Source organism: Cuculus canorus, chromosome 2 (assembly GCF_017976375.1).
Source record: "Cuculus canorus isolate bCucCan1 chromosome 2, bCucCan1.pri, whole genome shotgun sequence".
Taxonomy (NCBI): domain Eukaryota; kingdom Metazoa; phylum Chordata; class Aves; order Cuculiformes; family Cuculidae; genus Cuculus; species Cuculus canorus.
The window spans coordinates 44,224,688-44,296,776 of record NC_071402.1 but is presented as its reverse complement, the minus strand read 5'-3'; the positions used below and the strand labels follow the sequence as shown (position 1 = coordinate 44,296,776).

General features: G+C 39.7%; 1 protein-coding gene and 1 long non-coding RNA gene across 5 annotated transcripts; one reads left to right on the top strand and one right to left on the bottom strand.

The window, feature by feature from the left end:
- The first annotated feature begins 19,263 nt into the window (after nucleotides 1-19,263).
- On the top strand, nucleotides 19,264-51,341 carry LOC128851426 (uncharacterized). Of its 4 annotated transcripts, none has more exons than XR_008448807.1 (7): nucleotides 19,264-19,608; nucleotides 30,328-30,389; nucleotides 42,566-42,656; nucleotides 42,773-44,050; nucleotides 44,813-44,880; nucleotides 45,019-46,786; nucleotides 50,994-51,341. It is a non-coding gene; the product is annotated as an uncharacterized LOC128851426 (long non-coding RNA). The 4 variants fall into 4 exon arrangements; XR_008448806.1 differs by having other exon boundaries at nucleotides 30,283-30,389; XR_008448805.1 differs by lacking the exon at nucleotides 19,264-19,608 and having other exon boundaries at nucleotides 26,093-30,389; nucleotides 45,019-45,955; nucleotides 46,538-46,786.
- SNAI2 (snail family transcriptional repressor 2) lies at nucleotides 46,832-52,792 on the bottom strand. Its single transcript, XM_009561703.2, has 3 exons — nucleotides 52,444-52,792; nucleotides 51,348-51,893; nucleotides 46,832-50,411 (listed from the first exon to the last, which is right to left on the bottom strand). Exons 1-3 carry the CDS (start codon nucleotides 52,520-52,522, stop codon nucleotides 50,230-50,232), a joined length of 807 nt encoding a protein of 268 aa, XP_009559998.2. The 5' UTR covers nucleotides 52,523-52,792; the 3' UTR covers nucleotides 46,832-50,229.
- Nucleotides 52,793-72,089: the final 19,297 nt, after the last annotated feature.

Sequence of the window (72,089 nt, the reverse complement as noted above, 5' to 3'; positions counted from 1 at the left end):
CTAGAAGTCCTTGTAGGTGGCCTGAATCAGTCTTTCTGAAATCTGGGCAGTTGAGTCTACCAAAGGGACCACTATGTTGTGGTGTTGCCTCAGAAGTCAAGCCAGGCCTTGATCCTCTGAGTTGTTGAAAAGTCAGTGGATGAGTTGCAGGTAGACAGTTGTTGCCACAGAGATCACTGATTCACAAAGTTCTCACTAGAAGGACCATGTTCTAGTTATACGTGCTTCTTACATCAATAATATTTCTCTTTCTGTCATGTAAGACCCTTTAGTTGACTTTGAACTTTTATTATAACAGACTTTTTTTTGCAAGTGATAATTAAAACAGTAAGTACCTGTATCTGGATTTAACTTTCATAGAATTATTTTCAGAGAGACACAAATTACGTTCCCCGTTTCTAAAAATAACATTGGTGGAGGGAAACCTGATACAGCCTCTGCCTAGAATTATAAGATCTATACAACAAGCTTTGATTTCCTTTACATAGAGGAATAACCTGGTAAAATTCAAGGGAAATGCAGCCACTGGCTGGAGGAATTTCTAAGGCATTTGCCTCTCACTTACTGAAATGTGTTAGTCCTTGGACGTGGTTCCTTCTTTGAATGTGGTAATACTTAGAGCCTTGTGTTGCCTTTGATCACATACTTTAATAATAGAAATTAGAGATGGAGCAGGCATATTCATTCATCTAGTCCATTTCCTGCTGCTGCAGGATTGGTCTACAGTTTAGTTTTGAGGGCTTTCTAGTGTTCACATTTTTCCCTGAGATCAATGGGAATTTCTCACCCAGATCAAGTGCAGTGAATGGCTCATAAGTTGTGAAACTCATACTGAATTTTATTTTGTATGATGTTAGGTTGTATAAGGGGTGCAAATAACAGAGTATTCTTCTCATACAGCTCAGAGCAGAGCATCTGCTAGAAGACTAGGCATGGCTCATTTGTGCAGGTATTTGAGCAGGAAGGAAAGAATATCTCAATTATTCTTCTGTACATTTGTAATTCTAAACACAAGTGGTTTCCTATGTGTATCATCTGTCTTCTCTGTGCAACATTTTCAGTCAGCTTGTCACTCTACACAGAGCTCATCAAGCTTTTCCTCACTGATTTTTTTTTTTTAAATAAATACTAAATTAGTGTTTTGGTAAGTAAAAAAAGTATCACTTTTTAACCAGACAGACTGGTTGCACTGTATTCTTGATGCATTAACATTTAAGAAAGGACAGTCATTAAAGTTTCAGTCTTGAAGAAATTCCTAATAATTTGCCTACAATCTATACTAGGGAAGTGAAGATAAAAGTTTTATCTTTGTTTTTCTGCTAAGACAATACTGTCTAAGGCAATGATCATGCAGTAGGGGCTGTTTACACTGTTTTTTTATTACTGAATTTATTGTAATCCCTGGATCTTTCCTCCACCCAACATTCCCCATATTAATTGTTGTTTCACCTCAAAAGGTTCTTATGATTTGCAATATTCCCCTGGCTTCCATGATACAGTATATCTGGCATTTCCTTTTCAGTACTGTACTCTTCAAAGTAATTAAAATATAAGCCACAACATGAAAAAGCCTGAATTCAGCTGTCAGGCATGTCTGCATATCATGGCACTGATCCGACCGTAAGCTTCTTAAACGACGCCCTGCCACAGAGCTCCACAAAATGGAAGATTGCCAAGTAGTTTTTAATTCATATAATTTAAACTTGGTGGTATGAATGACTAACTGCAAAATGCAGAAAACTATCGAAAGAAGCCCAAAGACTTGCTGAACTACAAAATCAAATGTGACTTTTCAGCTTCCTCTGTGGTTTGTAGTTAGTGTGCATTATCACGTAACAAAACATAAACTCTCTAGTAACTGCTGTTTGTTTAATACAGGTTGAAATGAAGCCCTCACCCTGATCCAGAGCAGTGGCAAGACTGCATTTTCTCAAACAACAAAGGGAAAAATACATAATACGTAGTAGCAAATGTGGAACGGCTCCTGCCCTAAATATATTTTAAGTGGACATCTAATGAGCAGGACCAAAGGAATTCCATGGGGTAGGAAGTCTTAAAATAGTATGGTTGTGAGGTGAGCTGTATGAGGTATTTGGCTGGCTCTCAACCCACAGAAAACAAAGTGTCACACAACAGCCCAGTGTTGCTGGGGGCAGGTCATTGTTAGTCCCCGCAGGAAAGGGATTAACGAGACAACTGCCTTTCTGCAGAGCAGAAACAAACTTCCCCTTTAATTGCTACCAGCCTCTTCCTGCTCCAGTAGGTTACACTGGGTTTTTTCACAGCAAAGCCTTTGCCATAAGAGCAGACAGTACCTATAGGCATGGTAGGCACTTCCCAATTAACTCTTTCTGTCTTTGCTTTTTGACATTGTGATGGCATTTGTCTTTTAAACATAACAAAAGTATCTTAATATTTACCAAGGAGAATCAGTTATTACTATTATGTGTTGGACTTCACTATGATTGCTGTAATATAGCACAAACTCATGTTCAGCTCCATAATTCATAAACTCATGTCTAGGAAAGACCGATCTTTTATCATACCTTTTTCAAGAAAAAAAACACATTTTCTATGATATTCAGTTTACTTTTTCCACCTTAGCTTAATTGCAATTACAGAAATTGCCATCCTGGAGCAGACCAGAGGGCTAGCTGAGGTGTATTATCCTGATTTCAGCTGTAGTCTCAGCTAGAAGCTTCTCAGGACAGTGAGACTGCATGCCCACAGAAATGCATATTTTCTACATCTTAGCTCATTGGTTACTTGCAGACAGAAGCCTGTGTTTTATCTGTGTGCCAAGGCACAAGAATCTTGTAGTTTAGGTTAGTACTACATTATTGCTGCTAGAGAGCTGGCATCTGGGTAGGAAGAGTTTTTCAATTGTTCCTCTGTTAAACAAACTAATGCTGTACTTTTATCTCTATCTGAGGTTTGGAGAGGGGCACAGTCCAGTCTAATCTTGTTCTATTTATTGATTTTTCTCTTCATTCACTTTGGCATGGTGGAGTATGTCTGAAACCTATCTTATTATTGACATCTTTTCTCTTCTATCACTTCTAGCAAAACTTCTAGTTATTCATAGTGGTACATGAAGAATTTAAATATTTACCTTTTCTGTCTACTTTCTTGCCTTCTTCAAATACACTTATAGCTTTTTTTCCAAATACAAAGATTTCTTCCTGTGTAGATGTGTAAAGATATTGCATTTCCTCATTATCTTGCTATTAAAATATGCCCCTTTATGGATCGAGGGATTTCCTGCATTTTCTGGATTCTCACTGTCACTTGGAACAGTTTTTTTGCTGACCATGTCACTCTCCTCTCCTGCATATCTATTTCTCATAGCCTTTTTCATCCTTCAGTCATTTTCACCCTTCAGTCTTTTTCACTAATGCTTATGCTGCTTTACTAATGTTTATGTTCCCTCCTTAGTATGCATTAGTGCTCACTCCTTCCTTTCATACTGCTCTGTACATCATCTGTGCTCATTCACATTCCGGGGGAACTGATCTTCTTATTACAATGATGAGAACAAAATTACATATTTGGGGAAATTCCCCTGGTTTTGTGTATCAAGCATCTTTCCATCCTTCTCTCAGAAACATATAGCACATGCAGGCTCCCAGTGTGCTTTTCCATTCCTACTCCTCTCACTACTGGGAAGGGCAACAAGAAACAGGAAAAACTGAAAACCGATAGAGAGCTCCTTACTGAAACTCATTGTACACCATGCTCAGGCACTGCAAAGTATGATATTTTTAACTGAAATGCTATTAATAGGTTCAATAAAGAATACAAAACCTTAATTGTTTCCTGAAAGTGTTTGCATGTGCTGCCACACTAAACCTGATACTTCAGAGGAGGACGAATATCTCATTTGGGCACACGATCAACTATACAGTGCTGCAAACATTAGGATATGTATGTTGTTACACTATTACTCACTATTACATTGCACTTCTCACTAGTAGCAGTGTATGTCCTATTTTTAAACCAAGTAATTAGAAAATATATGCTAATTGGAGTTTAGAAATGGAATTAATGACTGAAAATCTCAATGTCTGGATGTCTGATAAAGCTTAGACTCTGCTGTGACTTTTTTTGTTCCCCCTGTGAAAGGGAAACTTGTAGAAATTGCTACTTTTTTCTTTTCCTACATAAATGTCTAGCATTTCTAGCTCTTTAACTACTTGTGACCACGTGGTCTTCAGAATGCTCTGTTTTCTAAGCACAAAATTGATTTTCTACATGTACACTAGCACGGAGCATGAGTTCCTGTGCAGAAGGAGCCTAAACCCATGGCTTTACGAGTTCAGTTTCTGTATTGTAACAGCATTGTCAGTTTAGGGAACATTATTAGTGCAGAACAAAACTATGCAACATTAGGAATCTGTTTTTCTTAGTATTATAACTGCCTTACAGGACCACATATAAAAATAACCAAAAAAGCCTTAATAATGTCTAATGCCTCATAAATGTCTAGTGACATTTTTCTTATTATTCCCAGGACTACCTCTAAACAATGCTGTTGTTATTTAATTAAAATATATCTTCAGCTGCAGATACTATTTCCCCCCAAGCCTTGAATTCATTGATTTATTGATTTTAGATGTCATATTTACAAAGAAAAAGAATACAAATACAGCACTGCAATTTCTTGTAGGATCTTGTAGTGCCAGACTCAGCTACATATCTTTTCATTCTTTGGTCAAAGTTCAAAAATGTGATGATGATGTAGATGTGTCAAGGGGCTGCCAGTGACCATAAGCAGAGACTTTATTTCTGGCCTATCCTGAAGAACTATCAATCAATCTTATTTCTATTACCAGGGCTGAAACTCTCTGATGTCTTTTTGTTTATTGAATAGGATATCCTGGTGTTGAAGTCTACGTAGATATGAGTACTTATGTACAGATACATGAATACATATATTCATATACACACATATCTCTCAGTGTGTGTATAAATTCACATATTGCTGTTGCTGCTACAGAAACATAAACATGAACTAGTGCGTACTTTTGAAAGGCTTCTTTGAAAATATCTTTGGGTGAACAACTGGAAAGAGCCAAACACCTTGTGTGGTTGAAAAACAGTGGAAGAAAGAATACTTAGCAAAAGTGAGGTTAGTTGATTCTTTTCCTTTTTGCCAGAGCACCGCTTATAATCAACAGGACTGTGGGACGGAGAAAGACCACGTTAAGGTGGCTGATTTGCAGTGCAGAACTAGTCTTCAGACACACAGAGAGAGCAGAGAAGCCATTATTGCCTCAGCACTCTATCGTGCTAGTTCCAGATGCTATAAAATATCAGAGACTTTATTTTTTTTTTTTCCCTTGGATCTCAAAAAATCCTTGTGGTCAGGTCTCTATAATCTTCATCTTGACTATGGCCACCAAATGAATGCTTTTCGCTGAAGGGAAATCTGCAGCAGAAACCAGTTGCCTGGCCATTCCTTCTAGGTTCTTACAAAAAAGAACTGACCTGTCTCTAAGTAAATGAAAAGACCACAGGAGTTATAAGTGAACTTTTATTAAAGCATTTGATACACTGGGTCATGAACCTTTTCTGGAAAGACTAATTCTTATTAGCTTGTATAAGAAAATTATCACATGGATATCAAACCAGTGGACACCAAAATGCAACAAAGCTTCTAATTCTGGTACTGAACATTTTAAAGTCTGGTTTTCATTTTCCACTTTATTATTGGATCAATAGAGAAGCCAAAGAGAAACCCATTAAAACGAATGCATTAGAAAGAACTGTGTGAATATGGTTGAGTAAAAAGATAGAAAAAAAAAAACACCTATAAACAAGCAATGTTAAGTAACTTCCTTGAAAGAGAATTGATTATTGGGCTATTTAAATTGATTGCTAAAATGAAGTCAGGATGCATTTTTGTCAGGAAGTTGATGATGATGATGATGATGATGATGGATCAGATTAAGGGAAAGCTATGGATTTAAGCTTCTGTTTTTTTTCTTTTTGCTTTCCTCTGAACTGTGGGTGTGGTCCATCAGCTCCTGAGAGCTTGCTCTACCAAATTCACTGCTCTTGTAGGGGCTCTAGACAACAGGAAACATTCTAGAAATTGTTTTTCTTCTTTGAAATTGTTTTTAAGTTTGTTAGATGGCAATCAGTTATTTCATAGCCTGTAGAGTAAGTGGAACGGGATATAGTATCAGCATTCTGTGGACTTTCCTAAATGAAGCACCTTGGATTACGGAGGGCAGAATTCAGTGCCCCTTGTGACCCTCACAAGTTAGACGTGCCTGCTGCCAGACCAAGGCTTATCAGTAAGAAGGTCTATTTGCACTGGGTAAAATGAAAGTAAGACTCCTTTACTGAAGGAAGGCTTTCCTGCATTAATTAATCTAACAAACTGATTCTAAGTTTTGTCAAACTTTGAAGCATGTCACAATCTCCTGATTATCTAAGCCACGAGTTTCAAAATGAAATAATAGACTTTTGTTCTAATGAAGTCTTATGGAGAATGGTGCATGACCAGCAGGCAGGCATGACGTGTCTTGTTGCAGATCTGAGAGAGCTCAAAAACCCCAGAACTGAACTTGTGTTATCACAGCCCTAGAACAGAAATGTGCTGCATGTTACCTCTGATGTTGCAGAGCAGAGGGAGGAAGGAGAGAGCTGGCAGAAAAAGTATGTGGACATGGCTCTGTTGCTGCTTTGAGATCTGGAAGGGAGAAATTCTGATCTGCGTCTACATTTTGTCCCAGACATACGGCACCAAGAAGTAACCTGAGAGAAGATACTGTTAGCTCCTACATCTTTGATTTGGCCCAGTAAAGCTCCGAACAAGAGCACTCTCCTGGACTCTTCAAGACCCACTGCATAGCACGAGACTCAGTAGATACTTGGTACTTATTGCTGTTTGTCATTTTACAGCTGCGGTGATCTTTTACCTCATGTCTTTAGATATTTTGGTTTCTGAGAGCTTATCTAACTAGCAACAGTAAACATGGCCATTCCATTGACAATTCCAAATGACAAATTTCAATTAAATTGAGTGTGGTTACAGTTTCTTACACCTGGAAAATATTAAAAATATTAAATATCTTGAAAATTCTCTTTTTTTTTTGGTAATGATATCTAAGTCCACACTAATCTACTCAAGAGTCTGCTGAAATTTCTCTATGTAGGCTGCACAGATTACTACTAAATAATCTAATGTCTAGGCACTGGATGTTGGAACAAAATGATGACTTTTGCTGAGGTCTTGACTGTTAACAGAGCCTTTAACAGGCACAGACTCAGCCTCATTTGTGCTGAGGTACCAAATTTAAATATTTGACATCAGAAAGTTAGATTTGAGTACACCTCAGTGTTACACTCGGGTTTAACTAAAGGGAAGGAACAGTAGTTAGCAGCTCAAAGGCAGGTAAGGTCTTTTCCAACCTAAATGCTTCCATGATTTTGTGACTCTGTGATTGCTTAATATAGGTATTTTAGACATGTGCAAAGAAAAAAGCTTTGGGGTCTTAAAAGAGATACCTTAAAATACCTAAAGGAAATTTAAATTTATAATGTACAAACAATACTATATCTATGTTAGTATTTTGAAAAGATTGGTCTTCTAAAGAAACAATAAAAGGATTTTCATTATTATTTCCCTTAGAAGTCCTTACAGATCTTTTAAAGCCTATGTGAAGGGCTAGATTATAATGACTTTACTCATAATGACTGATTCACAATTTGTTACTTCATATGCTACCCTGAATCTACACCTTGTAGGTGTGTGTAAAAGGGAGAGATAAAGTATGAGTTAGGAGTTTCCAAAGTGACTGGGCCTTTACAGTAAATATGCCAATTCAGGTTGGAACACTTATCATTCCAGTTGTAGTAAGGAATACCAACAATAAACAGCAAGACACAAGAGCATGCAAATTACTATTCAATATTTCAAAGGCAGTAAGCTGTGAGGCATTGTGCCAATGATCAAAGAACAGTGGGTTTTCTAAGCGTGAATTACTACACCATAATTCATGCTCTGGTATACAACGCAGAACTTGTGAGATCATTATGCAAATGAGCTTTCAAATATTGCTAAATCAAATCCTAGGTTGATAATGTAGTATGGTAGATTTGGGTTCATCCTCCCTTTTGATTTATAGCAAAAATATAGGATGAATTAGCTTTTCCAAGAGTACAGCACTATCCTTTTTTGTCTGGACTTGCATGGTTTAGCAGAAGATGAGTTTAGGCAAAACCCTCAGGCTGTAGACATTGCTGAAGGGCAGAAACTTTGGAAGTCCAACCAATAATTTGACACTTATATGCTTTCAGGGATTGTGTGTGAACAAAAGACTTTGACAGTGGACAGCTTTCATAGAAACTTTATAATTTAGTTAAATGCAGTGATATCTGGCCTGTATTTAGAGGGTCATTTTGGTCTTTGGCTGAAAGTTTTGAAGTCTTTTTGACACCCTAGTCATCTGACTTTTATGAATGAATGCCTAAGCAAGGGGTACCAAACCCACAACTGCTGTCACATCTTTTTACTCTGATGAAGCAAATTCAGACTGTAGTATCCTGCATGTTTCCACCTGGAAGACAGAAAGTCATTAATTATGTCTCACATAAACAGACAAAGCATCCACCTATTGCAGATTACATCTGTTTAGATTGCATATTTTGTCTGTGTTTAGACACAGAGGGCTAGAGCCTTAAAGGTGTTTCTGAGTGTAATTTCTGCAGTCACCTAATTCATCATAAAATCAAGCACTGGTGTTTTAGAGCTTAGGTCTTCAAAGTGCTAAAAGCACTTGAACAGGAGCAATGTAAAGTTTTGTCTTAGCGTTTTGCTTCTCTGTAACTGATCTGGCCTTTAACTGCAGCCTTTCTATTGTGGAGAACATGGTGGAAGTACTTAAAGATGAACTTCCATCTGAAACCAAGGCTCTCAGCAAGGTGACAAAGTAAAAAAGTAGTTTTCAACTGAAAAGGTCCTTGTCCTCTACCTGATCATGCTGGTAAGATTTCATCCACATTTTGTGTTAACTTTTTTTCACTAAGGCAGCCAACAATGAATATCTCTCTCTACAAGGCAAATGCAACAAATTGATCATACTGACTGCTTGAAATGCAATACACAGGTTCACTGAAAAAGACTGATGTTTCTTGAGTCTGTATGTCTCTGTACAAGTCAATGGTGTAGACTGGAGTTTTGAATGCTTGCAGAGTGAAGGGCCAGTTCTCAGAGCTGAGGTGCCTCTGCTTGATTGATTATAAACTTCTGCATGCGGAGAATAAATGGGTACATGAAGCGATATCTTTTTATTGTCTCATTCATCTTCCAATTATCTTCTTTCAGAATTTAGGAGACTGACAGACACGTTCCTCTTCCACTCCTTTTCAAAGTGTTTTCATTTGCCAGAAAAAACAGAATTTGACATTTTACCAGTGTAACTGAGGGAGAAAATGGCAAATTAAAATAAGGCTAGGTTCACTCAGAGGCTACATGGATACTTGAGGGCAAAGAAAAAAGTTACTCATCAGGAAGCTGAAGTACATAAAACAATAAGCCTGAGGTCCCTAACAAAGGCTTCTGGCACTGACCGTGTAAATAGTAATGATTATAAGTATAATTAATTAAATTGGACCAGATTTTTCTACAGGACACCCTGAAGTGTTGAGAAATTCACTGTTTAATAGTAGAAAGGGGAGATCTTATAGCAGCCTTTCAGTACTTAAAGGGCCTACAGGAAAGACGGCAAGGGACTCTTTATCATGTAATGTAGTAACAGAATGAGGAGTAACAGTTTTAAGGTGAAAGAGAGTAGATTTAAATTAGATATTAGGAAGCAAGTTTTTACTGTGACAGTGGTGAAGCACTGGAATGGGTTGCCCAGAGAATTCGTGGAAGTCCCATCCCTGGGGGTGTTCAAGGCCAGGCTGGATGAGGTTTCAACCAACCTGATCGAGTGGAAGGTGTCCCTGCCCATGGCAAGGGGGGTGGGACTAGAAGTTCTTTAAAGTCTCTTCCATCCCAAACCATTCTATGATTCCCTGAAAATGAAACAGCTGCATCACTTCAGTAACTGTAAAATTAATGTAGTCAAGAACAGTCCACTAATTAAAACATCCTTTGGGGATTCAGGATACTGGATATTTAGACCTTGTAGTCCAGCTGCAAGTGAGAAGAAAGCGATAACAAAATTGTAGGAGTGATTTAGATCAGTAAATCATATTTTCTTATGGAAATTGTTGCCTTTATATTTCATCACAGTCTTGACAGAAGATCTCTGGTTTCTCATCTCAGTGGGTCATTTTTTTCCATGTTGTACTTGACATTATTATTCATAGAATTGCAGAAAGTGGTATACTTGCATCTTGTTGCAAACATAATCTGCAATACTGTCATGTAATATCTCTGTTCCTCTTTGCCCACCTCTAAGGAACAGGTAACTGAACAACAGAGAGAGAAAGACAACTTGAAACATTGAGTCTATCTGGCCTAATATCAATACTGAGAAAGATACTGAAAGAATTTAAAAAGCAGTTAATTTATAAGTACTTACGGATGATAAGAAAAAGCCAATATAGATTTATCAGGAAAAGGAATGTGAAGTCATTCTAATTAATTTTTTTGATAAGGTAACTCTCATTGTGAATAAAGGTTGCAGTAGGTACAACATATATTAATCTTGCATTTTGATGAGTCATAGTATCATAGTATCATAGTATAGTTTGGGTTGGAAGGGACCTTAAAGATCATCTAGTTCCAACCCCATGCCATGGGCATGGACACGTACCACTAGGTCAGGCTGCCCAAGGCCCCATCCAACCTGGCCTTGAACACCTCCAGGGATGGGGCACCCACAACCTCCCCGGGCAACCCGTGCCAGTGTCTCACCACTCTCATGGTGAAGAATTTCTTCCTAATGTCCAGTCTAAATCTGCCCCTCTCCAGTTTATACCACTTCCCCCTGGTCCTATCCCCACAATAGGGGAATAGCCCCTCTCCAGCTTTCCTGTAGGCCCCCTTCAGGTACTGGAAGGTCACTGTAAGATCTCCTCTGAGCCTTCTCTTCTCCAGGCTGAACAAGCCCAACTCTCTCAGCCTGTCTTCATAGGTAAGGTGCTCCAGCCCTCCGATCTTTTTTGTAGCCCTCCTCTAGACCTGTTCCGACAGCTCCATATCCTTCTTATGTCGAGGATTCCAGAACTGGACACAGAATTCCAGATGAGGTCTCACAACAGAGGAATAGAGGGGCAGAATCACCTCCCTCGACCTGCTGGCCACGCTTCTTTTGATGCAGCCCAGGATACGGTTGGCCTTCTGGGCTGTGAGCACACATTGCTGGCTCATGTCAAGCTTCTCATTGACCATCACCCCCAAGTCCTTCTCTGCAGGGCTGCTCTCAAGCATGTCATCCGCCATAGTGTACTGAAAACAGGGATGGCCCCAACACAGGTGCAGGACCTTACACTTGGCCTGGTGGAACCTCATGAGGTTCTCACATGCCCACTTCTCTACCCTGTCCAGGTCCCTCTGGATGACATCCCGTCCTTCTGGTGTTGCAACTATACCACTCAGCTTGGTGTCATCCGCAAACTTGCTGAGGGTACACTCAATCTCACTGTCAATATCATTGATAAAGATATTGAACAGCACTGGTCCCAGTAAGGACCCCTGAGGGACTACTCATCACAGATCTCCATCTGGACTTTGAGTCATTGACCACTAGTCTTTGAATACAACCATCCAAATAGTTTCTTATCCACCTTACTGTGCATCCATCAAATCCATATCTCTCCAATTTAGAGAGAAGGATGTTGTGGGGGACCGTGTCGAAGGATTTACAGAAGTCTACATACATCACATCTGTTGGCTTACCCATGACCAGTGCTGCGGTTACCCCACCATAGAAAGTCACCAAGTCGGTCAGACAGGACTTGCCTCTGCTGAAGCCATGCTGGCTGCCATTAATCATGTCCCTGTCCTCCTTGTGCTTTAGCGTAGCTTCTAGGAGGATCTGTTCCATGATCTTCCCAGGCACAGAGGTGAGGCTGACAGGTCAGTAGTTCTCAGGGTTGTCTTTTCTACCCTTTTTAAAAATGGGCACAATGTTACCCTTCTTCCAGTCACCAGGGACTTCTCCTGACTGCCATGACTTTTCAAATATCATGGAGAGTGGCTTGGCAACCACATCTGCCAATTCCCTCAGGACTCTGGGATGCATCTCATCAGGTCCCGTGGAATTATATATGTTCAGGTTCCTCAGAAGTTTGCGAATCTGATCCTCCTCTAGTGTGAGAGGGGGTCTACCCCCTTGGTCATCATCTTTCTGTCCCATTATCCATGAGGGGCAATGAGAGCAGTTATCAGTGAAGTCTGAGGCAAAAAGGTTGTTAAGTACCTCAGCCTTTTCCTCATCTGTTGATACATGATCCCCATTTCCAGTCATCAGTGGGGTACAGTCCTCATACAACTTTCTCATACTACAAAGTGGCCGAAAAATCAGTGTTTGGGAGCAGGTATGTATGTGTTCAGTATTAAAATGGGTAGGTGGTAAATCCATTCTGGTCAGTGTTTTGGAGGACTGTATAGATTGTTACTACAAAATCGCATATGTCCTGAATCTGAGGGAGATTGTGCTTTCCAAGGCATAACAGAATTTAAAAATCGTTGTGTAAAAATTGGAAGAATGATCTGAAACCACTGAAATGAGGTTCAATAAAGATTATTGTAAAGAGCTGTTTCTAGGGAGGACAATCACATACACGGATACAGAGCAGAGAGTAACTGTCAGACAGCAGTTCTGCAGAAAAGGAGTCGAGGGTGGTAGTGGAGTACAGAGCAAGTATGACTTCAGAATTCTTTTTGGAACAGCAATGTTATCCTGTGATGAATTAAAGTAATGCCATGTGTCAGGCAAAGGTAGGAATTCCATCCTACTTGGCACTTTGAGCTCTCAGCTGGGAAACTCGACCCAACTTTGGGCACCACTATTTCAGAAGGATGTAGACAAATTGGCAAGCGTCCAGAAGAGAGCAACAGGAATGATAAGCGGTTTAGAAAACATGACCTGTGAGGAAAGATTGAAGGAACTGGGTTTGTTTAGTCTACAACAGAAGAGCCTGAGAGGGACATGATAACAGTCTTCAAGTACATAGAAGGTTGTTTTTAGGAGGACAGTGATCAATTATGCTCCAAGTCCACTGACAAAGCACAGAAAGTATGATTGTTTTAATTTGAAATAAAGAAGGTTTAAGTTAGATATTGAAAAAAACCAAAACCCAAAATCCAAAATCCTTTTACCACTTTGAGGATAACTAAGCACTGGAACAAGGTACCTAGGAAGTTTCATAATTTTTTAAAGAATCGATGAATAAAATAAATATGGGCCAGAGAAAATCCAGATATTTTCAAAACACAGGAATGAACTAGGCAAATTATTGGGGCTCCTTTTATGTCCTGTATAACCTGATTTCAACGGAATATGAAGTAATCTGCTCTGCTGAAGAGTTATCCAACTCGGAGCTTCAATAATGTTAGAGTTAATGAGAGTCCTAATTTATGCTAGGGTGATTTACGTTATTTGCATGTCTGAATTTGATTTCTGTACAATGGGCTAAAGTTATTACAAGTACTTATTTTAAAAAAACCAACTCTGTGTTTAGTAAGCCATAGCTACCATTGTTATCAGAAGTTTTTATAAAGTTAAGTAAATATGACATTTAAAGTCTTAAGTTTATCTCTTGAAGCATAAGGGGCATCAGTGATCTAGTGGGTGTATTTATTTCCAAGAAAGCATTAACTTATTTTTCTGTTTCTGATATACTTTTAACTATGGAGTTGTACCTATAGATTAGCAAAAATGAAAAAAATCATTCTCACCAACTGATCTTCCCAACACCTTAGCAAGGAAGATACCAGTGAAGGTGAGCTAAACCTGGTCTGTATATTGCAGATACTGATAGGCAGATAGCTATTCCTTTCTGCTGATTCAGCTTTGACAGTGCTAAGTTTCAGCAAAGACATGGCAGGACAGGTGAGAAAATCATAATACCTGAGACCACCACAGACAGATGTGACAGGGCTAAGTGGCCAAAAGCTTATGGCTGAGTTGTTTTCATAGGTTTAGAAAGTATAAAAAGAAGGTATCTAATTCTCTTCTTTTGCTAGTTTTACACCATTCAGTACAGGTATTTGTGATATGTAATACTAAGCTTAATTTCAGCTCAGGTTAGCTAAAGGAAAGGAGGTATACTTTATTTGTTACAGGGTAATACCTACAAATGGGACTGATAGGGACCTCCCCGGGTCACAGAATCCAGCCCCGTGTTACTGCAAATTATCAGGTCTTATAGTCCACCTGTTTAATGAGACATGTCTTACATCTCACTATGAGCGGCAGTAAGAAGCTGAGCCAAGAGCATGTCTAGTATTTCCCAACTGGAACTCCTGGTCAAAAGCAGGGAAAGACATGACAGACACTGAACAAACAAATGTTTCCTATTTCTAGGTTGCTGCATTGAACTGATTAAACTGTTGGAGGGACCCAGGTTAAAGGAGTTAGGAAATCATCTTAATAAACAACAAATAAGGGGCATGAGAAGGAAAGTTTTGTTTATAGCTAAGATATGACTGTCATATTTTGGTACCTTGTATTTGTGATTGCATGTATGTGCACGAAATTACAATTAGAGTGGGCACTTTTTTGGTTATAAATGCTTTTCACATTTTTCACATATGCTTGCATAAATTTTCCATCTGATCTGGATAGCATCCTCTTTTATTGACCTTCTTTTATACTTTACTGGTTTAAGATGCTGTATCACCACTTCCTCTCCCTCTGAGGATTACAAAAATCCCAGCACATATAGTGTTTATATAGGGTTTCACTGACAAATGTCAGTAACGAAAAGGGACCTTCAAGCTTGAGCTAGTATAAGGCCTCCCTCCTTCCAATGACCCTCCCAAAGGTCTACTTCAGATTACCTATGAGAAATCAGCCATTTACAAATGGTTAGTGAGGCAGAGCTACAGTATATCCATAGCAAAAGAGTGCAATAGTATTGCATACTCAATTCAGAGGCACGGACTTAAACTTTGCTTATTTTAACCTGCAGACACCACAGAAATTGTTTTCTTTTACTTAGTGAACTACAGAACATTGCAAAGCTCTAGACACAGATATGACATTGCTGGAGGAGATGGATATTCAATTATATGTAAAACATTGCACTTACCACTATGATCCCAAAAGCATCCCTCAGATACTCTGTTGGAGAAGGTGTCCTGGTAGACTTTAAGTTCTCATCTTTCTGACTCTGCTTGAAACCCCTCACTGGCCCATGCATTTCTACTCCTTTCATTGTCTGTTTTCTGGTCAGTATTCTAGGGTCACCTTTCTTTACACGTCTTTATCCGTATTTTTCCTTCATAGCCTGCCTAGAGTGTACTATATTCTCCTTCCTACTTTAGCACATTATTCCTTTCCTCCACATAGACTGCAAAGCACCTCTCCTTTGTAAAAAGACAGCACCATATCTCATAGCCAGATCTGTTAGACCTCACTGAATGATACGGTAAAAGTACAGGCACCATTGTTATTCACGATATTCTCCTTTTACACTCTGTTTGGCATAATCTCCTCTTCTTGAAGAAGTCATACCCTCAAGATCTTCAAATATCCAAGATATTATAGCTATGTTTATGCTGATATATATGTCATGGGCAGGGACCCTTCTTTTGTCCCTGTCATATAGCGTGTGTTGCTGTCTTCTCTGAGCATACAGTTTCCCAGTGGTTCAAAGATATAACTGTTACTTTAAGTGTATTATTTTCAGGTGTGTTAAGGTGAGGGCTATGTTTCTGCCCATCAGAATCAGGGTTTCATAGTGCAAACATTGTGGGCTTCTGTTTCATGCCTTGGTGCAAAAGTGTGCAGAGATCTTTGCAGAAAGCCTGTGCAGATCGTATTAGAGAACAGTGCAGACTGTAATGTTTTGTATTTTCACCCACATTACCTGCTGGGAGTACTCCTTGCCACATGTGGTCTCCCATTAGTCATACCTGGGCATTATAATTGAAAACTGGTAGCTGACATACGCTAAAACTGTGCCAGAAGTACTAATAAATAAGCAAAATGAATGATCGCAGTCCAGTAACCAAGTTCACTCGCTGATCCTGGTGTATTTAACAGCATAGATATATTCTGTTTTGGACATGCTGTACAAATGATTTTTTTGCTGTGATGTATGAAGGCAATGTGTAACATATCAGACACTAATATTTTTTAAGATATTTTCAGCTACCAGATTTCTTTAATCACAATAACAACAATAATTGAGGAATAAGCACCAAAATGTAGCTCATGTTTTGCATGTTATAGCTATTCTCCAAATCAGACAAATGTCCTGTGCTAGGAAATAAGAATGGAAGGGTGGCGAAGTTCATGGACAGTAACTCTTGCTTTGAGCTGGAGACCTCTCTGGACTTGTTTATTATCATTGTGTACTGCTTCAACTGCAGATTTAGCAGCAAAATAAAAGCTGTCTTGTTTAAAGGAAGATGTAACTCATTTTATGAACAAGTACTGCAAACAGCTGCTTCCATATGTTGCTACTATCAGGATAAATTCTTTGTTAAATGGCATCTTTAAGATTAAACTGTGTACTGAAAATAAACACAACAAAAGTGTGAGATGATTGAGGAGAACAGTGACCCGCTCCAAGAGAAAATACACTTTGTTTCAGCTGGCGGTGAATCTGCATGACCCAGACAGAGTGTTCTAATATTAACTATCACTGCATTCTGCACTATTTTGACATGGAATATAAATGTCTGTGATAAGGAGTAGAAGGCATATTGGTCCATCTGTGCTAGCTTTAAACCAGTTTGTCCAACTTTACTTTGGGATGTTCTAACTCTTTAAAAAAAAAAAAAAAGGATTTTAAACACAGTTTGGACCTTGTTCTGCTTTCTGTAGAATCTCTCTTAGAAAATATTTTAATTGCAACCCTCTGTTAGCCAGATTGAAGTACAATTCAGGAAGGTGTCATCATGCTCTCTTTGAAGTTGAAGGGAGATGCATCTGCCTTGAATGAGAGCAGGATTAAATCACCTAAGCAAATGGTTGACTATTCAGATAGTCTGAAGGATTCTAAGTATGGTTCAAGGCCTTCTGTAAAAGACGCAAAACTCTGGCTTCAGTTTTAATGATGAAATACTTTTCCTTCATAGCAGCTGCAGTGTGAATATCCTGTCATCATTCTCCTGCCCCCAGATTCACTCTTAGTCTAACACATCTTTCTTCTCTAACAAATCCATAGAGCAAAGTGAGATTGCCCAGCCCTGTTAGGGTTGTCTAGATTTTACAGTCTTCTCCTAGTAACCTCTGATCACCTGCTCCTTGGTAGCCTTTCATACTATTGTCTCTATGAGATTCTATGCCTTGCTTCAGAGGGTTTTGAATGCAGCCTAAGGAATCAATGTGCTATCACTTATAAAACTTTAAATTACTTTTATATTCACATCTTTTACACAGGAAAAAGGTGTTTCAAAGGAACTATTTGAATATTAATTGAAGAAGGTTTGGGAAGGCTAGTGTATGATTACTGATTACAAAAAATTACACATGCCGGTTAAATAAGTTCCAGGAATTTTTTTTTTACATCTTTTTAAAAAACAATTAACTTTACTTTTGCATTATTATTTTGCAATATTTTCATTATATAAAGAACTTTTTTTTTCACTTTGATAGGTATATATTTACTTTTTGTTATAGATAGATGGGAAATCTTGAAAAGATGAGCCACCTACTGACAGCGCAGAGAGCCTGAAATAATAGCTCTCATGAGTTTGAGTACCTATTTACGTATCACACTGATTCCTGCTCCTAGGCATCAGTGAGCTGTGTGGTTTTTTCAGGTCAGTCCTAACCCTGCATTTCTACAGAGAGAGGGTTTCAGAAATGCCTACAGTCACATGTCACTGGGTTATGGGAAATGCCTCCTTGGGTGCATTACAGACTCTACTCTGCAATCATTTCGCCTTAGACAGAATATCCCATATTTTTTAAGATGATCGCAAGTGACATATTTGTTACTGCAGGTTATATCATCTACTGTCTTCTATTTTGCCAGATTTTTGTCTGTAATCATGTTGGTCTTTCTGCTTGTTGCATCTGTGCAATTAAATGCATGTTGTTTACACTCCTCCTATCTGGATTAAGAACATATATTCGAGGCTTGTACGTATATAAGAAATGTAAGTAAAGAAGAAACCAAATATTAGTAACTACTGCTTTTTGTGTCTCATATGGAAGATTTATCTTGATATACAATTTTGTGCTGGTTTAAACAGGGAAGTGACATTTAAAAAAATCCACTTTGAGGGATGTTATTGAGAGAACTTAAATGCATGTTATGATTAACTTGCCAAAGCTACTAGAAGTAAACACATCCTTAATGTAGACTAGAACTTCTTCACATAAAACTCTTTCCCACATTCCCCTCCCTCCCCTTCACCTCCCAAGTTTCATCCTAGCCTAAGGCAGTAAAATCTGTAGGGTGAAGGTTTCCTTAAACACATTGTATATGAGAGTATGTGACTTATCATCTCTGTGCCTCATTTACAGTGAGACTTAGCAGCTGCTTCGTGACCATGTGATACATTGAGCTTTGTATAATAGTTCACTTGAAGGTCTTTGCACAGTTCAGGCATGTCAGCTGAGTACCTTCAAGCAGCGCGGGGACTTGTAATTAGAGTGGCCCGAGGCTGCTCGCCTTTCTGAGAGGCTTTGTCTTCCCCGTGGATCCCCGTGGCATCCTGTTTCCAGAGGCTTGCCATCTGAGAGCTCCAGCGTTGGCTCGGCTGGCCGTGGGGGGATCCGAGGTATGTCAAGAACTGAGAACAGGTATGAGGGCTCAAGCCTAGACAAAGGTCTTGTTAGTCATTTGAACACAAAGCATGCAGCACCTCGCCTCTCTGCTGCATCCCGTAGCAGGTAAGAACCACCCCGTGCTTTACCTCAGAGGAGCTATGCCCGATCCCTTTCCAAAATAAACAATCCACTGTGTTTATCTATAATGACTTTTGTCACTTTAAGCAAGCTGGCTGATGCAGACATTCTTCAGAGGATGTCAAAGGAAGAAACATGCTGTTTTCTAAGTCAGCCCTTTAAATGACTGCATCACTTTTGCAACACTCTCAGCACTTAATATCCTGCTTGCAAGTTCCCATGCATATTTTCCCTGAGCATTCTTGAAAGCCAAGATTGAACAGTTTGGAAGGGATAGGCTTGAACTTCCTATTTATGCCTTTCCATTTCTATCACGCCCTAAGACAGAGGGAAATGTAATAAAGAAAAAAGAACAAACCTGAGATTTCTATAAGGAAGACTACATATTCGGCAAGGCATTTTGAAGCCCAGAGGATTTTAAACAGCAAATCAACAGGACGATGCTAAAATAGCTGCTCTAGGAAACAGACAGTTTGATTTTACCTTGCAAAACTGTTGCTGTTGATGGTTGGGGTAAGAGGAAAAATTCCTCCCAAGTATAAACTGGCAGACTCTTTTCATCTGTTACTTTCCTGTGCTGTCTCTGTAGTAAGTATAAAAGAAGAAACGACAGGTAAGGAAGCATGTTTACCTACTTTTGTACCTCACTCTCATGGCTCACTGAGAAAGAAATGAAATTTCTAGTGCCCACACTCACCATTAGATGAGAAAATGGGACTTTTCTGCAGAGGTGCAGAGAATAACCAGTGTGCTGGGCTGGCACTCACAAGGCACAACAGCCTTCCCTTCCCACCACCTCCTATACACCCATTGCCTGCTGCACCTGGCTGTGCCCTTCCATCACCTTCAGAGGGTGGAAGTGTTGTGGGTGCTTACCGAAGTTACTGGGGGTGGCACACAGGTGACTCCCTTTTTAAATAAAACAGAAGAACTGTCATTTTTTGTAACAGTTACTCTGTTAGTGCTGCCAGGGGATACATAAGTCTTCTTCGGCTGCTTCCCTGCAAGAGCAGGGCTGAGGGCCACACATGCTCATATCCATTACAGCATATAGCCCTTGTTGCTGTATTTTTCCCTCTTGAAAACTAGAGGGCCACAGACCACCCTCTGGCCCAAGCCTGCTCAGAGCAGGAGGCTCTGGTGGACTATAGGTCTACTAGTAAATAAGATGGTTGAATTAAAGAGAAGTGGATTGGCTGCACCACTGCACTCTAAAGCTGGTCTTGTACTCTGAGCAGTTCCCACCAACACTGCTATACAGTTGACAGAAATGGTCCAGAAGTCATCATGTCCTTGGGTGCAGCCCCCTTCTTCTGGTGGGAGTGCGACAGGGGTGCTCCTTCTTGCCAGCTGGCCTTAAAGCCAGAAACCAGTCCCAGGCGTGCTTAATTACCAGTATGTGTAGCTGGAGTTTGTACCCCTGCAACTCATAGAGGATCCTTGGGTTTCCTCTGGGCTGTGAGGTGTTGTCCCTGTGACCCTAAGACATAATTACTATGTCACCCTTACTTATTCAGTTCAAAGCAGCTGAAATAGTCAAGGGCTATGTCACAAGCAAAAAGCAGTGTTTTTATAGCACAGATTGAGTGTATATGCTGTATATCCAGTGGTGTGCCAGAATGGTGTGGGGAGAGCTTCAAAATGTGGTGTCTACTGGGATAGCATTGAAGGCATGGAGAAGGTGGGGGGAGACAAATGTGATACCATCTTAGACACACTGCCCTTTGGTAGTGGTCCCGGGGAGGAACTATCCCCTTATTTCCTCCAACACACATACTATCATCTGCTGCTGCCTTTGCTACACCAGCTTGCTGCTGTCATTGCTCTTCGTGATGTTGCATCTGCCAGTGCTGCCCTGACTTTGTCACAGCCTCCAGCAAGCCAGGCAGTAGTGGACACACAGATATGCTGCAAACACACAGGGCTCCCTCCAGTTTTCCTTGTGGTTGTGCAAGCTCATGAGATGGGCTTGCTGGGCCATGCAAACCTCACATCAGGTTTATGTTGCTGGCACTCCAAGTAACAGCTGTGTTTGCTTCTAGTCCTAAGATCCTTGCAGCCGTGTGTGAATTGTTTGCTAGAATAAAGCTGGCTAATTTAGTACTAATTTTGGAGTATCTACGTTGTGTTTTTGTCATGGCAGTCTAAACAGACATGAGAAACGTTCAGCAAGCTTGCTTAGACTTTTTTTTCTGCCTCTCGAGACAGCAGACTAGAAACAGCCCAAATCACTGGGACTGTTTAGCTAGATCTGGGGTTTGGATACTGTAAGTCACTCATAGTAATATTGTTATTTATATCCACCACTAATGCTCAGTAATTTTAAATAGATTTTGATCTGGTAGATGCCTTGTATGCTTAAATGAAGATGCCTTGTATATATGGGGAAGCCTAATGAAAAGATATTCCTACCTGTCTCGAGTTTGCAACTAAAAGTTTTGATTTCGGGTTTTGTATTCTTTCTACTGTTTTGAAATAAGTATCTCATTTTATTAATCTGAATGTTCTGGAGCTTACCTAATTACCCATGGCATAAGACTATTGTCACTTGGCCACTTTTTCTCTTAGAGATAACATGTTATGAAGTTCTACATATGCATCTCTGAGTTGCTTCATGGTTTTAGGTGCTCTTGGAAAGAAGCGTTGTGTCAACTTCATCACAGAATTAAATTTACAGGTTCTCAGGCAGAGAGCTCATCTAGGAAGGCTGCACCCAGCTCAGTTATTTTAACACTGAACACGTTTGTGAGTGTACTCTGGCTGGTGTCAGTGACAAAATCCCATTGATTTAAAGGAAAATAGGATAGGGCCCAAAATGCTAATTCTGTTGACTTTCTTAATGGGCTTTGGTTTAACCCTACAGCACGGAAACTTTGTTTCCTATAGCCCAACTTTATCTCCCCATCTCAATACTCCAAGTTTACATGACTCCCTTTTTCATCCCATCAACAAAGAATTATGCTGAATTATGGCTTTGTTACTAAACGGGAATTGTGTGTTTGAGGTATATTTTTCATGAGGCATTTTGGCCAAGTGGATGAGGTATTAATATGAGAAACTATAAACAAATCTTGGTTTTCTAAACTGCGGATAGAGTGATTGGCTTAATTTGTTTCTATACACTGCCATCTTGAAAACTAAACTGAAGCATCCAAATTAAACAGGAGATGTAAATATTAGCCAGATGTTCCCTGGTGTCAGAACTCTTTTTTGTTTCTTTTATTCTATTAAATGGGTATGCTTTTTTACATCTAACACAATAACCTATGTTTTAGATTTTGGTGCTAGCCTAATGGCTTTTTATCATATGATTATGATATCATCCAATCATGTAAGCGTCATGAGATGCTGTTCAGCTTTACTGAAGCACATGAGTGTCAAACTGCTTAGTTTAGGCTGAGCCATTTGTCTGACTGTCTTAATGTGGGGAGTGAATGTGCTGTTAATTTAGGAAATGCCAGCTGAGACTGAGAGTTTAGTGAGCCAAGCAAAACAGAGCACTGACCACAGATTGAAACATTACAGAGTTCCTTAATGGTTCTGTCAAAAAGAAATATAACACTTCCCCCCCACCCCCAGAAGTGGCAATAGCCTTCCTTCTGCAAGTAGCAACCAGTAGGGTTTTAGCATTGATGAACATGGATGGAAAAGACAGGCACTTGACTTAGCTTTTGATTAATGCTTTTTCCTAACGATATTTGTTTGAGTTTGATGATAGTGAAGTTTTTGGTCCCATTCCTCACATTTAATATTGCTGGGCAAATGACCGCAGCTACTGGTAAATCAGGATTGAGCAGATACCAACAGAAGATTTTCAGAATAATTAAAATTGTAACACTGACTATGGGTTTAATAAGAATGAGGAAAACAAAATAGCATCTCTTTATTTTTTTTTAATGTTACCTTAATAGCCTTGCTCAGAAATGTGGTCTTTTTAGCTTTCCCTCAGTATAGATTTGGATATTTGAGATACAGAGAAGACTTGAAGAGCCTTGAATCTCCTGGGAAGCACTGAGAATTAAACCTCCATGAATTTGGCCCGAAAGCTTGAACAGTTATGGGTTCTGATGAGAGGATTTGCTGCAACAGTCCTGACTGTGAGACCTTTTGTTTCTTAGCAGCACATCTGCTAGGCCCCTTGTCCTCTGTCTTTTGTTTTAGTGTTGGGTTTTGTTTACTGATCTCTTCAAAACATTACTCAGCTTGGTTGGGACAAGAAATTATTTTATGATGTCTGCTTAGCACCCTAAGGACTTTGATGGGTGAAAGAAAGAAAGCTTAAAAAGTAAAATTATTATTATTATTCTTTATCTATCCAAAGCTTTGTTAGAAGAAAGAGACTTGCCTGTGAACTCTCCTCTGCAGAAATTCTCATCACTTAAGCCATTTAAAAATAGACTGGACAAAGCACTAGGGAACATGCTGCAGAGGGCAAGTCTGTGCTGTTAGTGAGAGGACTAGATGACTTTCCCATATCTATGTTTTTTATTGTAGCAAGGTAATATGCTACCACTGTGCCCTCTAAAGCAACAAAACAGAGTGAATTAATCTCAAATGCACATCTGCCCTGAGATTTCCACCACAGTCAAGCAACTATACAAAAAAATTAATTGGGAAACAACCAACTAAGAATATTGCTACTAGTAAATTGCAAGATATTCTTCACAGTAAGGAACACCAGTGTTTGAAAGTAAGGCTTTGCAGTTTTCAAACTTATGGGAAAGCATTTTCCAAATAATTCTTGTGAAAATAATGTAAATGTTTTTTTTCCTATTCTCCGACCAAAGGTGTGAATTGCCTTCATTGACAGTGTCTCCGTCAGTGTTGTGGCTATACCAAGTACTCAACTCTGTAAAACAAAGGTGGTGAAGGCCGCTTCCAGCCCAGAAGGCTCTCATGGCATTGCAGTATCAGGCTTTATTTTGGTTTATTACTTTAAGGTTGGAGGATGTGAAAGAGACTGTGTTTCTCCTAGAGGAAAGGGATAGACGATCTTGAAACAAGTGCAACAGAACGAATGGATTAAAATCTAGAGAAGCCTTCCATTTCAGTTACTGAAGCCACTCTATATTCTGCAAAGCAAGTTTTAGGGCAGCTAAAAAAAACCCACAGTGAGACATTGATATCTTCATGTTTGTTTGGCCTCATACATCAGGTAAAACGCTATCAGTGGGTCTGTATTTTTGCGAGGCCTCTAGTACAGATGATTGAAAATATGGGACTTCACTTCATACTGATGAATTAAACATTCTGAACAATCCGAAACATGCAAACCACCGAAGCAATTAGCAAGATGTGCAGGTGCTAGAGATGAGTAACTGGTCAGACTTCTCAACACCTTCCTCTCTCCTTTCTCATAATGTCTCTTTATTTCATGTCTAAAATTGTATTTCATGATCTTCATGGCTGGGCTGACCTCTTTATACATCCAGCAAGATTTGTACTCCATTACTAGGGACTACTAAGTAGTAACTCCCTGTTCCTCAGTAGTTTTAAGGAAAAGCACCGCCACTCATTGGCTGACCAGAAGTGTGTTTAATTCGTATTTAATCTTTGTTTATGCTATCTACAGAATATTTTCTGAGATACCACGTGGCATCTCCTAGGCCTAGAGTCCAACAGCCCAAACTATAGCCTCCAGTCAAAATGTGTTTTGTCCTGGTCTTGTTAAAAAAATTACACAGGAAAGGAAAAACTTTATTTCACCCTGCGTATAGAGACAGAATATTTGTTTTCCATTTCATATTTGGCAATGTCTATGCAACATAATTATCTTTGTTAAACATCTTATGGTTCTTTAGTCATTCCGAAAGACCTCAAGAGTCTCCTTGTGATTAAAGCACGATGAGATTGTCCCTCTAACATCCTTTCAATTGTACTATAGTTTCTGCAATGATAATTTAAAAATTGATAGCACTTCTATTGTTCCAGGTTTGCAATCACAGCAGCTGTATATCAGTGTTTCACTTAAGTGTTATTAGTCAAGAATTGCTGCTATCACCAAACTTCTGTCGTAACAGAAACTCTGTTACATTATAACTAGTGCCATATTAAAGCTTTTACAAGTCAAAGATAAATCACAGGGTGGAACACCCCCCCTCCCCAAAAAAGAGAAAAAGCAAACAAAACCCCCAAATACCTGAGTACTAATGGTCCTGTGAGAAAAATGGCATAGATACGAGATGGACATAACACTGACCCTCATAACAATGACATAATACTTGTGCATATCACCTTGTGTGGCTTCACAACTGCCCAGAGTGGAATATGTAAAGCAGTCTCACATATCTCCCTAGGGTGCAATGAAGCTGAACTGAGTAATGTCTGGATTATTTTCTGAACCTATCCAAGATAGGAGTTGAAATTCATCCAGGTCCAAAAGGCCGTAACCACTTCAATCAATGTTTATGCGTTCTCCTGGCAGCACCTTTACCATGCACTCAGAGCGGTTCTGAGGATGAATGGCATAACAGAGCCAAAGGCCATGGGGAGGACTGCGAGCTTTTAGCTTACTTACATCTTCTAGTTTCAACATGCTGGACAAATCGTATGAAATATCTACAGGCTTTATTCTACCCATAAGCTGCATTGCTGCCCAATGCCACAATCACAGCTTAGAGACTGGGTTTCAGGGGTTTCTAAGTATTTTGGGGGCAATATCCTGGAATGACCTTCCAAACAGGTGCTGAATAGAAAAGACTACAATTCGGACCTAAAAGTGAAAGCTTTTAAGTAGTTGATTTATTGGTATTCCCAAGGGGATATGTGATTTCTGTTTGTTGATAATTTGTTTTATACCATATTTATACTGTCCAGGAAGGAATCCCACTTCCTTTTCTCCCTTGAGGTATACCTTGGCCTCTAGGTTGTTTATTTATTTGCATTCCTTTGAAGTATTTAAATGCTGGCCACGGCTAGAGACAGGTCAACGGGGGTGCTAACAGCATCTTCCAGGTGCTTGCATGACTTGTGAACCTCACACAGCACCAAATCCACGTGTGGATTTGTTTTCAGAATCCATTGTCTTCTTCTCCTGGGTTGTTCTGGCAAGAAATAGTCAATGTTTATATTTTACTTTCCTCTGTAGTGGATTTAACCCCACAAATTCCGTGCTGTGACAAGGACTATGGACAATGGCAATGTCTTTATTTTACCTCCTCATTCTCTTGTCACATTAATCATCATGACTTTTAGACCCTTTCTGTTGGTCTTAAGTTTGCTACAAAATGATAAGAAGTATTTAGAGTGGATCAAAATACAGAGAAGTCTTTTGTTTGGCTATATTTTCTGAAAACATTTTAAGTTTTATGACCATTCAATCTGTACAAGAAACCCCTATCATTTGACAACTTCTCTCCCTTAGAATCTGCATCATAGTACCCACACAGAAAGTATAAACCTCTGCCATTTTTAATAAAGGAGACTTGACTGTGTTTTTTTAAAAAAACATACTATCTGAGAACCTGTACTAGTCAAATAAGGCAGAATGAATGTATTTGCTATCACTACTGCTTTGGCAGTCTTACAAAAATATAGCAAACATCACTGACCTTAACAAAGCCCAGAGAAGTTCAGTATGAGAAACAGAAAATGATGAAAAATGGAAAATGCTTTGTTACATTTTGCAATGTAAAATATCATTACAAGCCTGTCCCTGCCATATGATATTGACCATGGTCTCCTCATGCACTAAACTCTGCCCATCTTCATGACTGAATGCTGCAAATTCCTTTTTAGAAAAGGTAAGTGGAATACTGATACTGTCATCATCTCACAGAAAGGGATACATAACCTCAGCGAGTTCACATTTACATTTGCCAGATTCACAAAGATCCCTGTAGCAAGGCCACAAAAAGATTCTCTGAGCTTTCAAATGCCATTTGACTGCTACAGATACAAAACTGCATTTCTTATGACTTAAGCCAATATTCACATCAAGGATACGTTTATCAGTGAGAGTTAGTCAAGGCTTTTGTGAATTTATGTTACTGTAAGTGCTAATTAACGTTTAGAGAATTTCTGTGGTCGGCTGCCATTAGGATTTCACAGAAAAAAACAAAGACTTTAAAAAATGTGTACATATAGGTACGTATATGCACTTTAAAGTAAAACAAAAAATCCTCTTGCAAGACAGAAGTGGGGAGTTTTAATTTATGATAACTGAAGGAACTTGACATTACTACCGACAGAATTTCCTTCTTTAACAAGATCACAGTCATTTAAATAGAGGTAACATACTGCTTCACCGAGAACTATAAAGTCCAGGTCTGTCTTATGCAGTCATTTGCAGCAGTTATTTGCAGATGGGAAAATGTAGAAGTAAAGCTAGAAGCTGCAGACAACTCTTAATGTCTGCCCAAGATTCCAAGCCTTAAAGTTTAGGAAGTCTATTTTTAAACTTAATTTCTTTGAAAAACTGAGACCTGCAACTAGCACTTGTCATTATGGTATAATGATCTAACTTCTTGCCAGAGTATTTGGGGATTATGTTTCTCAGAGAAGCAGAGTTTATCTGCCAGAGATTATTCTTCTTGTTAGTGATCTGTTTTCTCTCTTCCTAGTAAAGCCTACAGCCTTCCATAGTTCCTGAGACATTAAAAACAGCTGTGCAAATGTCTTCTCTCCCAGATTTCAATAAATCTGCCTCTGTCCAAGCTGACTGCTCCCAAAAGCGTGCTAGAGGAACTCGGCGTGGCAGGAGCCACTGTTCTTCTGGTGTTGCTGCTCAAGCAACTCCTTGCTGGGCAGTTTGGTTAAGATTGGCCAAATAGTCTCGGGATCATCAAAGCTCATCAGAAGATCAAACTAACTTCAAGAGAAAACTACAGGAAAAGAAAAAATGTACCCTATTCAAGGATAATTTACTAGGTACCACTCCCCAAACACGCCACCATGAAAGGCCTCCAAGCAAAGGAAATGGATCTTCCATGCTTTGGTTTCACGATGGTTTCTGGTTTCAGCTTCCATTTGCAGCTAGTGCTGGATGGGGAGAAGTTGTTAGTGCATATTTATATATGGAATTGTATGCTATACTATCAGAAGCATGTGTGGCCTCTGGGACAATGACAGCCTTCCAAACCTTCTGAAACAGAGAGCTAAAGAAACTCTCTGAATGACAAATGATTTGTGTGCATAGTGCATGATCTACCTACTGGGTGCATGATCTGCCTATTGGCTATGGAAACACTTGGAAATTTTTTCTCATAGAAGGGCTTAGGCTGATAATTACATCATAATATGTTAAGTTACAGATTCCTGGGCACTAAACAGTTTTGGTTTTGATACTCAGGTGGATACTAGCCCAAGGTCTCAAATCTTTTCCATGAGGTGAGGTATCTAACACCTCAAAGAGTCCCCCACTATGAATCAAATGCCTCATAGTGATGAAGAGCAATTTTCTGTGGGTTTATTTATAAAAAGGAATTCTTGTATCCCATGATTTATCTATCTGTTACTCAGGCTGACTGAGAAGGATACTTCATGTATAAGAGAAGGACATCCACCAGGCAATGCTTTTCATTCCCTTACAGCAGAGGTGTAGAGAAATTTGCTTATAGCTGTGACTATAAACCACTTGAAAGAAAGACCTAGAACAGTCAGGAGAAGTAATGTAGCAAAATATAAATGAGAGAAGCAGATTGGTGCAGAGCACAAGAGTTATGTCTTTCCTATCTTGGTAGTGTTAGGGTCCCAAATACAAATTTCTCTGTTCTTATTCTCTTTCTTACTTCACATACAAAGGTTTGCAGGAGTGAAAAGGGAGCTAGAGATAGAGAAGATATACATAAAGAGAATACTTGTGTATGATTGACTTATTGTATGTTTGATCTAACTGTTATCTGCTGGAAAATAAAATTAACAGAAAGTTGCATGGTAAATTTGAAACAGGGGTCAGACTCCTAATTTACAAAAACTGTTCCAGATTAAATGATTTGTTCAGGCTGAGAGATTACTTTGGATGGAAAGAACGAGATAAGCACTCTTGTATTTTCTTTAAGTACTCTTTCTGTGTTGATCTCAAAACTCAGAAAGAAAACTGAAAATGTGTGTAAAATATCTGTCAAAATACCTTAACAAGTTAAATGAAGTGGATCTAGCAGTGATATAAAGTAATCACTCATAGCAAATGAAAAAATATCAAGGAAAAGAAAGCATCAGTTTTCCTTGGCTTTTCAAGAACTATTTTTAAAAATGTCCTTAATAATCTGCCTACATTTAAGAGTGTGATTTAGGTGAATTGGGTCAAAATTAAATAGCTGGCAACAAACAGCAAAATGTGTTTAGAAGTACCTCAGCAGCTGTTTAAGATGGCTATTGTTAGTCACAGCAAGACGACTCACTATACTTCTCAGTCTCATCAATTTATTCTTTATTGTGACTTGATTCTGCAAAAGTCATCGGGCTCCTCTACCTGCTTTATAAAACCTCAGTCTGTATATATCCGCAGCCTGCAAGTGTTGCTCTTGTTCAAATGACTGCTGAAAACTCAAAACAACTGCAATTTCCCACAGTGTTAGTACAAAACTTTATGGGACTGAGACTAAACCTGCACTTCTGCAGTCAGTTGTGGGCACATTAGAACCATTATCAGCTTAGGCAGTTACTGAAAACGCTAAAATAAAGTTTCACACTACTTGTCCTGCTGATGTGTTTGCCAGGCCATATTATCTTCTCTGCATGAATCCAGATATTGGGGGTGCTGTTATCTGGTCTTAAAAAAACAAAGCCAGGAGAATAAGAACTAACTCCTTCCCCTCTACCTCCCCCTCCCCCTAAATCTGCCCCTCTGATCCTTAGTGACTTCTTTTGGACAGGGGTGGAAAGCCAAATTTACACTGGTGTGTATCTGAGTAGATCCACTGCCATCATGGGAGATATTCTGGTTTTACACTGTTATAGGAGATAGTAAGTTTTGGCAACAGCCTTCGTATAGCCATGTCCTGTAGTGTAAACAACTTGCTTTTATGCAAACAAATTACAAAATTGTGTATAAAGTAAGAGAATCGCTGCTTTTAAGCTGTCTTGCACAGGAAAAGGAATTAAGTCATCTAAATCGGGTATGTGCAATCCTCTAGAATTCTTTAAATTTATAACTTTCTATTGCTGTGTAAACTTGAGTTCTCCTGTAGAGATGCCGTTCTGATTGTTTGCCTCTTGAGGATATAAATTTAAAAGAGAGTACTGTATCTAGTCATCTGCACCATCTGATGCAATTTAAGGAAAAAAACCCAAACCACTAAATATAGTTAACACAGCTTGGTTGTGTCTTCTTGTAACTCCCCTACAGGCAATGGAAAAGGAGCCCAGAAAACAATTTGTTTATTATAAGCAGGTCAGTCCTCCGGGGGATTCATGGAATCACGCAGTGGAGAGGACAATCACAGCACTGAAATGGTGGGTAATTTTATTTGTTCCACTTGATGGTCACAGTGGCATCATGCTGGCCAATTACTCTTGAGTCAGCAGGTTTCAGAGGTTAAGACCCCCTTGTGGGTTGCAGCACTGCAGGCAAAGTATTCAGGCCAGATTGAAACCGTTTCAACAGCAGAGACGCCAGCCGCCTTCTCCCTTGGAGATCTCCTTTTTCAACTGTGTACGAGACATACATGTGATAAAATAGGCATGTCTCTAACATCGAGACAGCTTAATTATTGAGAGTGGAAAAAATGCCAGCTTCAGATAAAGAAGGGAAGAAACTCAGCCAGAGAGACATGCTACACCGAGGAGGCATGAAGAGAACAAATATTGCAAACTTTGACTACAGGTTCCAAAGGAAAGATCATGTCTGGGAATAATCCTCATGCCAATCGCCTACTAGTGTTTCAAGGCTGCTGAACCTTTAACAATTTCATCACTTTTTTCTCCAGTGGAAATGTTTTAAGCTACTTCTTCAGTGATTTGTAATTCTAAGGGGAAAAACAGCAGCAAAGCCTTTGCTTTACCACAAGAGCCTGCCACAAGTGATTGGGCAGAGGCGGATATGAAATCCAAGCTCGTAGAAATAACGTGTGTGAGTTTGTGTGTGAGGGAATTAGGCAGGAGGGTTGTCCAGTACAGGCTGAAATTGTTCCATTAGGCTTTGCCATAGATGAAATTCATGAAGTGACTCACATTTCATTTGGAGAGGGTTATGGGAAGCAAGGAAGTGGCATTTTATCCTCTTAATTATAATACTAGTGCTATGATCTTGGAAACAGGGGAAGCTATTCTCAAGCTTAAGCTCTGTTGTCTATGTGACATTTCAGGCTTAAAACATCTCAAGTGTATATTTCCTGTCAGAAATATTATGCTGTGAGAGCTATTCAGTTTCTGAAGTATTCACTGGAGAGTTAAGATCTATGCTTTAATGTTTTTTTGGGTAGTATCATGCCAGTTTGTAGTTTCTGGAAAACATCTCAAGAATCTCAGAACCAAGACATAGATGTATTATTATGATTAACAGTGGTGCTAATTCATCGACAGCCTGTTCTTCAGAGGCAGAAATGATCAGTGGGACTCTAAAATCTGATGGCATGCTCTGCAGAACTGGATCCAATGAACTCTTAAGTTTTATATTAATGTCAGGCTATTTGTATTTGCAAAACACAATGGAACGAATTGGAATAATAGAAAAAATATCTATCAGGATTATGAAAATAATTTTATTATTAGGAGTCATTTTTCCTTCTTTGAATATGACAAATCCTGCAACTGACTTTTTCAGATCAAAAAGCATTTTGATCTGAAAAATGCTAGAACATCGCTTTTTTAGAAGTCATATCCCGGGCAAAGGAGGAATCTAAAGAGGAAAGTTTTCCTTATCCTCCTTATACCTCTATCACCACTTTATACGACAGGAACACTGGAAAAGTCTCTTACTGGAAAGTCTTCAATATAGTTAGCATTGACTGTTGATATTATGGCTGTACCTAGTACCGTGTCTGGGCATCAAAAGTGGAGCAAAGCCCAGCACTCAGTCTATTTTAAATGAGGTATATTTTGCATTGCACTGTTTTGAACATTTGCAGAAAGTTAAGCACATACTTGCTTAACCAGCTTTTCTAAGCTGTGGCTGCTGTGAATGTACACTTGTTGTTACCCGTCTAATGAATGAAAGGGCAGGCAGGTCTTCATTTAAAAAAAATAAGGAAATATTTTTAAGAGCTTAGTAATGATCTTTTTAGGAGCCTGAAATCTTTTTATTTGGAAGTTCAGAATGTGGAACAAAGCTTAGGAGAAAGATGAGAACCAGTCTTTGTCAGTTAGGTTTTACTGCTTAAACTACAAATTTGGTTTTCCTGCGTGAACAGTTGGCAATTAAACCCTGCATGACATACACAGAAGGAATAAGTATATTCTGTTCAGTGCTAGTCCTACACTGAGCTACATCTAAAACACCATTCCGTTTTCCAGGTTGTGCTGCATCCTGTTTGCCAGTCTTGCAGTTCATACCATGAAAGATGGTAGACAAAGAAGAAATAGGGTTGAGGAAACGGCTTCAAGAGGGAAATCTGTGAGGAAACATAGTTTCTCTTCCCACTGCCGTCAATAAAATATGAAGTAAAAATATTTATTTTTCATTCTACAGACTAGTGGAATAACTGATATTGATAAGAACAATATAATTTTATTGGTCTAACTTAACACACTAATTAACTAGTTATGTATGGCTGGCATCTCATGTTTTAGAGATGATTGGCAATGACCGTACAGAGCTTTGAATGCCCTGGGAAAAATAAAATATAATTAATTGTAAATACTTAAACTCATTTTGCTGGTAAATGGCAAATGATTTCCATCTTGATTGAAGAAGCTCTTTTTATGAGAGAAAAAACCTGATGCAACAAATGATGTATGTGGCAAATTTGTAAATCAATAAATGAAGGAAATAGGATCCCTTGCTGTTTGGAAGCATACATGCTGATAGATTACAACAGGTTTAATTAGATTGTGTCTCAAATTAAAAGGAAAACAAATGGTGAATTTGCCTAATTGATCAAAATCACCATAAGAAATATCACTCACTTCTTGTAAACATTTTTGCCATAAATAAATCATAGTCCTAAATAAATAAAACATGAGAATATATTTCTCATGATAGAAGCCTGTATTTCAACATCTAACTTGCTGTCTATTCCCAAAGCTTATTTAGTAATTTTACCTAACATTCTCATTTTTTTCCAGGATCCAGAGGATCTAGTGTTAAGAAACATAGCAATGATCAATAGAAAAAAAACAACATGCAGTAGTTTGTGGGATTTCCACTCTTCTGAAAGATACTTCTCATGAAAGCTTCTCTAAGATTTTATCATTTGCTTCACCAAAATAAAATTGCAACTGTGTAATTAAATACACCAAGAACACTTCAGGGAACAATGAAAGCAAGTTTCAGAAGCATCTGTCCAAAACCATTACTTTTTTTGAATGATATATTGTACAATTTATTAGGACAAAATCTGTCATGCAGAAAAGATATAGCAGCCCATAGCTGTACTCATGAATATGCAGAAACAACCTCAGATTTGAAGAGTCTCAACGATTTGTTGTAAACATGTGTCCTTGCATAGGGATCTTCATGTATATACAGGTATAGATTGATAAAGATCTACAAAACTAAATGCTGCAAGGGGAAACAGTGAAAAACTTTGAGAAACTTCAATAAATCTCAGTTGAGGACTTCTATTTATGAGATTTCCTGAAGTCAGGTTGATAACACACGGAATTAGTCCATCTTTTACATATCTCAGACAAATCTGCACCAATTTCCCTCAGTAAATATCAGGTATTAGAGACTTCATCAAGATGACAATAAAAAGAAAAAGAAATCATGCCTTTCAAATGAAAACCTCTCTGAATAGCTGCCAAAGGAGAAAATATGTGATTAATCATTGCTGCAATGCCTCTTCACGTGAGGGGAAACACATGATTTCACATCCTAGTCACACTGGTGCCGCTCACATCCATCAATGCTTCTATACCTCAACAGAGTGAAAACAAGGCCAGAATTTAGAAGGGTTCAGTAACTGCAATTAAGACCATAACTCAATTTGTAGTTCCATGGTTAAAACAATAAATACTTTTTATCAATCTGATCCAAAATAATTTCCTTTTTTCCTTAGAGATTTCTGCTCACATGAAAATATAAAAAAATATTTAAAAAATTCTTTTCTTTTTTTCCCTTTAAAAAAAATTAAAGAATTATATTTTTTGTTTATAACGCATATTGGGAGATTGTCTTGTTCAAACTGCTTGCTCAAGCATGGTCAGCTGGAGTAGTTTGCTCGGGTTTGTGTCCAGTTGGGTTTTGAATATATCCAAGAATGCAGATTCCACAGCCTCTCTGACCAACCTATTCCAATGCTACTGTTTGAACATTCTCATAGGTTTGATGTATGTTATAATATAATATGTTTAATGCATTTAAAGTATATCTTTGGAGCTGCCTGCAATAAAAGGCAGGAAGATATAAGACAACATTCATGGGACTTTAGAAAAAAACTCATCCTCTTGCACTGAGTCACTCACTGCTGCGAGCACACATGTCTGGGTAGCCCTGGGAGCTTTCTGGTTTAGGCATCACCCCACCTGGTAGGATTTGAACCAGTTTTCCACCTCCAAGTGGTCTAACCACCAGTCCACAAGGTAACCAGGTGTAATAAGAAAAGAGCAGGATGGACTATGACTTATAGCACAGCAGTCCAGGCTCAGTTCAGGGAGACAGATTTAAGCATGTATGCTGCCAGATATGAGTTCAAACCTTAATATATGGCACAGACTCCTTGGTGGCACTTCCCAAACTTAATACTTGTCAGCATGTACAAGGTCAGATTTTAAACAGGGCAGCACCTAAGTTTGGGGTTTTTTTTTCGGAAAACTTCTGAAACCCTGTTGCTTTTTAAACTAGCAGTACAGGAGTGGAAAGCTTTTCCTGCTGAGCCACTAGATGTGATTCTATTCAACTCTGTTGTCCTGTGAACTTCCCATGTAAACTTTGCAGCATGACATCTACCTCTGGAACAGAGCAGCCTGAAGGGCAAGCCAAAAAGACATATGCAGATCTCCTGCAGTCTTTTCTTTCCCCTGACACATGTGATATGTTGCAAACTGCAGCATTTCCAGGCTGCCTTTGGAAAGGACTATCTTGACTTTGACCCTTAGTCCATGGAAACTATGTACGATGTTAACATTTGGGACAGAATTGCTCCGACTAGGCTCTGGAGCAAATTCACTCATTACAGTGTTGCTTGTCCCCTACAGAAGGATAGAAGACCTACTGAAATGTACCTTGACTGTATTGCCGAGCTTGTCTACATGGGAAAGTGAGGTTGCTCACCACTGTTTTGCTCTGACATGCAGTGAGAATGTAACCAGTTTTGCACTAAAAGACGAGGACTGACAGATATACTGGGAAATGCATCTACTTTGTCCTGTGGGTAGAGCCATGAGAACCAACTTTCCTGTTAGCCCCTGTCCCCTGACCTTTCCAGCACTGGTCTGACATATTCCTCAGGCATTACCTAGTGGGGAGCCAAAAAAGAGAAGACTGTTTCTGTTCACTAGAACCACGTGCTTTGAAACTCTGGCATAAAAATAGCTGTATGCTTGGGATCTGAATGTTGATTATGCAGGATGAGAAGTTATAATCTGCAGCTCCTGAGCTGAGGCTTGGGTGAAGGAGGATGGAATTTGTGCCGTATATCCTTTGCATACTGAGGCAGAGTCTTATCTCACCCTCATGTCTCTTAAAAGGTGAAATTCTCCATTGCACTGCCTGGCACAGAAAATCTTTTCCAGAGCATCCGTGTAGGATCAGGATTATGATATTCCAGAAGGTTTCTGAATGCATAGGAAATGTGAAACTTTGGAGATGCATGTGACCTCTCACTTAGGTGCAGATCAGGATTTTGCATTTATGCAAGAGGTCTGATGTGATGCCGGGAATGCTCTGCACAGCTGAATTGCTCACACCTGGTAAGACCAGTGTTTCCTGAACTCAGCACATTTCCTGGACAAGTAAGCTATATATTCCTGTGAACAGGAAGATACCTGGCTCTTTATTTCACTCTAGCGAGATTGCTGAATGTACAGGAGAAATCCAAATTCCACATCTCAGTTATGTCCCAGGATAATTTCTGCTGGAGAAAAAGGATAACATAGGGGCATGGTAAAACAACACAGGAATATTATACTCAAGTGCTGTCATTAAAGATTCAGGGAAAAGTCTGTGTAAAGAACACAAATTCCCTGTCTTTCACAAGCATAAGATTTCTTGACTAGTGTGGGAACTATGTTCTTAAGTCTCCTTTACAGACATCGGAAACTGAAGGAAAGCATGTTGCCTGAGTAAATGGATTCCCTTTAGGTCTCTCGGCCAGTCTGCAGTATGTCAGCTACTTGGCTATGGAAGCTAGTCCATGGACTGGTTCGTTGTGCCATGCATTTTATGTGGCTCAAAAGAAGGAACTGAATGGAAAGCAAGGGTAGAAGTGATAATATTTTTCCAGTATTGAGAACCTCAGAAATATTCCTAGGAGGTGCCACTCCCAGTGGAATTTTTCTTTATTTTTATAAATATAATCCATTAGGATCCAAGAGGTTCTATGTATTCACAGGTTTCAGGTGTACCTGTTAGCTTTGAAAGGCCCCTGTGATGAAGTGGAAATTCTGAATTTTACTTTTACCTGCTAAGCAGTTTGTTTTGTCTTCTTTTTACTTTGACTTCTGCTGCTTACAACACCAAAGTAAAATAAATCAATAAATGAAGATCTTCACTATGGTGTTTTCCCACACTTTCCTTCCATGCTTTGGTCAGTCAGAGAACTGGTTCCTTTATTGACGTTTATCACCTCCTTGAAGACTGCCCCATTGAAGCCTTTCTGAGTGAAGAGGTGCCAATATACTGCCTTGAGTTGCATATCTCCTTGAGACTTTTCTGCCTTTGCAATAGGTTGTTTTGTCACTTAAAGGTGGCTAGAAGTATACTGGTTCCACTTGACTACCGTCAAAGCTCTGTATTTTTATGAGTAACTATAGGAACAAGAGACTCACTGTAGTTTCTGTAACACAAATTGAGATTTTGTAATAGAAAGGAGGATGGGAATGTGCCACATATTAATAATACTGACTAGAAAAATAAAGTATCACGTCAGCCTCACCTCTGTGCCTGGGAAGATCATGGAACAGATCCTCCTAGAAGCTATGCTAAAGCACATGGAGGACAGGGACGTGATTAATCACAGCCAACATGGCTTCAGCAGAGGCAAGTCCCGCCTGACCTACTTGGTGGCTTTCTATGATGGGGTAACCACAGCACTGGTCATGGATAAACCGACAGATGTGATGTATGTAGACTTCTGTAAAGCCTTTGACAAGGTCCCCCACAACATCCTTCTCTCTAAATTGGAGAGATATGGATTTGATAGGCGAATGGTATGTGGATAAGAAACTAGTTGGATGATTGTATTCAAAGACTAGTGGTCAATGACTCAAAGTCCAGATGGAGATCTGTGACAAGTGGTCCCTTAGGGGTCCATACTGGGACCAGTGCTGTTCAATATCTTTATCAATGATATTGACAGTGAGATTGAGTGCACCCTCAGCAAGTTTGCAGATGACACCAAGCTGAGTGTTGCAGTTGCAACACCAGAAGGATGGGATGTCATTCAGAGGGACCTGGACAGAGTGGAGAAGTGGGTGTGTGAGAACCTCATGAGGTTCCATGAGGCCAAGTGTAAGGTCCTGCACCTGGGTTGGGGCCACCCCTGTTTTCAGTACACTATGGCAGATGATATGCTTGAGAGCAGCCCTGCAGGGAAGGACTTGGGGGTGATGGTTGATGAGAAGCTCGACATGAGCCAGCAATGTGTGCTCGCAACCCAGAAGGCCAACTGTGTCCTGGCTGCATCAAAAGAAGCGTGGCCATCAGGTTGAGGGAGGTGATTCTGCCCCTCTAGTCCTCTCTTGTGAGACCTCATCTGGAATACTGTGTCCAGTTCTGAAATCCTCAACTTAAGAAGGATACAGAGCTGTTGGAACAAGTCCAGAGGAGGGCTACAAAGATGATCGGAGGGCTGGAGCACCTTCCATACGAGGACAGGCTGAGAGAGTTGGGTTTGTTCAGCCTGGAGAAGAGAAGGCTCCGAGGAGATCTTATAGTGAACTTCCAGTACCTGAAGGGGGCCTACAGGAAAGCTGGAGAGGGGCTATCATAAAGGCTTATGGGGATAGCGTAACCCTAACTATCCTATGATTCTAAGATTTAGAGCGTCATTTTACTCTGTCTCTGCCTAAGTGCAGAAAATATTTCCATGCATAAATTTGTATACACATAGAATTGTAGAATGATTTGCGTTGGAAGGAACCTTAAAGATCACTTAGTTCCAACCCCCCTGCCATGGGCAGGGACACCTCCCACTAAACCAGGCTCCCTGAGGTCCCATCCAACCTGTCCTTGAACGCAATGGGGCAACCACAACTTCCCTGGGCAACCTATTCCCATGCCTCAGCACTCTCATAGTGAAGAAATTCTTCCTTATGTCTAGTATAAATCTCCCACCCCTCCAATTTAAAGCCATTCTCCCTTTTTCTATCACTACATGTCCTTGCAAAAAGCACCCCCCCAGCTTTCTTGTAGGCTCCCTGCATGTACTAGAAAGCTGCTATAAGGTCTCCCTGGAGCCTTCTCTTCTCCAGGCTGAACAACCCCAACTCCGTCAGCCTGTCCTCACAGGGAAGGTGCTCCAGCCCTCTGATCTTCTTTGTAGCCCTCCTCTGGACCTGTTCCAACAGTTCCATATCCTTCTTATGCTGGAGGTTCCAGAACTGGACACAATACTCTAGTTGGGGGTCACAAGAGCAGAGTAGAGAGGCAGAATCACCTCTCTCAACTTGTTGGCAACGCTTCTTTTGATGCAGCCCAGGATACGGTTTGCCTTCTGGGCTGCAAGCACACATTGCTGGCTCGTGTCGAGCTCCTCATCAATGCGGACACCTAAGTCCTACCCTGCAGGGCTGCTCTCAATCACATCATCCCCTATCCTGTATTGACAGATTGTGCTGACCCAGGTGTAAGACCTTGTGCTTGGCCTTGTTGAACCTCATGAGGTACATACTCACATTTGTATGTATACATACATGTATAAGTTTAGAAGGACTTGTTTTAATTAAGAAAATGGGAAATGTAACATGGCTGGAATGGATTAAACCAGAAGAGTTTTACTGGACCAGAAAACATATTGCTCTGATAAGGATTTTTTGCTTTAAATTCAGTCCATAAAGTCATTTATTACCTATTGTTTTTGTTTTTCTAGAAAGGCAGCGCAGCACCATTTGCTGGCTGATTGACAATGCAACTTTCTTTTTACATCTTGGACTTTTAAAAAAGGAAGGCTGCCATTCACATCATTTAAGGACTCTACCTTTCAGATCACCTGGAAAAGTTCATCTTTGGCGTAAGCAGATTGGAGGTTCACAAATGTCTAAACCCCAAATGCAACACTGTTACCTCAGCATAGTCCATGCATGTGTAGCTATTTGCAAAAACTGAAACAGAAGTAATTTAAGAAATGTATTTCACATCAGTTCTTCATTTCCATCAACTTCTTAGTTTCCCTCTCAAAGAGCAACAGAAATAATCATTTTACATTTCTCAACAGAAAGTGCAACAGTATAGAGTCTGCAATTCTGGCTTGTCAGATGAGTTTCATGTATTGAAATCTGCAGCTAATCAGTCCTGGTCCAACCAGGAAAGGTCACAGCAATCCCACTGAACTATTACTGAGGTGTTACAAGACATGGGCATTATTCATCCTCACTAAAAAAAGGCAAGGAAAAAATAAAATGAAAGCAAATGGATTAACTCTAGCATATTTGCTGTAGTCCCACTGTGAGAAGGACTGTTTCCAGCTCTTCTACCACTAAGCATACATTTTCCAACCCCTCACTTGCAGCACCAGTCACCTCAAAATCCTGTCATTTAAGCATTAATGTCAGGGCTGGACTTTAGCCATAATCCTGGGAGCAGAAATGTGTGTAAACTGCACAGTCCTGAGACTCAGATCATGTCTGTGTCAGGAACGTTTACCAAGAGTGTAGCACTGGAGTTAATTTTTTTTTTTCCTCCTTGCAGCACTTCTGTACTGGCAAAACCTAAAGTCTAGTTGTAGTAATAGTAGGTTGCAACTTGCTCTTGTGCTTGGGAGAACCAGAAGCAGTGGTGGTAAAGCACATTTTGTTAATAGGAACTGCTTATATGCTAAGAGAGCTTGCTGCGCAGGTACTTCAGCAACATCTCCTGGAAGGCTCATCCTTGGATACTTGAGTGAAATACTGGCCTGTTTTCTTCCCAGCTGCACAAGGTCAGAGCATGGTGGCTCCTGGCAGGACTTTAGACACACCTACCAGGGCAATAAAGAACATGAGAATAAGGCTAAAGGACCATTGACTCCAATACAGTGAATATTAACATACACAAGAGTGGCTCTGTTTCAAGGGAGAAGGCAGTCCTGTTCTTAGATAGATTGACTTGATGATAATCTGTCAATGAAGGAGCAATACAAATGTAGGGTTTGACTCTACATGGCACTTCGAATTATTACTTCATCCTTTCAAAATAAGGGATTGCATAGACACTGAGCTACAGTGTTCGTCTATGTAGGTACTAAATGTTGCAGTTTTACTTATGGATCCCTAAAAAAAAAAGCCCTATGCCAGATTCTAAGATCTTTTTTTGAAAACAACTTGCTTTAATGTTTAGGAACAAAGTAATGTTGTTCCTGAGACTGAGAGGGGACCTTCTCAATGCTTATAAATATCTAAGGGGCAGATGTCAAGAGGATGGGGCCAAACTCTCTCGACGATGCTCAGTGATAGGACTAGGAGCAATGGGTACAAATTGGGACACAGGAAGCTCCACCTTAATATGAGGAAAAACTTCTTTACTGTGAGGGTGATGGAACAATGGAACAGGTTGCCCAGAGAGGTTGTGGATTCACCTTCTCTGGAGAAACCTGCTTTATCACAGGGTTGGACTAGATGATCTCCAGAAGTCCCTTCCAACCTGCACCACTCCGTGATTCTGTAATGTAAGAGAAGATTATCTGGACTAGAAGACCTAGAAGCTATTTCCTGATAAAGTGCAGGACCAAAATCACACATACGATTCTAACGTTGTTTTTGGTTTTGTGAATGCCATAGAACAGATCCTTCCTCTCCATTAGTGACCAAAGATGCAAACAGGCATTTATCTTCTTTAAGAACTGCAACATTTTTTCTTCTCACCATGTCAAAACACAGCCGCGAGCACTGTATGCGCAGCATTTTCCCTCTTGAGTACGTTGTCTAAAAGTGAAATGACAAGATCCCTAATTTCAGGTTGTATTCAAGAGACCTCTCATGAAATTTTTACTTTTAGTTTTTAATAGGGAGATATAATCAAGATGGAAAGACATTTACCAAAGATGAACAGAAAACTTTTAAAATATACAGGACCTCAGATTCAATATCATGTCTGCAGTTATCACAAAATCAATGAGGAATATTTTCAAAAATCACTTGAACTTGGCCTATACAATAAGTCAATATTGTGCATTCTTTCCACCAGTACATAACAAAAAGCAGGGAGAAAGATGCTAGAAAAACTATAAACTTACCACAGAAACTCAGAATTGCAACCTCATCATTGGTAGCACAGTAATCTGCCATGCAAACTGTAACAATGTAGGAAGAGGCAAAAGCTCATCAAAGAAAATTGTCTTATCTCCAGCATTAACACAATGCATCAACAAAATAGTTTTACTAGAAGGAAGGACTCACAGAACTCTAAATAGGTCAGTGTTTTAGGAAGAAAAAAATGCTCAGGCTTACAGAGTTCTGGCTGTACCTTCTTCTTAATGCTACTGGCCTAAACAAATAATACATGTGATGTAGTAGATGCATTGCATCGTACTGCTGATGATACTGCAGCAAAGGGTTACTGATAATTGCCATTTCTTTTTGAAATGCCCATATAGATTTGAAATATTTCTTCTGACAGCGGCAAAAGAAAATTTCGCTGAGAAAAAAATCACTGTCTGGGACAATCCCAGAATACTCTGTGCATAGAAGAATTTTCACCACCAGAATGCTGGACATATATAGAGTAGGAGCACATGATCATGGTTTTTGAAATAACTCAGTTTCCTTCAGTGCATTCTGGAATTTAAGTAAGTTTGGTAGAAAGGAAGAATACTAATTACTTTTTTTTTCCCCAAACTGGAAAAAAATATTTTACCTGAGAGAAAATATGAATATTCCTGTTTTTTAAAGCTGACAAACAAAGGAAACATAATTTTAGATAAAAGCTTTACTTTCAGATAAAAATTAACCAGGATCATAGCAGAGCTGTTTCCTAAAGTGTTTTCCCAATTTTAATTACGTGTATTTAATTTTACGTGTTTTTTATGTATATAAATATATATAATTTATAATGATTTTGGATATTCCTGTTATTCATAGTTTATATATGCGTAATTTAAAAAAAATACACCATGTCCCTTGCTCCTACTACATTTTGTGACAATTAGAACAGTAATCAAACATCCCTGATTTTTCAGCTGGAGTCATAGCTGGAGTCAAAATTTCTGCTCAGAGCTAAAAAGTGCTGAACTTCTGAGTTTCTCCTGTTACAGAAGCCTCACCTGGAAGGTAATCTGTAATTGATATTTACTGCTTGTAAATATTTATTAACCACCATTCTCTTCTGTGAAGTCTGACATTTCAAAAGTCCTTAAGACCACTCTTTTTCTTCTCTTTCTTCCCAGAACTCATGTTGTCCTGCCAATGTGACATACTGACATACTCTGGGGACAGACAAAGTGTTTGGGTTGCAATACTTTGGAAGCAGCGCTCAGTCATGGCTCTGTGCTGTGACCACCAAACCAGAACCTACAACGATGATTTTGTAATCTGCCAGGAGAGATCACTGGGAAATAAAAGTATAAGTAATGGCAACTTTTTTTTTTCTGCCAGTAGCAGGAAGCGGGAGAAGTGGAGACAGAGGAAAAGGAATGGAGTGATTTTTAAAACTACCTAGAAGCTGAAAACCATTTTCCAAAAGAAGTAATTTTTTGTCAGTAAGGTCAGGCTATCTAAAAATTCTCACTGTTTTTGAGTACAGGCCTTGTCCAGTCAGAACTAGTTAGGGTCTGGGGTGAGATGCCAAGTTGTTTCACAAACACCAGCAAAATGTCCATCACGAGTCACAGGATTCTTTTTTTAGTTTCCCCGGGACATAGCAACATGGCCTGGTTTCATGTATTACAGATGAATAGTGAATAGTTTGCTATAAATTTGGTCAACTGTCTTCCAAAATATCTTTTTATAACATTTTAAAATGTAAGCAATTAATGATTCTACGCTAAATATGATACGGCTTTTACAGAGACAGGGGATTCTCATTAGCCTTTGAAGCATAATATCATTACTTTAAGTATTTGATTGTTATTCATACAATATTTGCTGGAGTTACTTAATAACTATCAGTCTTCATTCTTCTAACTCTTTATTCGTTGTCAGCTGTGGATGATCTACCAGCCCACACGAGAAGGCAGGTTACATTTGAAGGAATTAGGGACATGTGCAAAATCTAAGCTAATTGCAGTGCTACTTTATATTTTAATTGCTTCTTATTGGCAACTTAACAGATGTCTGTGACTTTGTAGTCTGATGTTCAGTGCTTATACTGGGAATCCACAGGACTCAGTGAGATGCAGGCACTGCTCTGTGAGAGATTTGTTATACCAAGCTCCTGTGTTCCCAGGTCACGCCTTTGAAGGAATACAAAAAAGTGATGATCAGGAGATGCTGCCATTTGATGGCCCAGCACATAACATGTGTTTATTGCTTGGACCAATGTTTAAGGCTGGTTAGAGGATGTGGTAATGCTCACATCTATCTGGCAATAAAAGATTTATGATCCTCTGGCTCTGATTCCCTGTCAGCCATGCAGAGAAAGGAGATGATTCCTATGTAAGGCAGAGAAAGCAGTAACAGAAGGGGCTAAAACATGAGAAGTATGGGGAATGCCGAAGCATAACAAGGTGAGGAATGGCTTCCTGTAGTCTTCTTTGACTAGGCAAAACCTCTGCTTTATTGTATAAGTAATGCAAAACTAAACTTCTAGGAAAGCGTTTGGATCCAGATTGTGTAGTGATCTCAGTCCTTCCAGTGCTGAATGGATGGGCAAACAACTTGAAGAACACCGTTATTTGACTGCGTCATGCTAGAAAGCACCCTTGTGCTTGCATTTAAACCCACCTTTTTAATGGAGGGATGGCTTTAGCAACAAAATAAGGGGTCTTTCTGCAGGTTTTTCTGAAGCAGATCCTGCAAATTAGGGTTGCAGTGAAAGGATTTGCATGTTTGAATGTACAGGCCGGTCAGTTGTAAGTTTACCTGTGAGAAGAGACCTTGTGAATATCTGCACATACCTCAAATGCTCTTCCAAGTTTACAGGGTGAAGGCTACTGAAAATGTTGGAGGCTGTGTTAATTCGAGCTGGCATTCATGTGATTGCTGTATTCTGTGTCCTCATTTGACAAAACCCTCTAAAAATATCTTTGTATAAACTAAAGATATGAAAGGGCATTTATTGCCTCTTGGAAAGGGCTACCAAGGGCTGTGGTCTTTATTCACCTTGCAGCTACTTAGCCTATGTGCTGGACAAACTTCTGGTGGTGCATATTAAGCAGAGAGGAACAAAGACAAGAGATGGGTATTTTCAATACCCAGGTAAAAGGGAGAGAAGAGAGAGATGTAGCAGAAAGCAGCAGTTGCATTTTACAATAACTTTTGTCTTACAGAGATGTGGGGAAAATAGAAGAAGGAGTGCTGTGAAGGAACGCTGGCTTATGTTTTTGCACCCAAAATGGTGAGTGAACCAGAAGGAGAAAGAACACAAAAAAGTACAGGTTTGGATGTCATCCCTGAACAAGGTGACTATACTGCTGAAGAAGTTAAAACAACATCACTGCTTGTTTTAATTTTTATTTTTATTTTTTTAATTCAGAGCTGGGTTTGTCTACATGTCCGTCAGAAGAGATGGCAATGCAAGTATGCAATTAGGCTGCACCATGGCCTCAAAGACTTTGCTAATCCATTCTATGCAGTATCTCAAGAAGGATATGGCTCGGCGGCAAGATGTGCACCCCTTTAATAAACCCCTGTCATGTACTCACACGAGGCATCCTAATGATGCATTCTGCAACTGGACCAGATGACGCTTTCCCAAGAAAGTACAGTCCCTTCAAAATTCCTGATGACTTGGTATAGACTTAGAATGGGTTAAAATTTTGGGGAAGAAGGGATGGAGCATGGGAGCATCAGATTTGTTTGAACTCTACTGCTATGGCTCATACTGTTTCCACAACCTTATGCATCCTGCCAGCATCCCATCAGAAAACAAACGGTGTTTCTACCCCTACTCAGGAATGGTGAAGCTCATCAGTAGTGTTGGGTCCAGTTCTGGGTTCACCAGTACAAGGTAGAGGTGAGGATACTGGAGTCCAAAGAAGGACCACAAAGATAATTAAGAGATTGGAGCATGTCTCATATGGCAGGGACTGAGACAGCTCGAGAAGAAAAAACTGAAGGGAGTTGTCAATGTGTATAAATACCTCAAGGGAGGGAGTAAAGAAGACAGCCAGACCCTTAGTGTTGCCCAGTGACAGAGCAAGAGGACATGCATGCCATTTGAAACACAGAAAATTCCATTTAAATGAAATTTAAGCTACAGAGAGGTTGGAGAGTCTCCATTTTTGGAGATACTCAAAATACAACTGGACACAGTTTTGGGTAAATATTCTGCTCACCTTACTTTGAGCAGATAGATTGGACTAAGCAATCTCCAGAGATGCCTTCCCACCTCAACTGTTCCGTGACTCTGTGATTTCACTTGCACCTTTCCAACTTCTTGCAGCTGTCATTTGATATCACAGTATATGCAGGTAGGAGTCTGCTTCTCACATTCCACTCTTTATATTTCTGTGAACTAGAATTATATTCTAACTGCTAAAACACCTACTTTAAAGACCAGTCATCTGGGACAGCTAGTAAAAAAAACATTACTTCGAAAGAAGTAATGTTCATAATTGAAAATGTATTATTCAAAAATAAAAAAATATTTTAAGATGAAATATTGATTTGGTTTTGTGTCAGATACAATCATTTGTAGCACAATGCATCAGAATTAAATTCCCAGGTTTCCCACTGTCCTCCTTTTTCTTTATTGAGGTGACAAGATCTTTATGGTGATTTTTGTTTTGGTATAACTTTATGGAGCTTAGAGTAATAGGCCCTGAGCTTGCTTAATGATAAAAGGAATTATAATAATCCAAGTAATAGAGTAAAATACAGAATATAGGTTTCATGGTACCTTGATGTGAGAGGCATATATTTTAACCCTTTGGTGACTGCATAAGATACTTTTATGAAATCCACATTAGATAGTACGATAATTGCAGTGCTTTGCGCATAAATGTGCACCTCGTTCTCTTTTCATTTCCTGTATATTTTACTTCATTCTGCAGCCTCTGAGGTGAAAAGAAAGCCCAAATGGAAGCAAGAGAAGAGAAAAGAGGAACCCGAAGAGAATCACTTATTGCCTTCAGCCTTGAGAAACTCATACTTTCAACTTGTAGCTCCACCTGTGCTGTGGTGGTTCAGCTCTCCTCTGCACACTGACATTGCATTCAAGAGGTGAAAATAAATTGCCAGAACATCCTAAAGGAAGGATCTAGCCCTCGTTCCCTATAATGGGCAATCGTATAACCAAACAGGTATGCATTTAAAGATTTGGAGTAACCTCTGGGCGAAAGTCCCTTCCCCAGATCTACTGATTTTAAACAACTCATTAGTGAAGAGCTAAAAAAACCTATGAATCACATTGTATATAGGGTGTCTTTATGCAGGTACCTTTAGAGGAGAAACTGGTCTTTTGATAGATTAACTTTACACTGAAAATAATTACATTTAGCACTGGTGCCAAAAATTAAAAGTAAAAAAATAGTGACTGATTTCAGAAAAGAGCAATGAAGCTATTCAGAGCACAGGGAGCATGTTTTCTGAAGATTTAAAAGGTTGATATTTGGATATAGAATGAAAGATGTTTCCTGAGAAATGTAGCAATGACCAAAGAGATTCAACGTGTAGATCTAACACGGAAGGAGATTTCCATCATTTTTCAAGAATGTCAAAGGAGTCATCAACCAGCAGCTCAGAACAGAATTTAATTTACACTGATAAATAGCTTGTGCAGGTGCAGAAGAGTATTTCTCGGGTAAAGAGATGAAGACGTTAATGGAAAATTTTTTGGGGAAACATCCTGATAGCAAATAGAAAGCAGTCTCACAGGAAAAGCAGAGCAATTCAGCTGCCTGGGAAGTTTATGCTGCAACTGGACAGAGGGCTAGGGATCTCTGATAGAGCACTCTGTTTCAATTAAAGAGACAAGCCAGAAGAGCTTCTAGCCTTTCCCATCTTTGTGTTTTATGAGTACAGGTGTTACAGGCATGCAAAGTAGCATATCTTAATTGTCATCTCCAAATCAGACAAGTTCCACTTGTGTTTGGTTTAGCATACTGTATTTTGATGAAGTTTTCATCTGATTTCCCTTAAGGACAACAGTAACATTTCCACTCATTCAAGAACTCAAGCTCTTATGCTATTTTATTTACTGTAGGTGTAGAGAATTTTAAGTGTGAATTAAAACAATGGAAATGCCTTTGTGACATGACACAGGAGAGCAAACCTAGAACTTTGACAATACAAATAGCTGTTGACTGCCAGAACTTTACTCATACTCTAGCAAACTTTGCTCTGGGAAGAGAAAGATGCACAAAGAGCTGCTAGAGCCTAGGAACTTCAAAGCGAATGACATGGAAGTGCAAATTAATAGAGCAACCACATGAAACTTTTCAAGGGTATTAGATGCCTTCATGTGTTCATTTCAAAATGTTGCCTAACAAATTCTCACTAACCCTATCTTTCTTGAACTCTCTAGCTATTTCCTGAAAAAAAATCTAGCAGATCCTAGGGAATCATTAAAACCTTGAGATTTTAATGATGCTTGGAGAATACAAAAAGCATTATTTGAGCTGATCTTTCTTCAGCATCATTCTTTCCATGGAGAAAAAGTTCAAAAATTCTGTCATGTGCTTATTGCCTATGTTACTCCAGTGCAGTCCTGGTGAAGAACTCCTTTGCAGGACTTAGCTGGAGGAGACATAAGGCACACATGGTCTGTTGCACTATTTTGCTGAAATGTACTCGTTTTATTTTGTAAAATGCCCACCTTGTATTTACCCATCAGTATTATTCTTGTTAAATTGTTGGAATTCTGGTTTTGCTATTACTTGCTCCTGCTGGTACCCTAATGTAGACACAGCAATCTTTAGGCTGGATGCCAGCTAGTGCTTATCTGTTTTCTAGCTTTGCACTTTGTTAAAAATTGAAAATAGTGTTGCAATAGTCAGTAATGATGAGAAATGATTTTTTGATGTAATGAGTTTATAGAGTTCTGATCTTAGACTTCTTAGTCAAATCATCAGCAGAAAAATAATTCTATGCTTTTTTACTGATTAATTTTTCCTGTGATATATTAGCTGATAGACAGTCACTATACTTTCACTTGGCAGTTCTGATACGTAAGAAAGATTAAAATATTTTTATTAAAGTTTCTGAAATGGCTATATAAAGCATATCATACTATGACTTGACTACTACTTTAAAAGAGCATCATGCAAATGTTGCTGAGCTCCTGTATAGCTCCACTGACTTTAATAAACTTTGGATCGGGTCCAGATTTCCTAATGTCAGAGTCTCAGAAAAAGTACTATAATGATAGCATCATTTCAACTGCTAAAACACAGGTCTCTTTTAAATGTTTTTGGTGTAATGTATTTCACAATGTTGTCATACTGTTACAAAGAACAAAAGAGCAAAAGTATTTTAAATCAGTGACTCTGGAAAAATGCTCTCTATGGTTTTAAATGTCTTAAAGTGCAATGGATATATTCTAATGTTCAGTACTTGTGAACTAAGATTAGCATCTGAAATTCATGTTATCTTCATTTGGTCACGTAAGGACACTTGAACTTTAATCTGTTCCAAAGCCTTGATAAACCAGAAATGGCCGTTTTCTTTAATTAGAACAAACAACAGAAATCTTACTTTAAAATGTTTATTGTAAAAAAGTGTCTAGAAAAAAACATAAATTTCACTTCACACTTTCTTCAAGTTATCTATAGATGCTGCTATAGGCAACAATTCACTTTCATTCATAACACATTCAATCATATAAAAATAAAAATATTTACATTATATCCACATACTTTACAAAATCATCAATAAAAAAGGCACTTGGAGGGGTAATGCTGAAAATATTGCATTTCCTTTGTGCATTAAAAAAAATAATTGTCAAACTCCCATGAATCCCCTCTCTTGCACTTATTCCCGTTTTTTTTTTAAAAAATTAAGGTTTAGAGGAACTATTCCATATTAAAAGATGGTCAAGCATGCACCAGGAATGTTTGAAGCTACAGTTTTTGGTTTTTTATAAAAAAAGGCACATGCGGTTAGTTTGTGGCTTTTGATTTTTTGTACATTCTTAGATTTTTTTTTCTTCTCTTAATTATGCAGTTTTAAAGCATTTCAGTTCATTAATGAAGGCCTTGGCTCTTAATAAAATAAAATAAAAAACACAGCAATGAATAATATTAAACATTTACTAAGGTAAACTTAGAATACTTTTTAAAGGCACCTGAGATAAATGGTGTCTAGCAAAATTCACTTGGGTAGTATTTTTAATTAAAAGTTCCACTTAAAATACTGTTTCTTTGGTTGAAATGGCTGGCAGGAGTGTATTGTTAACTTTGTAGCCTTTTCTAAGCAAGAAAAGACGACATACATTTGGCTTCATCTATAGAGAAAGCTGATAATGCTTCTTCCTTTATATCTACTTGAAATGTCATGCATGGTGTCTTTCCCCATGTTTCAGAACTCAAGAACGTGAAAGTGTGATGGAACAAAAACTACTTAAAACTCATTTCTACTGACATTCTAAGTTCTTTCACTATTTGGTTTTTTTTTGTTTACTTGTTTCGTAGTGTTTTGGTCTTTTTTGCTTGAAAAGTAGGCAAGAAAACGCCTTTGGATTTCCACTTATCATTTGGAACAGGGTTGGAGAAATGCATCAAGTCCAGGTAAACACTGACTGCATGACTCAGTGTGCTACACAGCAGCCAGATTCCTCATGCTTGTGAAGAAGAGACATTCTGGAGAAAGTTTTGGAGCAATTTTTGCACTGGTATTTCTTCACATCCGAGTGGGTCTGCAGATGAGCCCTCAGATTGGATCTATCTGCAAAAGCCCTGTTGCAGTGAGGACAGGAAAACGGCTTCTCTCCTAAAAAGGAAACATCAAAGAAAAAAATAGGATAATGCCTTTAAAAAGTACATGTTTAGGATGGCTAGAACCCAATTTTATCTTAAGAAACAATCAAATGAAAACCAGAAAGGTTTGCTATAATAAAGAATGTGTAACAAAATTAATCAAGCCACAGATATAACATCTTTCAGCACTGCTGATTGTAGTTGCAGGACTCAGACTTTTCAGAATATGCTGCTAAGTGCAGTCTCCGAAGACAAGCTGCTGATACCTTCTGCACCTACAGGTGCAGTACTTTTAGGCTGGGTTCCTCCCAATATTTTCAAATATTTTCACAGAACTTTCTGCTTAGCACTGTATGAATTACTGGGGACAGGGAATTTGACTGAAAACCAGCAAAGAGCTGTGCAGACATTGCATTGTGCCCAGTATTAAAGTAAAAATCAAGTTTTTCCCTCAAAAGAAAAAAAAAAAGTTTGGTGATGATGTATTTCTGATTCTTAAGGACTTGAGATAAGCAATTGCCAAGTTTTGCATGCACTAAGGAGTTAGAAAGCAGCCCCTCATGCATTGCTTTTCTGTTTTGCTGCTTGATTTCAGGGTCAGCTGGAGTCTTCTCAAAGTCAGCAATTTCCAAAGCCTGAAAGTTAACATAAAATCCTTAAAGCAAAACCTTCAGCAAGTGGAAATGGGCTAAACTGTCCTAAAGTTACCAAGGGAGTAATCCTGGTTTATGACAGTATCTGGCCTACAGTCATGAGACCATGCTACACCCCCCTCTCACCCACCCACCAAGAGGAAGAATTAAGCCTTTTAACGCCGTATTGGAAATACTGCATGTGTACTTCAAGGTTAGTAAGGAAACACTGCTGGTTTTATCCACCTGCAGAGAAAAAAGCAAAAAGGCACCCTGATGTTATAGCTACCAGAAAGTGCAATTGCAGTGGTTCTTACCAGTGTGAGTTCTAATGTGTCCTTGAAGCAGCCAGGGTCTAGAGAAAGCCTTGCCACAGATCTTGCAGACACAAGGTAGTGTGTGGGTCCTGATGTGCATCTTAAGAGCTCCCAGGCTGACATACTCCTTGTCACAGTACTTGCAGCTGAAGGATTTCCTAGACTGGGCATCACAGTGCAGCTGCTTATGTTTGGCCAACCCAGAGAAAGTTGAATAGGTCTTGTTGCACAAACTGCACTGAAACTTTTCAGCTTCAATTGCATGGGGGTCTGAAAGCTTGGACTGGATTCTCTCTTCTTCATCACTAATGGGACTTTCTGAACCGCTGTGATCTTTGGAGGAGGTGTCAGAAGGTGGAGGTGGGCTGACTCTTCCCAAAGATGAGGGGTATCCGGAAAGCGGAGAGAGGTCGTTGGGTAATGGAGATGGTAGCAGCCCGGTTGTAGTCCACACAGTAATGGGATTGTAAGCTACTGAGCTCAGGATCTCTGGCTGTGGTATGATAGGGACTGGATAGCTTTCGTACAGGTATGGGGATATAATCACTGGAGAAAGAAGAAAATTTTAAGTTAAGAGAACCAAAAAGTATTTCAAAAGGCAGCAAGATTAAAATTTTGCAGATTAAAGTGTGCATAAATAAAACACTCAGTATGGTCATCTGAATAGAAGGAGGATTAAGGAAATACTATCGCATACATGAATTCTGATGGGTAGAGACAGTGCCCTTGAACAAACAAATTACACTTGTGAGAGTGTCTTCAAGGCAGATTGCTGTTTCTAAACCTATGCAGCCTGACACAACGAGACAGTGAAACTTCCTGACGGAGTTGTGTAAAAGTTTCTATTCCACCACTAGCAGATACAGAACAGGAAAACTCCAAATTCTCCCTAAGTAACAGAGTTCAAGTGGATGAGCAAACTTTATGATTCATTCTGAGCAGCACTGACATATTTCTCGCTCCTTGTAAGCAAAGGGGAAAAAGAGTTCACAAGGAACAAGCCCAAAAAGCCAATCCCACCCCTCCTCGTTTCTCCTACGCAGCGACTGCCACCTCAGAACGCGCGCAGCGGCGATTCGATTTCGCTTTGCGCTACCTGTGTGAGTGTCCAGCTCGCTGTAATTCGGCTTCTTGGATGAATTGAAATGCTTCTTGACCAGGAAGGAGCGTGGCATTTTGGCAGCAGGGTGTCCCCTCGCGCCAGGCTGGCTCTCCTCGCGGCTCGGTGCGGCGCTCCCCGGCTGCTGCGCGGCGCAGGCGATCACTGCGAGCGCATCGGTCCGTGCCGCGCCGCCCGCCCCGCGCAGCCCATCCACTCCGCTCCTGCAGTGGCAGCGCAGAGCCGCCTTCAAAACTGCTGTAAATACCCACTAGTCAGGTGCAGGGGGGAAGGGTTTTCCCGCTCCTCCAATCACTTCGGGATGTTCTCAAGCGCTTTTCCAAAGAGGCTGTTTTTCTGGGAGGGCTCTCCGGCTGCTGGCAGGAGGGATCCAATCCCTGGTCGGAGGGTTTGATTCAGGTTTCAGCTCCTCCCGCTGGAGACAGCTGTGAACGGAGGAGCAAGTCGTGGTTAGAGCGTGTTGTCCTGTTGCTCTGTAGAATTTCAGTCTAGAAAAATGTGTTGGTCAAAGTGCTTTAAAAATAAAGGTCAATTTACTGATGCGGTTCAATGAATCCTCTTTTCTTTCTGACAAAGACCTGGACAAGTCATAGGCACTGAAAAGCTTTCTTGCTCTTTTTTTTTTTAATTTTATTTCTTTTTTAATTTTTAATTTTTTTTTCTTTTTTCTTTCTTCTTCTTCTTCTTCTTTTTTTTTTTTAAACGAGTCTGGTTTCCAGATGTTTGATATAAGAATTACATTGGAACAAACTGTTCATTAAGGGCAGAAGGGGGATTGGAACAAACTGTTCATTAAGGGCAGAAGGGGGGGCATTACAAGATAACGAGTTAGCCGGCAGACCTAATGGAAGCCTTTGAACTGAGTGTGTGCCTGCTCGCTTAGGAACTGCCTTTGAATAGCTGCATTTAGGAAAGTCTGGAGATGAGTAGCCTGCCTCCTTAATCTACACCCTTCCAGGCAGGAGGGCCAGCCAGATACTGCAAGTGAGTTCAAGGGGAGGGGGAAGCCCTGGGAAAGATGACATTTCAGAGCAGGGTAATAGCTTTTATACAATACGCACACTGCTTCAGCTTATTAAGAATACTTTATTTTTTACTTTAAAAACTTGTAGAATGCAAAACCTTGACCTTTCTTTCCTTGGGAGTAGCTATGTCACTATTTTGCCTGTCCTCTTAGAGCACTGCCAAGGAAATTTTCCTAATTATCCAAAGCAGTTAAAAGGTGCATGGATAAGCAACCCCCCAAAATTATAGACTAGGTAATTTAAATGTCTCTTAAACATCTTTCACCACTAGTCTATTTAGGACATCTTGATTTCCTATGAAGGTAAATCTATATTATGCATTTCATTTAGGATGAAAGTCTCTTCAATGTGCCACAAAATTTTCTGGTTATCTAGATTGATTTAGAGGAGACATTTGGTCACAGATAGGTTTTTTTTTTTTTTAATTTTAACGTATTTGCATTCTGAAAACATTAGCAGCTGAACGCTGGTAAATTTCTAACACAAATTACACTCTGATTGACTCTTGGTCTGCCCTCCCCACTCCCTCCTTGTGTATGAACTACACCTGCCTGGGCACATACTGGTATGCAGTGCCGGTGCGCCGCTAGGGCTCTGTCCTGTCAGGAGGAGGCATGCGTGTGGGGGTGTTTTACAGAGACCACTCCAGCCCTTTTTTTGCAGCAGGTGTTGGAAAAGACATGAAAAAAAAAAAAAAATTCCCTCTGGTTTTGTTAAGACACGTAAGAGTACAGCGCTTTGTCAAGCTGCATGACTTCTTAATCTCAGGAATGCCAAAACAAGTGCAGAGAAAGCCATTTTCGTGAACTGATTAAGAAGATTCAGCTGTTCAGCATCTAAGTCTGGTGTCCATTCGGGGAAGGTGTCACAAAGATTTCCAAACTTCAGGGAACACACTCTTGCTATGGGAGGAAAGGGAAAGTGGCAAGGAAAGGGACTTCCCAGGTACCTGCTTTGCAGCTGGGGCGGAGGAACAGATGCAGCTCTTCCCAGAAGGGAGAGCAGTGCTTGTGGAATCACAAGCTGTTTCTTTCCTCAGTGAAGAAATCCGCAAAGCATTTTTAAAAGATTGCGTTTGTGGTCCTGCTCCCCTCTCAGCTCTCTTGTGTCTGATAAGTTCCCGTACCCTGCCAACTCTGGAAAGGATGTGAGGCATCAGTCTGTATCTAAATAGTCTGTTACATGAGCTGTGATTCAGACCTTGAGCTGGTTTAAGTTTGTGTGTTGAAATGAATGGAGACATGCAGATTTTCACTGGCTTGGGATCTGTTCTTTCGTATGTTTGTTAAAAGTAAAGGGTCTGATTCACCAGTGAGGTACTCCCTCCCGGGGCATTTTCACCAGCATAACACCAGAGTGATGCAGTTTAAATTAATTGCACTTATATAAATCACAGGAGAGTAAGCAGTTAGCCCACTGGCTGAGCTGATTGAAGGATGTTAGGAATTGGATAGAAGGCATGTTATTACATGGTCCTGAAAGGATATTAGCAGCACATACTACCTGAGTGAGGTCTGCTGTCAAAAAAAGGGAGAGTCTGCATGAGGAGTGGGTGAGTCAGAGTAAACAGGTGTTCTGGGTGTTTACCGCAAATGTGGATGAGAGGGCACTTGGAGACGTGCAGCATCCATCCCCGTGCAAAAAAAAAGCAGCACAAAGGTCGAGTGCAGAAGACAAGGAGGTTTCCCCTCCTTGGGGAAGCCAGGGAGGTGCAGGGATGCAGAGGGTGGGGAGGCTCCGACCTACACGCAGCCTGCGGGCAAAACCTTGCACCCACCTCTGAAAAATGAGGCCTGGAGCTTCCCTTTCACATTTTACAAGTAGCTGGTCTTTTAGGGATTCTTTATGTTTCTACTTTGAAAGCTCGTGTAAAGCTGTCTTGTTAATGCCACTGTGCTGCTAATTGGTGCTTTGCAAAGTGACTAGGAAATGGTCCAAGCAATTCTGTTGCCTGAAACATTTGAATGGGCTTTGCACCAACTGAATGATTAGGACCAAAGTTTCAAATGCCAGCAGCAGAAGTTACTTCCCACATCTTTTTTTCTTTTTTTTTTTTTTTTACATCAGGCCACTTGTTCTTGCTGCTAAATAACAACCTGTGAGCCTCACTTCAGCCTCCCCATTTCTGAGAGCTCCTTTTCCTTGTCAGGGTTTCTGAGAAGACAGCAACTATTTTTACTCAGCTTTCTGCAGACTGAAGGATGCTAGAACTATGTTTGTTATCATAGTGGAAAGAAGGTCCCAAGCTAAGCCATTATCAGCTTAGTTCTTCTCATGAAAGTATTTGTGTCCTTACCAAGCACCAGCCACGGATCAGAAAATGTGGATAAGCCACAGCAGAATCAAGAAAATTAGCTTCAGAATATTAAATAAGTTATACTATTCCCAGAGACCAATATATTTCTCTGGCAGCACTGGCAAGCGTATTTTACCTGGACCTGCCATGGAGCTCATGGAAGACAGCACAGTGAGGTTTAGAGGGACTCCCAGGAGGCACTGAGCCCAGTCAAATGTACCAAAAACAGCTCTGGAGGTTTATTGAGGCAGGTGACGGCTTCACTTTGGAAGGAGAAAAAGCAAAAGTAAATCGTGCTTACAGTGCGGCTTTTGCAATCCATAAGCCTCCTACATTTCAAAGGAAAGTGTGAAATGGTTAACATCAGAAAAAGCTATTGATCATTTTTCAACAGCCAATCGAATGTACAACACATCAACTCAGCCTCAATGTTAGCCTGTGACTTCGCATTGCCCCCTTAGTGCCAGCTGGCACATCATGGTGAAGTACAGAAGTGGTGTAACCTTCTGAAGTGGTAAAGGATTAGTAGAGCTAGAAGGTGAGGAGTACCTCGACAGTGATTAGGTTGGATGTCAGAGAGAAATAAACCCAAATTTGACAGAGCAGAGGGAAACAATTAGGGAATGGTATTCCTTTGCATTGCCCCAACATATACACCTTAAGATTTTTTTTGAAACATTTTTAGGATACATTTTCTATCATGCTTTTCTCATCCTTCCAAGTGCTGACCTAAACTACCAGCAGAAATGACAGCAAATTTAAAGAAGGAATGTTATGAAATCATGTCAAGTTCCGGTCTTGTAAGTTTAAAGTTCAATGAGTCAGAATAAATCTGTGCATTTTGAAAGATTTTTCTAATTCAATTAAAAGATCTCCACATTTTGAAGCTTTTGCACCAATAAATACGACTTTTCTAAAATCAGTAACTTTAAGTCAGAGTTATGAAGTACAATTCCATAATAGGGTACAAACTGCTGAGATTCAGAAAGATTATGAAACAGGTTTGCTTTTAGGACATGTTATAGAACTAAGTGTTCCTCCATATTTTGATTAATTCAAGTTTGTAGTTCTAGTTTAAGCCTATTAAAAGAGATGATCATTGAACATTAAAAGTCTGATTCAGTCTTAACTTTCTGAGAAGTCAAGAAGCTTTGAAGTTAGTCTCTTAGAAGTCTAAACCCCTCTCTAATTTTGATATATATATATATAAAGAAAAAAGTAATGTTGATTGCAAATAAACTTCCAGTTATTAATAAGATGCAAATTTGTTCCTTTTGGTTGAAGTAGTTCAAACAAGACTGGCTTCTGTGTCCTCTCTCCTTCACTCCTGTGTAACTTCACCAACTTAAGAGGGTTCAACTCAGAGTCAGTTTAGCCCATGATGAAGGAACCTCGTCTTAGTTCAATTTTCCTACATTGTTTCTACATGAAGATATTTTAAAAATAGGCCAAATTCCCCTGTCACTCCCATCTGTAGTATCTCTGTTGGCTACAGCTGAGCTATTTCACATTGACTCGAGCAGAACTGAGCTGTGATTCTAGTCCAATAAATATGACTCTGTTTGTGTTTAGTACAAGTGTCCATTAAACAAAAGTGTGTTAAATCCCAGCTAAATCTGTTACCCTCTGGAAAGCAATGCATTCTCCACCATATTACGTTTTCCTGATCTTCCAGTATGCCACTGGCATTATTCATAAGAGGAACAAAAGACTCGAAAATGCTGACCTTGGGATCCAGGGTCTGAAGAGAGGGCTTGCACAAGCTTTAGGTGGTTGGAAAGAGACATCTGCTGGGCACAGCCACAGCCAGGCGGGCTCTGCTCTCCGGAGTCAGACCTGGACCAGCCACCCCACCGTGTGGCCAGCAAGCGAACTGGAGATGCTTGGGACCTCATCCCGGGCAGCTGCCGCGGCAGTGCTGGTGAGGGGAGCACGACTTTGGGGAAGAGAAGGAGTGGGGTGAAGGAAACAGTCAAGAAATGGCAAAATAGCTTCCCGAAATTTGTAATGTGGCTGATTTCTACGAATTTTGGATTGTTTGTTGCCTGCAGCCAAGTGAGACATGGTGGTATCACACAGGTTTTCCTGCTCTGGGGAATGCATGTCTTGTGTATGTTTATGACAGAGATTTACACTTATTTGTCATGTATGGTACACACATGTTAACGATGTATCTATACATACATTGTATATATTCTCAACTATACAGAATCACAGAATTGTTGAGGTTGGAAAAGATATTTAAGATCATCAAGTCCAACTGTAAATCTAGCACTGCCAAATTCACTGCTAAACCATGTCTAAGCACCAAATCTACACATCTTTTAAATAACTCTTTTAAGTGGTGATTCAACCACTTCCTTGGGCATCCTGTTCCAGTGTTTGACAACCCTTTCAGTGAAGAAATTTTTCCTAATAAACTTGTTTAAACCTCCTCTGTTGCAACTTGAGGCCACTTCCTTTTGCCCTATCACTTCTTACTTTGGAGAAGAGACCAAGACCAGCCTCACTACAACCTCCTTTCAGGTAGCTGTAGAAGGCAATAAAGTCTCCTTTCCTCCAGACTGAACAACAGCTTCAGTTCTCTCCATCACTTCTCGTAAGACTTGCACTCTGGATCCTTTGTCAGCTTTGTTGCTCCTTTTTGCACACGCTCCAGCACCTCAATGTCTTTCCTGTGAGAAGCCCAAAACTGAACACAGTAGTTGAGGTGCAGCCTCACCAGCACAAAGTATACTGTGACGATCACTTCCCTAGTCCTGTTGGCCACACCATCTCTGATACAATACAAGATGTTGTTGGCCTTCTTGGACACCTGGTCACAATGATGGCTCATATTCAGACATCCATTAACCAATATCCACAGGTCCTTTTCCACCAGACAGCTTTCCAGCTATTCATCCCCAAGGCTGTACAGTTTTATGGGGTTGTTGTGACACGAGTGTGGGACCTGGCACTTAGTCTTGTTGAACTCCATACAGCTGATGTCGGCCCATTGATCCAGATTCCTCTTGAGGAATAAATGTGACCATATTTCAAACACTGACAATTAATTACATGACAGATATTTATGGAAGAGAAAATGTCATTATTCCTGTTATATCAATTAATAACTGAAGCATGAAGAGGTTAAGAGAGAAATTTCAAAACTTTAGTTCTTAAGTGTATTTTTAATTCAGACTTGTGGTGTTTTTCTCTCCAACAGCCTATACTCATCTTTCCAAATATTGCACAAATTACAGTATTGATTCACGTCTAACGAGTGATTGCTATTGTATTTATTCATATAGTTTTTTACAATAAAAGATAATACCGGAGTACAGTTCGTACTATTAAATTAACATTTGTATTGACATGACCTTTATCTGCAGCCTGCTGTAGCTTCATATATTTTTACTTTTCACAGGTTTTTAAAATACAATAGAAAATAGTTTGATGTATTTCTTAAGTGTATGTGCTTGACCCCTTGCTCTAGTTGGTGAACTAGAGCATTTGGAGTTGGCCATCTATGTTTTACCTTGGTTTCACTTCTGACGCTGTCATACCAAATACTTCATACAATGGTTGAAGTGCTTTTTCCATTCTGCAGAAGCCCATGCACCATTCTTTAGCATGCCCTACCAACTGTCCGTATGCCAACTGTACTATTAGGTTCTGCATCGTTTGTTTTTGAGTGTCACGGAGGTAGTAGTGACTGCCTGCCAGAAGCTGAAAATGTAAACCCCACCATCACCATTTCTAATATTAAATTGAACTGATGATATCAACAATTTCCCACCTTCCGACTGGGTTTAAATATCTGTATGGCACCTTCTCTTGGCCACTTTTCCTACACACCTGCATAACCAACTATGTTACATTTTTTCTGATTTTTCTCATTTAAAATTGCAGACAGTTGTTTGCTGCTCAGAAGGCAAAACTTGCTCACTCGACTCACCTTCAAGTGTGTTGGGTGCAGGAAGTTGCAGTAGCCTTTGGCATTCAGTTTTCACACCATGGCCAGCCCTGGGCTGTGGTGTTGCTACCTGACAGCCATGGCTGTGATGGGGGCTCTATTGAACAGTGGTTAAGTGTGTGGATAGAACTTTGCATGCTGCGGGACAGCAGAGACCTTCCCCTCTGCTGTTAAATGCCATACTAAGAAATATATGTGGCATATCTGCCACAAAATGTAACTTTCTTGGACAGTTATCTTAGATTAGTGGATCTGTGAGTGTCTCTTTGTTTATATGTCAATTGCATATATTCATTTGTTCAAAGGATTCAAACTCATGGTTTTTTTTTCTACACCTATCCAACTCTTAGCATCTCAATGGTGTACACTTTAGTTGCACTGCTAACAGCCAGGACAGTTATCTTGGTGCTGCAAAATGAACAGATGTTGTCACTCCGTAGAGTTAGTATTTCTATTTCAGTATAAATTCATCATTTTTCTGCAGTAATAGAAAGTGAGAGGTGCTGGGTTTGCTTCAGTGTTATTCCTCTGGTTTAGCCTGAGGCCTGAGGCCCTTCTGTAACCTCTGCTGCTCAAAATCATAGTAGTGCTACAAGGCTGATTAACTGCTTGTATTACCTTTTCTTCATTCTTTCATTTAGCGTTATGTATTACTTGCACACTGGATCTCAGGCAAGCTCTGTACTTGACTATTACTGTAATTTCTTGCATTGTCTTCAAGAACATGGTCACTTAGGCTACTACTCTACTTCTGGTTCTGTTAAGCTTGATAAAGACATCCTCTCCTACTGCCGCAGACAATAACAATTGCCAGCCGCAGGCCTGACATCTAAAAGCCCTGTTCTGTATTTATCTGTTGTCACTGGAATAGCTTTGAGAGTAGGATGATGTCTGGAGACTTCTTTTTTCTTCAGTGTACCTGGCAAAAGGCGTAGCACAGATTGTCCAGGGCTGGGTGATTCAGCATAACAGAACCTATTGTCGACACAGCAAACAGAGCCTTTTTTAGTTCCAGACAAATCAAGCACTATATATTCAGGACTACTACATAGTGACTCCTTTGCAAATCTCTTTTCCCTGATGGGAAGGTTTCCTGAACATCCAAGACATTCTTGAGGGCTTTTCACCACCGTGAAAATGCTAAACACTGCAAAAATGAAGAGGCACATCTGGCATCTCTGGTTTCTGTGAGTGTGAGGATGTCTGGGCTTTCTGTTCTCCCCAGTTCCTTCCTCAGCAGCTTCACCAGGTCTGAGGGACGTCTGCACTTCGGCTTTCTTACTCACTGTTGTGAGAGCCTTCAGCTGACTACAGCATGTCCTGGAGGAGTCGATCGCCTTACAGTTTGTCTCTGTTACACTGTTAGAGATGGCACAGAGTGACTATGAGCTTTTCCTTTCATGGTGGAGACGGTCAGACATCATATTTCAGCCAAACTGGTTGCTTGCTTTAGTAACATTATCTGGAAATGGTATCACCTTTGCATCAACTGCAATTTCAAGTGATAGTAGTTTTGGTTGTGTTTTTAAAAATTTCTGCGTTAACAGCCCGTGCCCATCCACTGGCTTCAAAATTGCCCATTGCTAGCGCTTGGCCACACTTTGTCACCCTCATGTTGTGTTGCCTCTCAGTACCAGTGGGAATAAGCTGCAGCTGTCTCTGTATGTTGACTAGAACTGGATTTGTCATTGATCACACAGTCCAATTATAGTTACTTTAGCATGACTGATTTTTGAATCAGCTGAATTTTTGTTGTCTCTCTCTCTAACTTTCTTTTCTATAGTCCTGAATATTTCCTCTGCAATAGTGGCTGTTATTGCTCATGTACTTTTCCTTTTGTTCCCGTTTAGAGACACTTAAGCTGGATTAGTGCTTCCTTCAGTAATTGTCTCTGCAAGGCAGTATGAAGTGCTCGATGATGACTGTCTCTAGGGAGATAATTATGTCTACAATGCTACGTGAAGATGCCAGTGATCTCAATTTTACAAGTATCTAGTTCTGCTTCCTTTTGGAGGATATAAAAGCACTGTTTCTTTATAGTCTTGTTCTGCCACAGAACAGCAACCTGGTAGAGTGGTCTCACCAGGAGCTCACCAACCTTCCCCACAGAGGCTGTTGAGGATGTACCCTCACTCCCTCACACCTGCTCAGATTGCATTTTGGATCCTTGTGTGTCTGTGCTTGTGAGTAGCGGTCATCCAGAAGCTTGACATCATGCTGTTCAGGGATAGTTTACTGGAAAATGACACTGAGAAGACTGCATAATCACAGAGAAATTGTGTATGTATAGATACAGATATGTGTGTTACTACATGGAAGAGGTTAGAGACTGCCCTGAGGATCAGCATCACAGCCGACTCATGTCTTCAGGTGTAAATTGATCTTTTTCCCCTGAAATTGGGTGGCTACCGTTAAGCTGCATATTAGAAACAGTCTTGTAAAATGCTGAACAAAACCTAAACAATAGCTGGGAGGATGCTAATGCTTACAGTCCAAAGCCATGCTAGGAAAACACTAAAAATGAAGCAGTGTAGATATTAGTAAACCTGTGCCTTGGCTCTGTTTCGTCTGCTAATCCAAGCATAGCTCGTATTCCTGAAATCAGGCTGATTCTTCATTGAAGGAAGTATTTGCTAAGAGGTAGAATGCTGATATAAAACCAGGACATATCTTCTTTCTACTGCCTCATCTATACCCTTCTTTATAACAGTTCTTTTCCTCCTAAAAAGTTATATGTATTATACTGTAAACTATGTCCTGACAGGTATCTGTCTGGCAGAAAAAATGAAGATAAATATTAATGCATTTTACTCATATGCTCTAATTTTATTATATGTAATTTCAAAACTACCAAGTCAGTGAGTTTCTAAAATTCAAGTCATAGTTTTTTCCACTGCTGCTCCTGCTCTTTACACCTTCATGTCAGCTTCATTTATCCCTTAGGAAGCAGCTGTCTCAGTTTATTTTGTATCAGTTTGGTCCTAGCCTCTTATCCATTGCTATCCTCCTATCCTCTTATCCACACAGCTGTTGAAAAATAGGTACTTAGTAAATGACTTCAAGAAGATTTAGATATTTGTGGCATCTGGGAAGCAACTACCTTTGATCCCAAGTATCTCACTGTTCCTCCTGGCAGACATGATAGAGGCAGGTGATAAGATGAAAATGCTGAGACCCATATTATGAGCATCAACATGAAGAAGAATGAGTAACCAGTATGACCAGCTGACATCTTTTGAAGTGGAAGTAACAAACCCTTGCAATAGGAGGTGAACTGCTCTAAAATCACAGCTTACAAGCATTCTGTGGCTGGTCTTATTTCGGTAGAGAAAACAACAATTTTGTGGGGACACTATAGATGTGATAACCTATATTGCAAGTGGAGAGATGTTTGAAGTTCTGAAAAGTCCTATCCTTAAAACTTTAAAGATTACCTTTCATCCTTTTCATTGAAGATAGAGCAGGAATCCAAATAGCAGTTTTCAAGATGAAAAGCAACTCTATGGTTAAGGATTGATTCACTTCATCCTGAGAAACGTTTCATGTTTCTTCATCCTGAGAAACAAACCCCAGTTCTGCAGCAGGTTACTACCATGTGTGCTTCAGCCGCTGTTTCTCGGTTCTAAAATGGGGCTTATGGCACTTCCCTGTCTTCTAAGATTGTCTCAGAACTACTGAGCATTGGAGTGGATTGAAGTTTGGAAGAAAATTCAGAGGTGGAAGAGACTGATGACAAGGGAACAGAGGGAGGAGGAGGCAGATGCATCTGGAATGTGCACCCTGAAATTCCTTCAAGGCTGCATCATTTCTAACCTCAAGTGGTGCCACATTACTGTGCACGTGTCCTTCCTCCTCAATTCAGCCATTCTGTTCCTGTACGTTTTGTGCACATATCCTTATCATTTTGCAGAGGAAATCTCTGAGGTACCATTTTGAGAGCATGTGTTTATGAGGGAGTGGTCTTCTTGTTTCTCTTCCTCCTAGTGAAGTAGAGGTATTAATTAATTGCTCCTGTCATGTGTCATTGCACAATTAATGAGTTCAAATAACTATGAAATACTTCACTGACATTTTAAAGATCAGCAGAGAATATGTACATAGCAAAATCCAGTTTAGAGCATTGACAAACACAGAATATAGGAAGAAAGAGACATTTAAGGCCTTTTAGAAGACTGCTTTTCACTTTTTTTCCTTGACTGCAGTTTTCTTTCCTCATTAATTACTCTTAATAAATGACTCAGTATTACATGGATGATAATACTGGCTATGCTAGCTTATGGAAATTGCTCATTTCAGGCAATTACATATATTATTCTGGACCTTGTTCTCACCAACAAGGGGAGACTAGTGGGGAATGAGAAGCTCAAGGGCAGCCTTGGCTACAGTGATTGTGCAATGGTGGAGCTCAAGATCCTTAGGGAAGGGAAGAGGGTGCACAGTGACCTTACTACCTTAGACTTCAGGACAGTAGACTTTGGCCTCTTCAGGGATCTACTTGGTAGAGTACCACAGGATGAAGCTGTAGCGGGAAGACAGCTGATTAATATTCAACAATCACCCCCTCCAAGCTCAGGAACAATGAATCCCAACAAAGAGGAAGTCAAGTAAAAATGTCAGGAGGCCTGTATTGGGTGAACAAGGAGATCCTGGACCAACTCAAACACAAAAAAATAAGAAGCTTACAGAGAGTGGAATCATGGGCACATAGCCTGGAAGGAATACAGAGAAACTGGCTGAGCAGCTGCGGATAAGGTTAGGAAAGGTAAAGCCCTCACAGAATTATATATGGCCAGAGATGTCAAGGGCAACAAGAAAAGCTTCTGTAGGTATGTCGGTGATAAAAGGAAGACCAAGGAAAATTTCTGCCCTCTCTGGAAGGAAATAGGAGACCTGGTTACCCGGGATAGGGAGAAGACTGAGGTACTCATGAGTTTTTGCCTCAGTCTTCACCAGCAAGTGCTCTAGCCGCACTGCCTAAGCTGCATAAGGCAAAGGCAGGAACTGGGAAAACAAGAACCACCCACTGTAGGTGAAGGTCTGGTTTTCTACCATCTAAGGAAACTGAAGGCGCACAAATTCATGGGACCAGGGATTCTGAGGGAACTGTGCATGAAATTGCTAAGCCCCTGTCCAAAGTATGTGAGAAACAGTTGCAGTCTGGTGAGGTTCCCACTGACTAGAAAAGGGAAAACATAATGCCCATTTTTAAAAGGAAAAAAAGTAAGACTAGGGGAACTACAGGACTGTGAATATCACCGCTGTGCCCAGCAAGATTATAGAGCAGATCCTCCTGGAAAATCTGTTGAGGCACAAGGTAAATAAAGGGGGGATTGGTGACAGCCAATAAGGCTTCATTAAGGGCAAATCATGCCTGACAAATTTGGATGGTCACATTCAAAGAGCTGCAGTCAACAGCTTGATGTCCAAGTGGATATCAGTGATGAGTGGCATTCCATAGGGATTGGTATTGGAAACAGGGTTGTTTAATATCCTTGTTGGTGACATGGACAGTGGGAATGAGAGCACCCGTAGCAAGTTTTCTGACACTAAGCTGTGTGGCACGGTCAACATGCTGGAAGGAAGGGTTGCTATCCAGGAAGACATTGACAGGCTTGAGAGGTGGGCCCATATGAACCTTATGATGTTCAACAAAGCCAAGTGCAAGGTCCTGTAGCTGGATTGGGCAAGCAATCCCAAGCACAAATACAGGCTGGGCAGAGAATAGATTGAGAGTAGCCCTGAAGAGAAGAACTTTGGGGTGCTGGTGGATGGGAAGCTCAACATGACCTGGGAAAGTGCACTTGCAGTCCAGAAAGCCAGCTGCATCCTGGGCTGCATCAAAGGAGTTGTGAGCAGCTGGTCAAGGGAGATGATTGTCCCCATCTATTCTGTTGGGCTTGTTCAGCCTGGAGAAGAGAAGGCTCTGGGGAGACCTTATAGTAGCCTTCCAGCACCTAACGATGGCCTACAAGAAAGCTGGAGAGGGATTTTTTGCAAGGGCATGTAGAGATCAGACAAAGGATAATGGCTTTAAACAGAAAGAGGGTAGATTTAGATTATACACTATGAGGCTGGGGAGGCACTGGAATAGGATGTGCAGAGACGTTGTCTATGTCCCATTGATAGAAGTGTTCATAGCGAGGCTGGAGGAAGGTGTCCCTGCCCATGGCAGGGAGAGTGGAACTAGATGATCTTTAATGTTTCTTGAAACAAACTATTCTATGATTCTATGATTTTGAAATTGCCTAACAGCTAGTTCATTTATCCCCACACAGAGAAGATTGCTTTGACATGAAGTTCAGTTCAGCTTTTTCAGTGACTCAAACAGGCTATAGACGCTGCTCCTTGAGGAGGTGAAAGGTAACTTTGCATTAAGTTTAACTTCATCTGTGCCAACATCAGCAGTGGCCGCCAAATTACCTATGTTCCACATGTCTTTTCTGAGTCAAGCACTTCTTCCTTATGGTATGAAATGAGGTGCCCCAAAATAACCTTGAGGTATAAAGCAGTATTTAAAAAATAAACAAACAAGCAATAAAATAAGCTAATACTGAAACAGGTTGAAAGCCTACTGAAAGTCAGAATGAATGGTATAGCATGTAAAAGCAAATATCTGCTGTTCTTTGCAGCTCCCAGCTACAACATGGGTTTGATGTGCAGATCAGATTTTGCTTTACAGTTTATTGTTTGTAGACTGCTTACTTGCTCGTGCAGCCTTTTGGTTGAGGATTCTCTGTAATATATATAATGACAAGAAAGTTTCATGTAGGATAGTCAGATGAAAAGGGAGAAGCATACTTGTGAGAAGAAAGAAAGAGCAAACTGAATAAATATCAGGTATTGATCTCTCAGATCATGCAAAGCCTTTAAAAACTATAGTCTCTTTCAGGCAGTAGAGAAGTCTTTTCAGTTTTGCTTTATTGACCTCTATGTGCTGCTATAGTGCTGCGGCAGCTGACAGGACTCTTTGCCTCCTAAATTGCTTTAGGAGCAGTGTTTCAATTCACTCAGATTCTCCTTGAACCTCATGCTACTCCAAAAATTCCTTTTCATTCAAGCATCTTTGCTAAGAATTTTCCATAGCTTCTCAATCCTAAACTGTCATATCCTTTTTTTCATGCATTTCCTTGCTTAAATTTTTTTTCATCCAGGAATAGTTATAAGTTTTCCTGTGTGAAAAAGATGACTAATGACTGTACAGCACTGTGCAACTTCCTAAAAGCAGTTTTAACAACTTACGTGACCTTCCTTTGCCAGAGTAGCCAGGCATATCTACAGTATGATGGGAGAAGGATGCAGCAGGACAGCTTAGGGCTATTTTGCATATGCCTGGCAATATGCAGAAAATGACTAAAACTGGAATTTCTGAGAAGTGAGGTGCATTACAATGCCAGCACAGCCCAGCTGATCTGCATGTGCGCTGCAGAAATATCCAGGACTAGCAGATGTATTGTGCAATTTGTCCTTCACCAGCACAGCGGTCACTGAAAAATGTAGAATCCTCACATTTCATCCAGATAGAGTTTCCTTTTGGGGAAAGAGGCTGTATCCAAGACAAGCCTGTGACATCTAGTAAGCATGACTGGGAAATAAGCTACCTCCATTTTAGTGATGGAGCACTGAGGCACAGGGTAGCTAAAAAAACCCACTCAAAGCCATAAAAAAAACCCACCAAGCAAAATGTGTAGGAGTGGAACAGGTGTATTGAGAGCAAGGCTAATTATGGAATAATCTTTTCTTTTAGCAGCATTATTTTTAAGCCATTGCTGAAATAAGGTGATTCCCTCAGCAGGCCTTTAGTCTGTGAGGAACGGGAAAAGTCTCCAAATACAAAGACAGCTGAGATGGGCAGTGACTGAATAGCACATTTTGCTGTGAAGTACGTAATCAAGTTATTTCTCCAGTTATACGCAGTGTCAACTGACGTTATACCGCATGTCTTGTTAAAATCTAGACAAGTAAGCTACCTGGAGAATTTGACTAACATTTGAGAAGACATAATAACACAAAAGATCAAGAGGATTCACTGTTAAGTACTGTCAGGGATGTTAACAAAATTACCGGTGAAGAAGAAAAGATGAATCAAAGATGAATAATCATGTATTATATCAGGTAAGTCAAGCCATTGTCTCTGCTGTAATTAACTGTTGCAATGATATGGGCTGGCAATGTAATAAGGAAGCAGCAGTGAACATGCACTAATTACATTTGCTTTCAAATTCAACAGAAGCTGAACAGCTGTTTGGTGCAGTAGGTAAATTAAGTGCACTAGTCAGATCCAATTTTGAAGTGAATCCTTGATGTCACTCAATGATTAATGTGTAGGCTGAATGTTTACAGGCCTGATTCAGCTAAAAATACTGTCACACTGTATCTTATTACCTCTTGCTGCCTTGATCACACCTTCCTTCTACAAAAACCCATTTCTCTGTGTGTGTAGGGGGTAAGGAGGAGGCAGCTGAGGAAAGCGACTTCTGGATTCCTCTTGCAGAATTTTCTTGTCAGATACTCATTTATGGGAAGAAGAAGGAGAGAAAAGGATTTGTCCTTTCCTCCTGAGAAAACAGCTGTGGTGACGGTTTGTAAGGTTTGCAGTTATAGCCTGTACCTGGAGCCTACTGGATTGGAGGTAAACTAGGGCATGCATCAGAGGAAAAAGCTGTTGGATTCCCTTAAAAGGTTTTTTGAACAGAAAAGTAAAATTTTAACTGTACTGTGTTTACACTTGAACTCCTCAAGGACTGCCTAAGTACCTCCATGGCCTACACATTGGCGTCTTCCAAGCTTTTCTATCACAGAGCCAACCCTTGTACTAAGGACTGGGACCCTGGGCTGGAATGATAAATTCTAATAATAGAAACTTTTCTTGCTGTGTCCTGCCATGTCTGACAAATACATTCTGTATTCTGGTATTGCACACTCTTTCTCCCAGGTTTGTAATGAGACATTGGTGGTGTTTCATTTCTGCTGATTTATTCCATGTTCTATAAAATCCCAGCCTCAGGGTGTGATATGGAAGGGGTTGGCACTGGTCAGTTAGAGCTGAAGAAACACTTCAGCTGCTTCCTCTTCATGTAAAGGTTGACAAGCCAGTCAGAAATCAAAGGAAAGCACATTTACTGTGAGCCAAGTGCCTTGTTAGAGAGAAACGACCAGGATTTACTTATTTAAGCCCTTTACTTATTTACATCAGCTTCTTATAATGTATAAGGGCTATTTGGCTTCTTCTGTTTTTTTGAAACCCAAAGTAAACCTAAAGGAAAACATTAAGAGTAATGGATGGGATAATCTATTATCATTATATTATCAATGGGACTTTCCTGATTAATGACATATGACAAGTCATTGCCTTTTGTAATCTAAAGCTTAGGTCTTGATCTTCCTCCATGCTTGCTACTCTGCAAGTGCTTTTCCTTTATCTATTGCTTTTACTTCAGCCAGTGCTCTATTCTTTCTGACACAGTGATAGACTCCCTTTGATCTCTTAAAATATTATTTTTAAAAGCAAAGAAGAATTCATCTGCTTGGTTAATGTAGCTTTTGAAAATGAATTAGTTGTCTGCAGAGATTCTTGTCTCAGGCCAGCACAGGGAATATATAAAGAGTTATGCTCAACGTTCTTGTCTGGAGCTCAAAGCTCATCAGCAGTCCTGCTCTGAAGCATGCCTTTGATTTAGGTGCATTTGTTATCTGCATATAGATGCGTATCAGTTTTAGGATTATTAATGAGTCTACAAAGACAGAATCATGGCAGTGAAAGGTAGAAAACAGGCTGTTATCCTTCTTTCAATGAAAGATTGTATGGCTTCCAGACATGAAGTAGCTTGGGTGAGTCATATAATCAGTACTTACAGGGTTAAATGCAAATGTACGGTCCCTAAGTCCTCTCTAAATGCAAATACTGGGGCTAGAATCAGTACTTTGCTAAATAATTTGCTACTGGCAATTTTAGCATGGACTGAAATAGGCTTAGTTAAAACACAGTGGAAAAAAGATAGACCTTTCAAAGTGATCTCCTTGACATAAAATTATAGTTTCTCTACCTAATGTCATAGAAGCCTAGAAAGTGAGAAATAAAGAAGTCACTACATTCAAAACTTCCTAGATCTCCCTTACATAGAAGCACAATATGAGTATAGAAGAAACAAACTTGCTCAATAACCCCCATGTTGTAGTCAAGATATGAAAATGTGGTCTGCTGGGGGACTAAACCAAGTCACATCCATGTCAAAAAGTAACTTATAGTTACTTTGCAGAGCTACTTGAAAGTTAAACTACAGGTCTACAGAATTTATTATCAAGCATGCTCAGACACAGCAAAAGCCAGAAATGACTCCCTCTGTGTTTAAATACAAATACGTTGTGGTGTTCGCGTGTATATATGTGTTTGGGTAGTTAGAGAGAACAGACCTTGAATTAAGAAGGCTTTCTCAACATAGGGGTCATGATCCTCAGGTTGAGATTGCCACCTGAAAGTCAATCATTCACTGCAGAAGAGGAAAAAATGCCTTCAGCAACATCTGGCCCTACCAAAGTACACTACTTCTGTCACTTCTAATCTGTGACATAGACACACTGGGACCAATATTGGCAAGACAGACAGCCTATAGCCAAGAAGAGTGTCTGTGAGCGGTGCGGAGGGACACCAGGAGGGAGAAGCAGCTTTTGCTTCCTTTACAATTAGGTAATTCACTTAATCATTTTTTATTGAAACATCTTTGGATCAGTTACCTTTCAAGTCTGCCTTAAAAATATGTGTATTATATGGTTTCTCATTTCTCATTTCTTATCTATTATTATGTCTCAAAGTATCATGAAGAAGGCATTCACCTAAATCAGTATAAAGCATATGCATCATATCAGACATTACTCATCATATAATTCAATGATGAGAAAGAATAACATCTCTACGCCAAAAGAAAAGGTTTTACTGACATCTCAAAATTCCTTCCTTTAAACTTCCCATGTCAAAATTATTCATTAAGAAGAAAATAATGCATGGAAATCAGTATATAACACCTATAGCTTTGCATTAATGTGCACAGATACGATGAAGACTGATAAAACAAATTGAATTCAAGGAGAAACACATAGCATCTCTTAGTCAGCAGAAATCCCTATGCTTAACTTCCTTCTCAAAAAAGGCTGTTCTTTTCTTAAGGCAGCTGATACACAGTTTGGACGGGAGAATGGCTGTAACATATTGGCAAAGAACTGCTATATAGTAAGTTCTGCTTGTGTATGTATACACATACTATCCTACTCTCTTCTGTTAAAAACTAATGATGTATGTTCACCCATTGTATAATGTTTACCTTTTGAATTCTACTACTAAAACTACTACTAAATCCAACAATTTCTAAGTTACACTGTAGATTCCCATTAGGTTTGAAATTTGTATGAAAGTCTTGATATTTTATGTTCAAATCCGAGGGAAAGATTATCTTAATGACAAAAAATCTTTTTTGAAATACTTGAAATATTATCACTGATAACTATATCTCCTCCCTCTCCACCAAAAAAAAAAAGATGCTTTGGGAAGGACACTAGAAAAAGAGAATCTGAAAGGTACTGAAAATAGACTCTAGAAGAGAGTGGCTGACAGAACATAACAATACAAATGAACAAGGTGGGTAAAGTCACACTGGAGAGAATGCAAATGAAACTAAAGGAAAATAGAATTTAACAAGATACAGGACACAATGTCAAATGAAAAATATAGACAAAAATGTAAAGGAGTCACAGTAGAATAATAATGTAATGATTGAAAATGGAGCAATGTAGAAGGGTATAAAAGGAAGTCATGACAAAATGTAGGTGAAAGCAAAGGACTAGGCATAGAAATTTAAAGAGGCTGACAGTTCATGGCCCTATAATGAATAATTTCAATCATCATGTTACAAAAAAATCCATATGTGTACACTACTGGAGAAAAGTATGAAATGGACACTGCAATAAAGTAACTATGTTCAGAAAGATGACTTTTTAATTTGTGTCTTCAGAAAGAAGCAGAAAGGCAAATGTAAAGAAATTAAACAATGAGTTCCTCTGCTATAAAACTAGTAAAAGGATGATGAAGAAATAAAGCTTTCTAAGCCACTCAACAATATTTATATGGTTAAAATCCATAATCTGTGAAATATAAAGTTTTAGCATCATTTAGAATGTAGAGAGATAACTAAAACTTGCATTTGCTCACCATCTGCCCATCTGACTTTCTGCTTTGAAAAAAATCAGGTCTACCTTCTGCTAATATAAAACACAACAAATATGAAAGAGAACTGTGCATCAGTTTATATTATAACTGCAACATTATCCAAAATTTGGAAGGAAAAAACTTTGTATA

Excerpts from the sequence above, each read along its gene's own strand:
- SNAI2 (XM_009561703.2), bottom strand. The coding sequence starts at position 52,522 with ATGCCACGCTCCTTCCTGGTCAAGAAGCATTTCAATTCATCCAAGAAG. Across the intron at positions 51,894-52,443 it reads CGAGCTGGACACTCACACAG|TGATTATATCCCCATACCTG; the intron begins GTAGCGCAAAGC and ends TTCTTTCTCCAG. Across the intron at positions 50,412-51,347 it reads ACACATTAGAACTCACACTG|GAGAGAAGCCGTTTTCCTGT; the intron begins GTAAGAACCACT and ends TTTCCTTTTTAG.